We start from the raw sequence: 72,089 nt of genomic DNA on the forward strand, positions 1-72,089 counted from the left end.
ACGAGATTAAATAATAGGCCCATAGACCTCATCCAGCCCACAGGCTGCTACCAGCCCAAAGGCCGCACCGCAACCTATTGTCACTAAGCCACATTTTAGCTAGCTCCCTCAGCCACCAAGGCAGCTACCCGTCCACATCCTGCCAAGGCATTCCAGCCCTCAAGGCTGCGCAAGACTGTTCCTTTTGTCTACCATGGAGTCGTAACATCAACAGAACAATAAACATAAACAGCTATTTATACAAACAGGACAAACACTCACTCATGTGCTCTGCATTCTGCAGTCAGCGCGAACCACCGGGCGGGCAGGGGTGATGTCATAGTGCGTCATAGTGCGGCATCCACCTGATGCACAACCCGTGAACCCGCGCAAGTAACTATAGTGATAAAAAGCAATCTGGGGTGCCCTTGGTATGTGACCACACCATCTACATAAAAAATATCATACAAACTCGGCACTCACATGCTTTTCAAACTGCAACTCTTTTGAACATAGGGAATGTTGGTTCCAAAATATTGCAATAATTTGTTAAGCTGGCCACCGCTTCACGGTCATCCCATCTAGCCAGTCCCTACACTGATTCTCAGATAAATGAACTTGATCTGCCATCTTGGGCTCAAGCTTGCTTACATTTTAAACATGAAACTGGGTCCTGCCTTAAAGAGACAGGACCACACCCAGGGCTATCAGTTAATAAGCACCTGGAAAAAGAAAAAAGTTTGTCTTACATTTGAAAAACAGGGTGCCCTAGCAAGTGTGACCACAAAATTTAAATAAATGACAGGCTCAATCCACGGCACTCAACCATCTGGGGTGCCCTTGGCATGTGACCACACCATCTAAATAAAAAATATCATACAAACTCGGCACTCACATGCTTTTCAAACTGCAACTCCTTTGAACATAGGGAATGTTGGTTCCAAAATATTGCAATAATTTGTTAAGCTGGCCACCGCTTCACGGTCATTCCCATCTAGCCAGTCCCTACACTGATTCTCAGATAAATTAACTTGATCTGCCATCTTGGGCTCAAGCTTGCATACAGTGTAGGGACTGGCTAGATGGGAATGACCGTGAAGCGGTGGCCAGCTTAACAAATTATTGCAATATTTTGGAACCAACATTCCCTATGTTCAAAGGAGTTGCAGTTTGAAAAGCATATGATATTTTTTATGTAGATGGTGTGGTCACATACCAAGGGCACCTCAGACGGTTGAGTGCCGTGGATTGAGCCTGTCGTTTATTTAAATTTTGTAGTCACACTTGCTAGGGCACCCTGTTTTTCAAATGTAATACAAACTTTTTTCTTTTTCCAGGTGCTTACTAACTGATAGCCCTGGGTGTGGTCCTGTCTCTTTAAGGCAGGACCCAGTTTCATGTTTAAAATGTATGCAAGCTTGAGCCCAAGATGGCAGATCAAGTTCATTTATCTGAGAATCAGTGTAGGGACTGGCTAGATGGGAATGACCGTGAAGCGGTAGCCAGCTTAACAAATTATTGCAATATTTTGGAACCAACATTCCCTGTATTCAAAGGAGTTGCAGTTTGAAAAGCATGTGAGTGCCGAGTTTGTATGATATTTTTTATATATATATATATATATATATATATATATATATATTAGTCCAAATAGATCGGCACTCCTATTTCTCTATAAATAAACTGCCAGGGTGCTCGTCTGAAGGAATAACAGAGTATACAGAAAAAATTTCACTCTACTGGTCTAACATCCACAGATGAATATATTCAAATAGCTGGTCCAATATTGGATTGGCTGTTTGAATATATTTATTTGTGGATATTAGACCAGTAGAGTGCCGATTTTTCTGTATACTATATGTATATATAATGTGTATAATTGTTTTTCTACAGCTTCACCCCTAGTAGCTCCACTCAAAGTCCCTGAACCTATTTTTCCAGAAAAATAGCTATATATATATATATATATATATATATATATATATACACACTCCCAATTCACATTTTTTCAATAGAGCTGGTGCACACATAGTATTTAGAAAAGACAGCACTCAAAACAGCCTTAAAATTATACTTTTCGTATGGAAAATAAATTTCAGCCCAGGAGATTACGTCATAGTTCATGAGAGGTTCAGGAATTGAGGGCCTGATTCAGCAAGGAACGCAGTTGCTAATAAGCATGCAATTAGCCGATTTTTTGCGGTGTATGCAGTGCGCGTATGCAAACTAGCTATTGCGATCGGGACTGCGATCGCAGTGACTACACAGACCCATCTGAGAATGATTGACAGGAAGTGCCGTTTATAGGTGGTGACGGGGCAGTGGTCAGCCGAGCACAGGCGTGCCAGTGCATTCGTACGCCGTGTCAGGGGCATGCATAAATTATCCACTGCGAAGCCATACGCAGTGTGAGGTGTCATAGCGAGTGCATGGCTGTTAGCAATTTCTGAGTAAGGTCAGGGCTTATGCAAGTGTGCGTATATATATATATATCAATGATATGCGGATGATATGCGGTGAGGTAAATGGTTAGGGAGGCACTGGCTAGTATCAGAGCAGTATATAGTGCTGGAAATTTGGTGTGTTTTGATCAGGGATGATCGGAAAAGGGTAGGCAGGGGAGGCAGTGACTCACCTGCCATACACTTTTTACTCCAGAGTTTTGACTATAAAAATTATTCGAATAACACAAAGAGCATATTTATAATATTTTCTCTACAATTTTCTTATAATTTTTATAGTCAAAACTCTGGAGTATACCTAAGTATGACAGGAAAGGCTCTGCCTCACCTGACCACACATCACTGATATATATTTTTATATATATATATATATATATATATATATATATAAAGATGCGATTCAGGCGGCACTCAGAGACTTTCAATAAAGTAGCAAAAACGTACTTTAATAGGTCAACATTTCGGAGGACGGACCTCCTTTCTCAAGACATTAGAATACAACAATCTCTTGAGAAAGGAGGTCCGTCCTCCGAAACGTTAACCTATTAAAGTACGTTTTTGCTACTTTATTGGAAGTCTCTGAGTGCCGCCTGAATTGCATCTTTATTTGGAGGTTGCTGCTGCTTAACCTATAGGGGGGCACCGGAGCCAGTATCATGCACTGCCATTTGAGTGCCGGTCCATTGGACTATATATATATATATATATATATACATATATATATATATATATATATATGCACAAAAAAATATGGGCAAAACAAGTTTGATGTTCTTGTTAATAGTTTGTTCCTGTATCTAGTGGGCTCCAACATATTTACTAATATATGTAGTGAATGCTGTGTGGTTAATATATGGTAGGCAGTGTTTAGACTTGAGTTGCTCTTGGTAAATGCATTTTAAGACTACAGAGGTACACAGAACTGCTCAAACAGACCATTTTGCATTAAAAGAAATAAAGTAATGGAGGCATAATATATGTTGTAAAACACTGGTTCTCAGGTGAATCATAAGCTCTGCAAACAGAATTATTAATACCTTTATAAAAGCTAGGAAAAGTTCTGCAACAAGAGTATTATTTAATAATTTACCTTTTAATACATAAGTTAAATGCAAAGGTAATGCAAAAAATATAGTAAATGAGTTTAAGTGCCTTATTGCCCTATTATGAAAATGAACATACCTTTAGGGGGTCATGATGCGTCGGACACAAATTGCGTTTTGTTGCTACTTAAAAAACAGAACAGTGAATCACATCTTGCACTTACGGACGCTTGCAGTTCCATACACTTGAAACGATGGATCCATGGAAAGAGAATGTGTGTAAGCGTGGCCAATGTACAATATGGACATGCTGCATTAAATTCAACCTGAGAAGACTGGGACACTGACACAGATGTATATACACATGTCAGGCAATAGGATACTTGAGGGTACTCACCCTGGAACAATTGGAGAATGGTGATGAAGACCAAAAGACACACATTCTACCCATGAAGAACCGGCTGCATCTTGTGATATTGCCAACCCATCATGGCTGGTATGACCCATCATTACAGTTTAAGCACAAATTGCATCCAAATCAACATGACCTTCGAAGAGTGAAGATGTCCCGGGAACGCGGAGCAGGCGCCATGTTCTCGGAGACCTGCGCATGTGCAGTAGACTCTGGCACAATTCCATAGTCTACTGTACTGACGGAGGGGAGGGTGGCCCGTGTGCAGGCTCCTCTCTTAAAGCGCCTCTGATAAAGAGCCTTATGTAATATCCTGTGAGATGCAGGCACTGGTGTAGTTGCAGAGAATTAGACCATATTTTTAAAGCGGCAATAATTTAAAATGTCAAAATCATATGGTTTCGCCTTTTAAATTTTTGCCATTGTTAACATACAAGCTAACTCACTCAAACTGCACCAGTGCTTACATAAGCCCCAAGATGTCAGGACCACAAAGCTAAGTATACAATAAACAGTGGTAGATTTTACCTCTGGGCAATAACTAAGTAAAATCTGCCACCCGCAGGGACTGCCTATCAGTGACAGTGGCTTCCTAGAACTGCCTAGCAGGGGCAGACGGCACAGATTCCCCGGACCTCACAGATAGGAGCTGCCACTGATAAGGTCACATTTGTTTTACAAGCTGCAACATATAGGGGTCATTCCTATTAGGTGCGAATTGCGAGATGCGACGTGCGAGTTGCGATTTTTACTTCGAATTCACATAGCAAATTCATTTGGCAATCCAATTAGCAACTCGCACTGATCAGTCAGACTGAATTCGCAACTTTCCACTCGCACCTCCCTGAGGGTGAGATTGAAAGGAAAATCTATATTTTAAGGTTAAAATGTATGGACACTGTGCTGAACCCCTTGGACACCCCCCTCCTAATGACCAATTAGGCAATTGGCAGCTTCTAATTAGCTTATTTAGTCCAATAATTACATGTCATTTTTTTGAGGTGAAAAGAAATGTCCTCAAAATACCCCAAAATAAACTTTTTCGTTAGTTTTGGCACCCCACATTTAATTACAATATTTTGTTAGTTGAAAAATAATTGTTTTTATCATTTTTTTTCCATTTTTCAAGGTGCCCTCAAAATACCACAAAATCATCCTTTTTCTTAGTTTTTTTTTCATTTTTCGTTTAAATCGTTTCAGATTAAATGAAATAAGTTAATTTTTTAACATTTTCTTGCATTTAAAAAAAAAGCACAAATCAGCCATTTGACACCATTTCAAAACCTACAGTAACTTCCTAATGGCCAGAAACAGCCTTCTATACAGTCCTGCTAACTAAATTATCCATTTTAGGGGGTCCAGGATGGTCTCCCCACATTTTCATGCATTTCTCGCAAATCTCATTTGGCAGTCAATTTGCACCCCTCCGCTGCGAGTAGTGCGAATAGGCATTTTCAATTGTATTGCACGCTTTGCGGCGAAGTGTGCGAGTTTAAAGAAACAAACTCGCTACTCGCCATTCTCACCTAATTGGATCGAGCCCACAGTCTTCATATAAATTACAAGCATTCCTCATACATATTGTAAAAATATGGTTACATTTATCCTATCATATTCCACTAAATTTTACAATATGCTTCATATTCATAAATCTATGATGGTTTCTTTTGCAGAAGTTACCAATATTTTGTTTTTATTTTAAAATACTTTCATTCATTGCTTCATATTTGGGAATTGGAAAAATTAACCAGAATTTCAAGTGTATTCAAGTCTTGGCATGTGGGTCTGTAGTTTGCACAGCACTATAATAGCTTAAGCTTGAAATATCAACATAATGCAAGAATATCAAGTCCAGCAAGTTACTTGAATAAAATGCTCCTCCTTATGACGTAGTTATTAGTAGATTAAATAAAAACACAAGAATGAAACGTTTTACAATGTTGCTTACTTTAGAGTAGAGAAAACAGTCACCATAGCCATGTGGAACATCAGTGAAAAATTGTTGTGTTGAACACACTGATTTATGGATCTGGATTAGTTCTCTATCTGGTCTGCTAGAATACACTTCCATTCACACTGTCCCACACATTTATCCCTTTACACAAGTGAACAGACAGTGTGCAGCGTGTGCCGCGTTTAACTCATCCATATTAATAGCTAGAAATATGAATCACTCTGAAATGAATCACATCACATGTGGAGTGCTAACTTTTTGTATTTTATTATTTTCTAACAGGTCTCTTCCTCGACCATCAATTCCCTTCCCTTAAATACACAAAAGCAATTAACAAATAACCTGTTTTAACCCTGGACATCTGCCTGCTAGATTTTAGGCCTAATTTCCCCTTTTTTGTCCTTGTCAAGAGCTTGTGAATAGTGTCAGGTCCGGATTTAAGGCAGAGTTCCCAGCTCTGGCTGTGTAAGTTGTCTTTAGCTTTTATTCCCAGAACAAAAGCACTAACAGGTTTGACAAAGAAGGTTTTTCTGTTCCAGAAGAGAGAAACTCATGTTTAGACCGCAGGCAACCAACTTGGGCTTGTTTGGCTCCCATTCTGCTTCTATGCAGGGGTACACGGAGGCTTGTTGAAGAATGTGTTTATTCTGCTTGTGTCCCATTCAGATGTCCCCCTGGGAAGTCACACCTAGAGCTGTCATCAGCTGCAGATATGCAGGGATCTGGAGACTGTCCTCAAATCTTGGTGAAATGATGAGCAATACACTGAAATAGCTTCTAATTAAACAAGGCCGGGAAACAGCATTTTTTTTTATTTATTTTTCAATTCCAGATACCTGACTGGGTGAAAAAACCTAAAATATAGACAAATGTTATGCTCCAAATTTCCATCTAGGCGAGAATCCATCTGAAAATATCAAAATAATGTTGAGATACCAGACAGTCTTTACACCTCTTGTTACTACAATATAGAGTACAACACTGCTTGCATTGGTTGTCATTATACTCTACAGAGAATACACAGGCACTTGGCACTCCTCCTAGTGGAGGAGTAGGGGAACATGCGGAACAGTAAAATCCATTTACTGGGACAGACCCAAATCTCATGTTTTCATCCTCTCCTGTGTAACATCTCTCATTAACAAAGTGCTATAATAATACATACTGTACTGCACTAGTACACTGTATCCCATATACCCCCTGAATTATAAACTTCAGTGATACACAAACAAATCTAATCCTTCCTATTATAGAAATTCATCCAATACCTATGCATCTATTAGTGACATGTATCTCACACAAAGAAATACATATGTTAGAGTGCTTAAGAAATGTATAAACAATCCTCCATTACAGTTGGTGATTACACCACTTTACTCGTGGATTGGCACCTATAAGTCACAGCACTTGATGGTTATTGATTTTAAAATGTAAATTTATAACTGTATTTTTCTGTAAGTACACATTGTTTATATTGAGTTATAATTGAATTACATAGTTCAAATTAATAATAAAGTGTTATTCTTTACAAGTTTTATCTGTTTATAATCATTTTATTTTCTATCATTAACTATCATTGGAGGTCTGTCTATATTTCTCTTACATATCTATCTTTTCATATCTATCTATCTATCTATCTATCTATCTATCTATCTATCTATCTATCTATCTATCTGTCTGTCTGTCTGTCTGTCTGTCTGTCTGTCTGTTTGTCTGTCTATCTATCTATCTACACAAGTCTATCTGGGCAAAACGCAGCCCACTAGATGTTGTAGAACTACACATCCCAACATGCCCTGCCACAGTTTTGCTATTTGGCCATGCTAAAACTGTTTTGCAAGGCTTGCTGGGATTTGTAGTCAATCAGCTGGAGAACCGCTTATTGCCCACCCCATTCTATATCTATCTATCTATCTATCTATCGTGGGTGTACACGGCCAGATAAAATGCCTGTCAGACCGACAGATATATTATCTGGCAGCCTGTAAGCCCGCAGATGTCGGCAGCATACACTGTGAGATTTCTCTCAGTGTATTAGCCCGATATCTGCGCTCCACCCCCGGGAGAGGAGACATTTCCCTGTTCCTTCCAAGGGAAGGAACACAGGAAATGTCTGTTTGTCAGCCGTGGCTGGGCATACACTGCCCGATGCGGCCGACATTTTAACTCACAAATATCACAGTGGACGGGCATACTGGTCGATCTGGAATGCCCGACCGAGCGTTATTTAACCCTTGGTCACTCGCACACATGCTACAATTATTGGGGCGATCCACGAATACCGCGTGTATGCCCAGCTTAACTGTGTTTATGTATCTATCTATCTCTCTAAATATATATCTATGTGTATATATATCTACATGGATCTATATATATTTATATATATATATATATATATATATATACACACATATTGAGCAATATAAAAGTCCTACTTTATCTTTCCTGGTAAATGTTGTTGTTTACAAGAATGCAGAGCAATTTAAGATGAAAATATTATCTCATGTGAGTTTTAAATTAAATCTACCGTATTACAAAGTATGCAGAATTAGTCTAAATAAATATTTTACATGCATCTTGAGCATATTATTAAGTCACTGTTGTGCAAGCTGTATATAATCTATTTAATTGCTAGGAAATGGCATTATATTTAGTAACACATCACTTGTAGGAAAGATCTTAAACCCGAATACAAACCTTTTAAGCAAAAGGTCCAATGGTTAAATAAATAAATCCACATAAACAGTCCACATTTTGATGTAAATTTCCTGCTATCAGTAACAGAGGCCAGCCTCTTTAAACAAACATTTCTCTCAGATGAAAAATGAGATTTCATTTTGCCTTTTCTTCTCATTGTGCAGGGCATTCTGTGAAGAAGAAAAAAAAACTTTAATATATATATATATATATATATATATATATTAAAGTTTTTTTATATATATATTATTCTACGCAACATAATAAATGTAAGGAGTTATGAAATCTATATCAACCCTACTGTATCTAACTCTGTTTATTTTTGAATATTTATTTTAAATACTAACAACACATAAAATAATAATAACAGCAAAAAAATAAGATTATATTATTAATAATAATAATAATAATAATAATAATAAAATAAATCCACACATTTGCATTAAACATAATAGAAATTAAAGTAAATTAGTACATGTTCATAATACTGTAGCTCAAATAATCTCTTTTTAATTATGTGGATAATATATTTTGTGGAAATTGAGGTGGTGACTTACATTTGTATGTGTGTGTAGATATATTGTGAAATGTATTATGTATATATATATATATATATATATATATATATATATATATATATATATATATATAAATCCATTTCCACACGATCATACTTTGTAATAAGTTGATAGCTGGACATTTTGATACCAGTGTGTTTAAGAATCATCCCTAGTGTAGTGGACATTTTATACCTTTCTTAGAAATCATCTAGCGTTAAGAAGAGTGTAGACCAGTTACAGGCCATTACTATGATTTGTCATTGTTAAAGCAGGTGATCTTGTTTCTATTAGGATTCTTCCAGAGGTAGAATTTTGTACCATGTCTATTAAATGCTTGCAGAAAATCTCATTTGGAGCATGTCAATATTATCCTGAGAACCTACATTTTATTTGCTGCAATAATGAACAGAACAGACCTAATTACTTCAATAGTGCCTATAAGAGACCTTTGCTGCTAGCAGAGCCTGTGCTGTAGACCTGTGCCTTATGGAAAGTGGAAATCACTGGTCCTAAAAGGTGCTATCCAAGTGTATGCCTCATTCCCGAATCTATTCATCCCAATGATCCCCCCCCCTGCTGTGCCTATGGGAAAAATCCACACTGAATGGGCACCCACTGGCTGGATATTCTATATCAGCAAGACATACAGGAGCTTATTGTTATTAGTTTTGCCTATTGCTTACCCTTGTGTTCCACAGAGTATACATATACTACTCTATCTGGCTTTGATAGCATGACAAGGTGGGGGGGGGGGGGCGGGAGAGAGAGAGAGAGAGAGAGAGAGAGAGAGAGAGAGAGAGAGAGAGAGAGAGAGAGAGACTGACTGACTGACTGTGTGTTCTGGTGAGGACTTTAGGAGATCTTTGGAGTTCTAATGACATTAGGCGACATTATAAGGTCCCAATACCAATTAACAACTCTGGTGATTCTTGTTGTTGACTATACATAAAAACTTTTTGTGCATTTGATGGGATCGATGGCAAAAGTTTAAGGTCTTTGTGACAGTCTTTATCCAACCTGCTCTCACTGTTTTTAAAAAAAAAGATCCCTATAACGTACGGCGCTATACGCAAACAGCAAATATGCGCATGTATTGTGTACGGCATAACATGGAAAGTAGCTAGAGGTTCCCATGGATGAATATAAATTTGAGTGTCACGTAAACTATTTGGCATATGGACTGTATCACTGTTTACAGCATATACCTTTTGGTACAATATAGTAGAAAGCATCAATACAAAGCAAAACAACATTTCCAGTGTAATGTTTCCTGCTGTGTTGCATAAGAAATGTAGATGAGTTGGGTATTTTGTGAAGTTATTATATATATATATAGTATGTATGGGCGTATGTATGACCTGATCGCACTTCAGTTGTAAAGCACGGAGAGTGGAATGAGTCACTTGACATAATCATAACTTGTGTATATATGTAAATACTATATAGAGTATATATAGAATAATAGAATAGTTATATATTTGGGGATGGATAGATAGATAGATAGATAGATAGATAGATAGATAGATAGATAGATAGATAGATAGATAGATAGATAGATAGATAGACATAATTATTTAAATTGTAATAGACTGTCAGTCCAGATAAAGAATAACGATCAGATGAAACATCGCAAGACAGGAGAATAATGCTCATATATCTAAATATCACAATTAAATATCACAATTAAATATCACAATTAAATAAGATTCTAATGAGCAGCTTCAACCATTTGTACCGATCCGAAAGTTGCACCCCCTTTCTCCCCATCGATCGACGCTACAGAAAATATTGACGCAAGGTAATAACGCAGTTCTATAATTCACGAAACAACTTGATTTCGTAGTAAACACGAGTCTTATCACATTACAAATGGTTGTAGAAGGTATATCACAGAAGAGAAGTGTGAATTGATTCCTATGGCATAACAATATTACAAATAATAATAATAATAATAATAATAATAATAATAATAATAATAATAATAATAATAATGCGAAATGATTCATAATAATAATATTAATTATTATTATTATTATTATTATTATTATTATTATTATTATTATTATCAAAATTGTATGCTGTGCAAAAGTGATCTAAAAATAGTTTAAAATAGGAAAAAACTAATAGGCATAAATATTTTAATTAACTATCATAGATGCTAATTTACCATGCAATATAACAGTTTAAAGCGTGCATCATCAGACACCCGGCACCCCTTGCCCAACCGATATATAAATATATATACGCTCACACACATACATACATACATACATACATACATAAACACACACACATACACACGCACTCTCTCGTTGCTTTCACGTGTACGGAATCGTTTCCCATATCAGTGTCAGGGATCTGAGGGGTATAAAACATTTCATAAAGATGGAGGAACCCATAATCGCTTTATGTTCCGTATAGGTCAGCAAAAGCCATTTCCACAGCTAAAGCAGTTTCCATAATTGTCTCTTGTTTTGAGCAAGTGGATTTATGAAATACATTTAGCAAATGAGATGTCTCAAAAAGCAGCCGTCCCACAGCAGCCAAATCAGATGTTCTTGGTGTGTAATTATTAGTAAACATCCGATTCAATTATACTGAAGATATAGACACGTTAAACTTGGAGATCCCTCCCCTGCCTTCCCATAAACAAACAAACAAACACAGAGGCTGAGAATCCTCTGCCTCCACCATAGCATGCAGATTATACTATGTATACTGTGTACAGATTACTGACATTTACATCAGAACTGGGGTATAACATTGCATACAGAATGACAGTCATCTCTCATTTCTTATCCTCTGTGCACTAAATTAGAGCCATTAGCATTTCTGCACACACCAGGCTCCATGCACCTTGTGTAGGTGAGAGTGTGTCTAAGGGCAATATTTCAGGGATACGTTACACCCCACGCTTTTATCCCGATGTATTAGGAGAGGGAGAGAATGGTGTGCCTGAATGCTGCATGGAGGCACCAGTCACATGCAAAGCAATATTATGTACTAGTATATTGTTATACATTGTATCTGTGCAAAGTTGTTTATTGCACTAGGTGGGTAAATAATTACACACAAAGAGAACGTGTAATTGCTATAACATATATGATTCCAGAGATTTGTTTTAATCAAATAAGGAACAGAAAACAGAGACCAGCGGAAACGGGGAATTGCTGGAAATAAATGTCTGATAAGGGTCACACAGTCTCATTTGAATTCTCACTAAAAGGAGCCTGCAAGCATAGTCCCTATTTCACCGCAATGCTATACTTATGAATTTTTCAATAAGCTGTTAATCCTATTATGCATATACACTATTTACTAAACGCTGTATCCCATTAACAGAGGTGATGGTTTTATTAACCAGTTTGGTGCCAGATCCCTGATAAATGCGGATTCCTGCATGGCAGGCACAGGGAGGGAGGGTATTGCTTTATCACAAGCTACAAATCAAAATGATTCAGTTTCTCTTTGTGTGCTTCTCTATTGTAACCCATTATTTGCTGGAACCTCCCGTAGGGCTGCCAGCTAGTTCCCCTACAGTCATTTTGATCTATTTACATCGCAGACACCCCAGAAGAGGTTAATCCTACTCTCAGATATTCCTCTCATCTGCCTCTTATCATTTTTTTTCCATCTCGGACTCTTTGAAAACCTAATTTCACATCCTCATTACTTATCACTTCCCCATACTGTATGTCATTATTTATCCCTCTCATTAATCCTGTCTACCTGATAGAGCACCACCATCTCGTTATCCTTCTATTTATCTATTATCCCTCACCTCTCCAATCCTTGCTGCATCTTATGATGGGCTATTAGTCATACAAGGTGCTACTGGAGTTGACTCTTTTTCCCCAGCAATCTGTAGACTGCACTGAAATCTTGATATAAATGATCACTGATCTTCTTCCTATGTAACCAGGATGTATAGAGTCACAGCGTACATGGTGGGTGAAATGATCATCCGCCACCATCTCTGGTCTTTGGCTAATGTGCCCCTTACTCATGCTGTCCCCTCGCACACACATACACTGCTACTGTGTTGTCTACATGCATAAATAGTTCCATTTAGTATCAATAAAAAAATATTTCAGTTATTCAAACAACCTTGTTTTTCTATTCGTAATGAGAGTAGTGTCTTCTCCATCCTGAAATATGCGTATGGTAAATATATAAACACAAAACGCACAATAGGGAAACACATATACACATATATACATGTGTGTGTGCATAACATATATGTACATATATATATATGTACTGTATATAGACATACACAAACATACATAAATTCGTAAGGTAAGGAGAGTAGTGTTTTCTCCATTTATATATATATACACACACACAGACACATACACATATATATATGTTGCACCAATTTAGGTATATGTGGGTGAGATTCAGTTATTGATTGTGCAGCCTGTCACTCCCTGTTAAGTGCTTTATAAGTTACTCGCTATAGCCCTGATAGACAGTCCATCCCAGCCTGCGCTGATTGCAGTTCCGCTGTGGCTCCACTATTGGAGCACATTGCGGCTGCTGTAAACATGCACTTGGTGATAGATGTCGACACTGTGGAACTATTCAGGTACAAAATCTGTCATATTTTCTGTATCAGCAGCACAGTGTTTGCATAACTACAATTCGATGTCCAAACACGGCTGCTAATAGTATACATGCCTATGACTCCACACACTATTTATACTCTTAAGCTCAAATTAATGCAGAGCTTAACAATTCCATTTACATCAGTGCAAAGAACGGATCTGCCATGCAAGGGTTTAGCTTTATAGCTGGTATATGGCTTAGGTACATGACATTATATATACTGTATGAATAACACAAGAACTTGAAGACATCCACAGGGATACTAAACAATTATGCCCCAAGTTACACATATGCAACTTAAAAGTTTTACTTATATGTCTACATCATTTATTCACTGACACATAACTGCTAACTCCTTCACAGTGAGATTGACCCTGATTATTTTAATCAGGTTATTTTGTGTATATTACTGTATTGACAATAGTATAGATGACTATATTTTTAAATATCCGTTGGTGTTTATAGAGAGATAAGATTTGAAATGTTTCTTCAAATGCTCTGTTACCTCTATGGGTGCAGGAATTTTTACATAGAGAAAATTATATTGCTTAGTAAATGATATGAGAGGGAGAGACACAGCTATATATTAGTAGAACACTGCCACTCAGGGGACAAGCTGTCATGAAGCAATATCAGAATATTTGCACAGATTAAGATATAAAATATATTAGCCTCCCTTCTCCAGCTTTGTTGTTCTGCCCATCTTCTCCCCAGCCCTCCATAGTACTGAGATTTAGGGTATTATGCTCCTTGAGCTCATAGTAGCATTTGACACTACTGACCACCCCTTCTCATCAAAACCCTGAACCCCATTGTGCTTTGTTACTCCGCTCTCTTTTGGTTCACCTGCTACTTGTGCAAACACTCCATCTCCACTTCCCCTTCCCATGGGGTCCCAACGTTCTGTCCTTGGCCTCCTCTTCTCCCTCTACAAGCTTATCAAGTCCTTTTGGACTTCCTTACCAGCTCTATGCCAACTTCGTTATCACCTCTATCACCTTTCTTCCTAGTCCTGCTATTTCCATATCTGCAATATATCCAGAATTAGGCCTTTCCTCACCCTAGAAGTTACTAAAAATAAAATTTTTGTCCTCATCATTTCCCAACATGATCACTATGATCTGCTCTCTGGCCTTTCTATCTCCCACCTTGTCCCTTTAGAGAAGGGATGGGGAACCTTAAGCCCGGGGGCCGTATAAGGCCCGCGGAATCATTTGGTCTGGCCCACTGAGTTTTTTTCTGCTAGCCTCATCTGACTAGCAGTGTGCCTAGAATGGCACCCTGCAGCCAGTAACTATGCAGCAGTGCCACCTGGAGCCTCCTTAGGAAGCTTCAGATGGTCACACCACTTCCCTTACAGCTTCCTGGAGCATCCTCAGGATGCTCCGGGCATTGCTGTAGTTACTGTTTATTGTGGCCCCGCCCCCATGTGACATCACACAGAGGAGGTGTGGCCTGCACCAGGCCCGCAAATAATGTTATATATATCAAAATGGTCCCTCGGCAGAAAAAAGGTTCCCCACCCCTGCTTTAGAGGATAGACTCTCACCTACAAAGCACCTAACCTCACTGTTCCTGTCTATATATTGAGCCTCATTTCCTCACTCCCTCCCTCCTGCCCTCATTGCTCTGTCCATGATTGCTTCCTCAACTCCTTCCTGATCACCACTCCCCATTCTCACATTTAGGATTTCTTCTGGGTCGCTCTTAGCCTCTGGGATGCTCTCCCTCTCTCCATTAGACACATCCAGCCTCCAAGCCTTCAAGCATGCCCTTAAATCTAATGTTTTCATTGTAGTTTACCACCCCCATATAACTTTGCAGACTCTTCCCTCTTCTCCCATTGCATCTACCTATTGCCTGTATAGATTGTAAACTCGTATGAGCAGGGCTCTCTGCCCTTTGTTTGTTCTACATAATTATGCTAACTGCTCACTGCAATTATGAATGTATGTGATTTGAAATACTGTCTGTGTTAGTTTATACTATCTTATTGTCAATTTTATCCCCTTGCACGATGCTATACTACCCTTGTGGTGCCTTGTCAATAAATATGATAATAATCCCCTACACTTTAAGCTTTCATGAGAAGGGTCTTCCACCCCTCATATTCTGTTCTTGCAGTATCTCTGTCTCTAGTGCGCTCCCCCCTCACAGTCAGTGACACCGATCCTTTATGTTTGCCTTTGCCAGTGCATTAGATCATTGAGTGCTACATTTCTTAACTGTTAGTTGCCGTAGTGGCTCCTAGCCTTTTATGTATGCAGGGCTACCACTGCCGCAGTCCAGTCATGGGTCCTTACAGTTCTTTTCGCCACCTGCAGGTGCATTCTGACAGGGGCAATGACCAGCACATGTGTACAAATACTGGCTACTTGGAACTGTATCCGCTGCAGCCCCTAGAAGCTGGGTTGGGCTGATGGAGAGGCAAGGAGGGGCTTCCCATTGGAAGTGATTTCTCTGCTAATTGCTGTCAATTCCTGTCTGGTGTTTGATTTGCAGATAGCGCTTCTAATATGAAGCCACTGCCAGGAAATACTCACTAAGCTCACTTGGAGTGGTGGATTTTACTGGTGGGGTCTGCAGCCCTGCATTCCCTAGGTAAAATCTACTATTGCCCAGTTGTCTAAATATCTAATTGTTTTCTTTTTCCATCTGTACTGTCTGTTTGAACCATTTTACATTGCATTTGTGTATTATTGTTTATCTTCCCTGTATGGTGCTAAGAACAATTGATGGCACCATGTAAACAAAAGATGACAATGATGATAACAATAATAATAATAATAATAGTAATAATAATAATAAAATGCTATACCATCTCTCATACACGATGGGGTCAATTCAATTAGGTGCAAATTGCTATTTTCTCTTCGAATTCACATAGCGAATTAATTTTGCAATCCAATTAGCAACTCGCACTGATCAGTCAGACTGAATTCGCATCTTTCCATTCGCACCTCCCTGAGGGTGAGAGATGGAAAGGAAAATCTTTCTTTTAGGGTCAAAATAGTCAGGACACTGTGCTTAACCCTTTGGACACCCCCCTAATGACTAATTAGGCATTTGGAAGTTTCCAATTATCTTAATTAGTCCAATAATTACATGTAATTTTTGGGGGTAAATGAAAAATTGTCCTCAAATTACCCCAAAATCAACTTTTTTGTTAATTTAGGCACCTCAAATTTAATTACAAAATTTTTTTAATTGAGAAATAATTGTTTTTTTTAATCATTTTTTTTTAATTATTTTTTTCAAGGTGCCCTCAAAGTACCCCAAAATCACATTTTTTTCTCCTTTTTTTTGCATTTTGCATTTAATTAGTTTGAGATTAAACGAAAATAGCTTTTTTAATCATTTACTCGCATTTAAAAAAAAAACCACACAAATCAGCCATTTGACACCATTTAAAAACCTACAGTACCTTCCTAATGCCCACAAACAACCTTCTATATAGTCCTGCTAACTAAATCATCAATTTTGGGGGGTCCAGGATGGTCTCCCCACTTTTTCATGCACTTCTCTCAAATCTCATTTGGCAGTCAATTCGCACCCCTCCGTTGTGAGTAGTGCGAGTAGGCATTTTTAATTGGATTGGAGAATTCTCTAGAGCGCGGTTCCATGCAAAGCCTGCAAGTTTCAAGAAACAAACTCGCTATTTGCAATTTGCACCTATTAGGATTTGCCCCAATGTGCTTTAAATGAATGAAGTAATGAAAATGATCATTAATATGATGAAACGAGGGGCAGCCGTCCAGCAGTTTCGCCACTCTAGGGCTTTCCGCAAAGCCAAGGTAAGATATAGTAAGCCCTTTTTTTAAGATTACTTTTCAGTAATTATGTCTTTCATTAATATGAATTTTAAAAGTACCCGTTGTAACTGATTGGTAAAGGAAAGAGTAGAAAGATGATCATCTGCACTGCGCTGTTTTCAGAGAATGATTTGCAAGAGAAATAAATAAAATGTTGCTAAACGATAAAAAAATGTTTTCCAGGACATATTCCAAAAAATTATTTTGTGTTGGAATATCCTAAGTAATCCCTGGCTCAAAAAAGGTTACTAACCTGGGTTATGGCATTTAGAGAACCTGACAGATGCCCTATGTCCTATGCTTGCTCCTGCATGTTACCACTGTATATTGGTTCTGGGTGTATAACCTGCTGCCGGTTCATACAGAATGGTTTGGCAGGAGCAAGCAGAGTCCAGGAACATCTCCTCATTCCTGCTGACCTGGTTTTATTCGGGCAGGCGGTGTATCGGGTAGGTACATGCAGGAGTGAGCAGAGGACTAGCGGGTATTAACAGGATGTCAGGGGCTCACTGATTGGTTTATATGCCAGACCCCTGGTAAGCAACCCATGGCGATGGAGCTTACTTATGATATTCAACACAAACTTATTTCAGTTTTGAATAGAATTATCCTCTAAAGTGAACCTATCACCAGGCCCTCTAACCTTATCTTTTTGCTTTGTGCTTTGTCACTATCATCAACATTATCATTTATTTTGAAGGTGCCCCAAAATTATACAGTGTTGAACAGAGTTACAAATCATACAAAATACATATCACGCTTAAAACAGAATAAGTACATACAGTATGCGGTTAATGAATGAAGCGCATACATAAGAGTTTATGCAGAAACTAATAAAATGGAGCTCTTCCAGAAGCTCATTCCAGCAGGAAAAAATATTTTAGTCAGTGTGTTTTCCTCTCTCCCAGGTAGGTATGTCCAGACCATATAGTAGCAAATCTGTGACGTATAGGAGAAGTTGGGAATGGAGATTCTAGTCTGACAGAGTTTCAAAATCTAGCAGTGAGACTGTGCTAGGCTTACTCTCAGGCAGACCTTTTCTACAGGTCACAGTTCTACTGCCTCGGCTGCTGAAGGATACAGAATACGCTCAATTAATGGTCTATCTTGGATGAATAAGAATCTGGTGGGACCCACTTTTTAAAATATGCTTATTGCATAAAGCACAAGTCAAAAAAATATAAGTAACATTAAAAAACAAAGGGCCTGATTCAGAGCCGGACGCTATTTGCGCTCGCTCATCCAGAAAAAGGGTCTGGCTATTTAAATTGACCGTTCGCTCTTTGCGGTCTGTTGACGCCTCTGTGTCTGAATGAGCGAACAAAACATGCGGTCTTTTTTTGTAAAAAACGCCCCCTGGCCGCTCGCATCCTACGTCATCTCCGCTATTTATTTGATTAATCGAGTACATCGAAAGGCGAATGAACTGCTCGCAGTGCTTGTGGTTGGATTTTCCTACCGCAATCATGCGAGCAGTTCAGGCTAATAAACAACCAAGTGACGTGGTTGATGACGCTGCTTTGTTAATTATGCACACCCTTAAAACGCCCGTTTTGACCGTTTGGCACGCCTGCGTTCGGATCTCCACTCCCCGTTATCAAGCACCTTCCCCTGTTACCACCCACAAATGCCTCATTCTGTCACTCAAATTAGCAGGCATTCGCTATTTTGCGAGCACATGAATTTCGACCGCACTGACTGGTTCGCGCATGCGTATTACGAGCCGTACGCATGCGCAGTTGTGCGAACATCGCTCGGAGCGAACGAGCGGCCGCTTACGAGCGGCTCTGAATCAGGCCCAAAGTTCACTGTTCACATTGGAAAATTGCAAACAGTGTTTACCAAGTGACATTTTCATGAATGTCCCTGATTGGCTAAGTATTATTTAACAAAGTGCAATTCATATGGATGCTTCTTGCTAATTATATTTTTGTATTGATTTAATAAATGCACTAAAAGGGCTTTTTATATTTGTTATTATTATTGTTTTTTTTATTCCATCATCATTCCAGTTTATTCATATGCTTATTGATAGAGATAACAAATGCAGACATAGAAACACATGATAGAGAGAGCTTACATTGTAATTGGAAGCACAGCTGAAACAAGAGGAGAGAGATAAGGACAAGTGGGGAGTAGGGTAAGCTCTATTAAATAGATGGTTTTTTAGAAATAACTTAAAGATTTAAAGGCTGGGTAAGAGGCTGTGGTAGGGAATTCCATAAGTGGGTATTGGCACGGGGGCAGCCTTGTTGGCTGGAGAGAGAAGTGCTTGCCAGCGATGAGGCATGTCAGAGGTAACTAAGGTAAAGAAAGGATCAGGATCGTCACAGGCTTCAGCAAAGGCTACACTTACCCATATTTATTCATGCCTGACAGAGTGAGGCATAGCTGAGATATGTTGGATGAGGTGCATTCTGCGCTGCCTCTAATCCATATAGCAGCAGAGACGGCAATCTCTAGGACCCAAGGGACTCTAGGACTGCAGCTCACCAGGAAGTCTGACATTCGACATGCACTACTGCCCATGCCGGGCCATCTTAACAGTAGTGCAGGCCCTGGGCAAAGCAATGCACTGGGACCCCTACCCACCCATTCATGGCATACTTGCCGACTTCTACATTTTCCTCTAGGGGAGAAGCCCGGGCAGGAGAAGCAGTTGAGCGGTGTTTGGGGTGGGGACGCATCATTAAGCCCTACCTCTTTGCGGTAATTTGCAGCGGACACCACATATTTAAATAGGGGCAGGAGATAGTGATTCTCATATAATCTCTTTATGCTCCTCCCCCTACTCACAGACCCGCCGATCCCCGGGAATATTCTTCCTATTCTGCCCACTTCACTAGGAAGTTGGCGGAATGCGGAAGAAGTACCTACTCATGCGGGGGGTTACCCGAAAAATCGGGAGCCTCCCGCAGGTCTCGGGAGGGTAGGCAAGTATGATTCACGAGAATAAAAATGTCAATGGTCAATACAATTAATTATTTAGATTTATTGATACTTTCAACAAAATCAATGTTTAAACATAAGAAACATGATGTAAAGCGTGGATTAATCAACAGAAACTTTTGAACATCATAAGCCTTGAAAAAAAGCAAACATTTCATTGTGAGATACTGAATAAGGCCTGAGATCAGGGACAGAACTATGGGAGACAATGGAGGCACCTGCTGCCGGGTGCCAGCACTGAAGGGGCACTTCCTCCATTGCCCACAATATATTCACCCCACTTAGGGCGGTAAATATGTACCCGAAGCGTACCATCACGGCTACCCAATACATATCACCGCTTCCCGGCACCTGAGAAGCCACCATAATCATATACTAGTGGAGGGATCTGTGCCAGATCATCAGATGCCACTTCCGTCTATCTGTAGCCTGTCCCCGCTTATTGATGTTGCTGCTCCTCAGCAGCTTCTCATGCCAGTGTGATTTTTTAAGGGGGGGGGCACCAGATTATAACTTGCCTCTGGGCATCTGGGATGAATTTACGCCACTGCCTGAGATGTGTGAGGGCTGCTAGTTCCTGCGTTACTGCTGCTGCTGGGGTTATATAACATGTGGCATCAGTCAGGGATCCAGCTCCCCAACAGCTCTGACACTTTGGGAGCCCCCTTTTATACTACAGTATATACAGCATATTACTTATTATCATTGACTAATACTCCTATATGGTACATGAACCAGTGGGGAGAGTTTATATAATTTAAGATTGAATTGTCCATTATATAAAGTCTCCCCACCGGTTCATGTACCATATCATTCAATGATACTAAGTATGCTGTATATAGTATACAGGGGGGCTCCCGATTCTTCTTGTTAACTGTTCACCTTAATAAAATTGCTGCAGTCCATAGCAACAGCTGTGCTTTCTTCTCTTGCTTGCAATGCTGCCAGCACATGGTGATTCCTCCGTCCTTCTCACGTCAGCATCAATGCAGAGAACCGGTGGCGTACGTTCATCCCAGACGCCCGGAGGCAATTTATGATTTGGTGACCCAGAAATCACAGCCACTGATACCGTAATGTAGCAATCCGCATGCAGACAGGCTATAGATAGACGAAGGCAGCAGCTGACTTGGAGATCTCCACTAGTGTATGGTGGCTTCTCAGGTGCTGGGAAGTGGTGCCATGTATTGGGCAGCCATGACGGTACACTCCAGGTACATAGTTACAGCCCTAAGTGGGGTGAATATGTTGTGGACAATGGAGGAGGTGCCCCTTCAGAGCTGGAGCCCGGCTGCAGGTGCCTCCATTGTCTCCCATAGTTCTGCCGTGCAGAGAACCACAGGGGAGCCCCGTGTCAGCTTGTCACTTCAGCAGTGCTGCAGAAGTCTGTCCCCGCAGTGCTGCTATAGATATCAGATGGGGAAGGGCTTTGCCGGGCCAGCATCTGGTACAAGTTGATGCAGCCCCATTTGCCGGTACAGACCGTAAAAAAAATTGTACTGTACTGGCCAAAACAGGCCACTAGAATGCCCAGTGTGCCCATACATGGCACTGTGCGAATGCACACCCTGTTGGTGCGTCTTTCCGCCCCAGCATTTCAGGAGACTGGAAATGCCCTCTGAGATTCCCAGCCATAAAAACCATACAGACTACCGAGTACCGTAAATACCATATACCACCACTGCCATTACTAAGGGGCATAGCTCCACTTGCCACCAGGGCATACACCATCCCTGCACACAGAAATGCTCAGTAATACTCTTACAATCCACACAGCTCCAGTATTGTTATTGTACCTGTTTATCCCTGTGTCTCTATGCCACCTCCTTGTTCTAACTGGTTAAGTAAACCTGAAACCTGGTTAAGCTGTATCACGTGTAGACTAATCGTCAGCAGCATCTTTGCTGCGCAACACACTTGTACACCCAGGGCCCATTGTACTCCCAGTGTACTGTCTGTGGTTATATACATATATTTACATCATACAAATTTCATACAATTTATCAAGTTACAGACCGCAGTGTCCTTCCGTGGTCATTCTACCAATAGGTTACGTGCCAGGTGCACTCTGTTATACTGTGCCAAAAGGTTATGGGCCCAGGACACTGTGCATGATTTCCAAAAGTCCAAATACCTTTGGTGTGGAACTAGCCGATACCAAGATCAACGAGCTGCAGTGACACAGAATAAAAGAGTGAGTATGGGACCTGATTCACTATGGAATGCAATATTGCGTACGCACACAGTTCAACTGCGATAGTATGCTAATTTATTGCAATCACAATGCAAACTCAGCACTACATAAGGACGCCCACTTTACTTTGCACACATCCATAATACTTAGCAGAATACCAAAACCATCGGTACACTGGCAGCCTTAAACACACTTGCGCAAGCTCTGAGCTTGCTCAGAAATTGATAACAACAATGCACGCTATGAGAACTCAGACTGTGTATGGCATCACAGTGGCTAATTTATGCAGGCCCCTGCAATGGCATGCGAACGCACTGGCATGCCTGTGTTCAGTTGACCACCCCTCTGTCACCACCCACAAACGTCACTTCCAGTCAATCACTCTGCAATGGGTCTGCAATGCATAGTCATTGTGATCGCAGTCCCCATTGCAACGGTTGGTTCGCTTGCACATTTGCAGTGCGAAACAATCAGCTGATTGCGTGCATATTCACACTTGCGTAGAGTAGTGAATCAAGCCCATAGGCAGACCCTTATTGACTTGTATGGAGAATGTACAGTGCAGGGAATCTTGAGTGCAGCAAGAGTTTTGTGAAGCTGACAGGTGCAGAAACTTATGTTTCATGGAAGTTTGCTATGGAGATGCATTTAATATTGGAAAAACTATGGAAAGTTACTAGCAATCCTGGTTGTAATCCAGACTCAGAATAAGTACAATACATAGAGCTATGGGTACAAAAGATCTAAATGTGGAAACACGCGTCTATTCCATTACCCACGGTAAAATGACCATACAGGACATGTAAGTGAATCTGCAGTTGGCTTATGAAGATAAAGGGCTAATGAGAAGAATTAACCTGAGGTGCAAATTGTATGCAACAAAGCTTAGTGCATGCAAGAACATGAAATAGTATATTAACAGAATGTTATCTATATCTAAGCCATTGACTTCAATCGGCAGCATAATAGATGAGGAGGAGGGGATCGGTATGAGATGCCGGTGCTTGGGATCCCGACAGTTAGAATCCCGATGCTGGTATCTCGAAAGGGTTAACATACCAACACTTGTTGGTCGGTATGCTAACCCTCCCAATCTCCCTATCCTAACCCCCCTCTTTGGTGCCTAACTGTAAGCTCCCCCCCAGTGCCTGACCATAACCACCCCCTCCCTGGTGCCTAACCATAACCTTCACCCCTTAGTGCCTAGCCATAACCCTGCACCCTAAACCTAACCTCCCCCCTCCCGATACTTACCTTCGGTATCCCGGCGGTTGGGATGATGGCGCCGGACTTCTGGCCGGTGTCGAGATTTCAGCACTGGTAATAGGAGCGTCGGCATCCAGACCACTGGGATGCCAAATGCATACCATGAGGAGGTTGCAAGGTTGCAATTGTGATGCTGCAAAAGTTTATGCTAGAGTATGACCTTCCATGTATAGTCATTAGAGTCTAGTACTAGGAAGCTAACCACAGAGACTGTGGCCCTGATTCAGAGCCGCTCGCTGCCGCTGCCCGCATGCTGGGATTGTGGGAGTTTTTTTTTTTTTTTTTTAACTCCAGCCATTTCACAAAGCTGTGGGAGACCACCCACAGCTTGTGCGAGTGGCCAGGAGACCATCACAATAATCGTGACCATCAACCTTGCGACGAGACTCTACAGTAGGGTCTAGGCTGCCGCAAGGCCGAGTGGACTTCCTGCTCTACTAGAGCAGGAAGTCCACTACTGACATGAGTAGTGATGTCAGTAAGACCTTCCTACAAATTCCAGGTGTTCCTAAGGGAATGCTGCATTTGTCCAGCAACCCCCCCTACCCGCCCACAAAATGGGGCGAGCTATCACTCACCATTGACAGCCACCCCATCTTGTTGCGAGCCCCATAGCGACTGAACTTCAGTCACTCGGCAGGGCTCGCACACGCCTGACACGGCGCATGTGCAGCGCCTAAACATCAGGCCGCTTGTGAGCGTACAGCACTTGTGAGTGGCTCTGAATCAGGGTCTGTATGTGCTAAATAATTGCAGTTTCAAGAGTGCCTACCTACAGAAACAAATGCTGAAAATTCTGCCCTACTGTCTAAAACTTCAAAGCACAGAAAGCCTAAATTTAGATGTTTTAAATGTCACAAGTTGGGACATAAGGCCTCACATTAAAGATCAAGTGTATAAAGTGGCACCCCATCACCTAAACCTGACAGTGGGTATGAGTCAATCTTAAATGTAGCAGATAGCCACTGTAAGGACTGCTGGTACATGGACTCAGGAGCTACAAGGCATTTTATCTGTAATGAAAGTTGGTTCAACTCATTAAAGTGGTATGAGTCAGTAAAAGTTAGAGGAATAGAAGACAAGATCCTAAATGCCACAAAAGTCAATAATTACTGTATGCTTGAAAGTTAAAAGCAAAGCAATTGTCATAGACATTGAATGTGTATTATTTATGCCAAACTTAGGAACTAATCTAATTGCCATTAGAGTACTTGAGAGGAGAGAATACAGAGTCCAGTTTTCAAAGGTTCAGTGGATTGTGTACAACCAAAGAGGGACTGTAATTGCTGCAGCAACCCAGTACCAACAGCTTTATATCCTAGACAAGTGAGATGTGGAATGGTAGCTGCTAAAATCAACCTATCAATGGAGCTATGGCACAGGAAACTAGGATACCTAGATTACGACAACATGCAGAAATTCAAAATGGCATGCTGGTCTTACAGGATTGTTCATTGACATAGAGTGAACGATCCTGTAAGACCAGCATGGGAAAGCTGAGTAAAGGGCAAGCACCTTTCCCTAGATTGCATTCAGAGCATGATTGCCATTGGAGTTAGAGCACACAGTATGTATGGTCCATTGGAGATAGAGTCTATGAGTGGGAAACATTACTTAATGACATTTATCAATGATGCTACAAGGATGACACATTTACTTTCTAAACAAAAAAATGTGAGGTAACAGATAAGTTCAAAGAGTACAAGAGCCTTGTAGAAAGCCAAACAGGTCTCAAACTAAAGATACTAAAATCTGATAATGGTGGAGAGTACGAGAACAAAGATCTAGCCAACTGTCTTGCAAAAAATGGCATACAACATCAGATAACTATTGTCTATAAGCCAGACAAAATGACATGAGTGACAGATCAAATAGGACAATAGTTGAAGAACACCATCTATGCTGAATGATGCAAGTATTGACAAAATATTTTGGGCCAAAGCAGTACAAACAGCTGTTTGCCTCAAAAATTGATCACCTACTGTAAACATTACAAGGCGTTCCATGAGACTGGACATGCCCTCTGAGACTCCCAGCCACACAGAGCCCTACAAAGTACCGCAAGTATCCTATACCACCACCGCTATTACTAAGGGGCATAGCAATACTGATCACCGGGAAATTCAACATCCTGCTAACTGCATTAATACAATGCCCAGCAATACCCTTACGCTTCAAGCTGCTCCAGCATTGTTATAGTACCTGTTCATCCATGTGTCTTTATGTCACCTTGTTGATCTACCTGGGTAAATAAAGCTGAAACCTGGTTAAGTTGTACACTGTGTAGACTAACTGCCACCAGCACCTTTGTTGCGCAACTCACTTAACATCCTGTACACTAAGGGGCTTAGTGTACTCCCAGTTTACTGTCTGCGGTTATATACATATATTTATATCATACCAACTATTACGTTATGGACCCCAGTCTCCTTCCCTTGTCATTCTGCCAAAAGGTCACATGCCCAGGAACAATTTGCTTTACTCTGCTAATAAGATAAACACTACACACAAGAGTTTTGGAATCATTTATTTTCTCAGTGGTAAAACATGAGACTGAACACACCCACCAAAGCCTTACTTATATCACCAATATACAGCTAATTTAAACAGCACAGGGGCGGATTGGGAGTTTAAAGTGGCCCTGGAAAATTGCCGTAAAGTGGCCCTATGTGCGCCCGCCAAAGGCGTGTGCCCAAAAAGGGGGCGTGGCCTTGCACCAAGGGGCATGGCCTTGTGTTTGCGAACCATTCTACCCCTGTTTCGTCATGCTGGGGGCATGCCCACTGCTCCAGGAGCTGATGGGTATGCCCACAGTCCCTCTTCAATGAATAACCAGACGGAGCATGTGAATGAGTATTTTCTTACCTATATGATTTCTCTGCAACAGGGACCCTCTGAAGAAATAGATCCTTCCTAGACAGGCAGTGTCTTGAGTCGGTATTCACAACTCATTCAGGAGATAATATGGTCTGGAAGCCGCCTGTTTGTGTAGGAATAAAGCCAATGTCATCAACATGCAATGGTTATATAGTCTATTTTCAATAATGAATAAAAGAGAGGAGTACCATGAGATGCTGGGGGACTGGAAGGTGAGTATGGAACGGGGCTTTGCTGGGCCAGTACCGACAGAGCCATTCCTGGTACAGGTCGCTGCACCCTATTTTGCCGGTACAGACCGGCAAAATGGGTTATTCAATAAAAGTGTAAAGAAATTAAACACTGCTCAAGTGTACATCTTGTTGATAAGCTCTGGAGTGCCGCCGACTTGTATCTTTTGGCATTAGTTGTTCCCGGGAGGGCAACCAGTCATTTATTTATGGATAAGTGGCATGCCGGTCATTTTTGTGTGTATATATATATATATATATATATATACACACACACACCAAACAATGCCCCGGCCCTCCAATGTATAGCCAATGTATCCTGCTCCAGTGCCCTCCTAGAGGATCAGCACCCTCAATATCGCTAACAGGAGATGAGAGGCAGCACCCAGAGACTAGTACACCATTTGTACCAGTCTCTGAGTGCCGCCTCTCATCTTCTGTGTGTGTAGATATATATATATATATGTATATATATATATATATATATATACAGAAAAAATGTGTATGCAGGGATCTGTAAAACCATACAGTCACTGGTGGAAAATAAAAAAGAGAGAGAGACAGGGAGAAGAGAGAGAGAGAGAGCAAGAGACAGGGAGAAGAGAGAGAGACAGAAAGGAGAGAGAGAGAGACAGGAAGGAGAGAGAGAGACTGGGATGAGAGAGAGAGACAGTGAGAAGAGAGAGACAGGGTGAAGAGAGAGAGACAGGGAGAAAAGAGAGAGAGAGAGAGAGAGAGACTTCAGTTCCCGCTGAAGTCTACGGCCAATCCTACCATGAAACAGCATATAGCAAAAAGTATAAATGTGCACAAACAACATAATTTGGGCTCACCCAATAGATCCATAGATCACATGTACAGTTAATAATAGAAAACATATTAATGGCAAAAAAAACATATTCTAAATATTCATATAAATTATGCAGGTCAAAGAGAGCTAAGAAAGTGAAAGGAGTATTATATGAGATAAGGTCTGATATATTGCTCATGGAGGACCAGGGCAGTAAAATTAAAGAAAAAAAAATAAAGCACTATTTTTTGTACCTATTCCTACCTCCCTATGCCCCTTTAAATTGAACCTGACAGATTTTTCCCGCTATAATGCTTATTTAGCCATCAATTAGGCAGATAGCCACTGCAAGGAGTCTGGGCGCCCTTGGCAAAAATTTCACCCACCGCCCCTGCTCCCTCCAATTCATACTATGCCACACATTAGTGATGCCAATTTATAATATGCCACACAGTAGAGCCCCAAAATCATACTGTGACTCATAACCCAATTAAAAATATGCATACATCTGTGCCACAAATTCATTACATGCCACACAGCTGTATCCCCAGTTCATAATTATGCTACACATCAATGCCTCCAATACATAATATGCCACACATTTGTGCCCCAATACATAATATACCACACAATTGTGTCCCCAATACATATGCCACACAGCTGTGCACCAAATATATTGTATGTCACATTGTTGTGAATTATGCCAAACAATGCACCAAGTACATATGCCCATGTGACTAAAATTCTTTATATGCCAAACAGCTCTCCCCCAATACATTATGTCACACATCCATGCCCAAATATATATTTATGCCACACATGTGTGCACTAATATACACCACACACACTTACCCTGCCAGCACTCATTAAACCCACATACACATAGGCTAACCCTGTCAGCACTCAACAGAACCACCACACACACTAAGCCTGTCTGCACTCATTAACACATACACACACAAACAACACCACCTACACACACACTTACCCACCCACCCATTAATCCTTTCTCCTCACCAAAAAGCCACTGCTGCTTACTCTACCGCACTAACAAGTGAGAGTGCAGTACCAGGGGCTGGGGGAGTTCCTGTGTCAGCCTTGGCCATCAGTAGTCCTTGCCGAGATTGAAAGCGACATCTTTTTTTTCTTTTTTGTGTGGACTCAGTGAACGTTTTGCTGACTCAAGTTAAAATGTAGCTGCTTATGTAAAGTCACACCTCTGACAGTATCCACCAATTTTCCATCATGTACTGTACAAATATATCTATATTTCAAAAGGGATGTCAATGTTTCTACAACCCACAATCAGTTTCATCTATCTGTCCTATATAGTGAATTGTTTGGGTAAAGTGCCCTGGATAGCCCAAATATGAGAAGCTGAGAGGCGCCAAGGGGTATATTTACTGTGCGGATTTTTAGAAGTTGAGATATTGCCCAAAGCAACCAATCAGATTCTACTTAACATTAATCTAGTGCCTTCTAGAAGATAATAGCTATAATCTGATTGGTTGCTATGGGCAACATCTCCACTTCTAAAAACCCGCACTTTAGCAAATATACACCCGAGATTAATTTTGAAACTGAGCTCATAGGGAGGGAGGGAGGACTAAATTAATTCAAGCCCCTATGATTTCAGAGCATATGGCTCCCAGCACGCCCTGATATTATGATTGGATTTGTGGGGGTCACTCCCTTATTTGCTAAATGGTAGAGGACATTAAAATGAAGCTGGGTTGTCCAAATGTTACTGCATACTCCTTGAGCAAATATTGGATACTTTCAGGATTACCGCTTATATAATACTATTATATAATGATGGCGTACACACAACAATAAATGCTGGGCCCCAGCTGTCAATGAGAAATTTGCTCAGCTACATGTCACCTAATAATTGCACTTAACATTGAAACAAAACATGTTGCTCTTATAGTGGAATCTGCATCCACATTCAAACAAGGCAGTCCTATGAGGTTTCATAGTGACATCACCAGGGATTACATGGTCTGCCTTGAAGCTTAGAGGTTACAGAGGAAATCTGGATAGGGATCGGGTAGGTCTACCTTTGCCAGTTTGTTTTTCTGTTGAAATATTAATATATTTATTCACATATACTACCAAAACAATTTCTGATCAATCTTGAAAGAAGAAGATCAGGAAAACAGTGTAAAAGTATTTATTTAATGTAAACAATAAAAACTGTCACAACCTAAATTATCCTGTACTTGTGTCATATTATTTGGACATCTTATTTGGAATGTTGAGCATGCATTGAAGGCAAAATATCTAGATAGATGTATCTACTAGAAGTAACTTTTCAGTAGAGAAAGTATTACAGACATTGAAGTTATGAAGTACAGAAACTGAAAAGTAACCTAGTAAGGATCCATGGTGAAGAAAAGTTGCCAAAACAAACCAGTCTGAATACCTGATTTGGTCATTTATCAGCAGCTTTACAATTATGTAGCGGTCTGAAGACAATAGCTACCAGATATTGAAATTATTAATCATCATCATCATTTATTTGCAGCACAAAACTGCACAGTTTTATTTTGTAGAATTTGTATGTAATAACATATGTAATACTGTAATAACAAATTATACAAAATACAAATCATATATAAAGTAGAACAAACACATACAAGGTTGATGACAGACAGATTATAGAGAGGGCTCTGCCTATGAGATCTTACAATTTAGAGGGAGATTGCAAAACTGAGAACATAGGAGCTTGTAGGACTCAGTGTGGAGATGGAACAGTAGCTAGAAGGGGAAGGGGGGATTGGAGACACTGATGTGTTAAGAGAGATAATAGGCAAGCCAGTAGAAATATGTACCTTGGAGGTCAAGAGAGTGAAGGGAAGTCCAGGAAAAGAGGGTTGTGGATTATATCAAAAGAAGCAGAGTGGTCAGAGAGGATGAGTAGGGAGAAGTGACCCTTCGAGTTATCAGTTAGTAGATAACTTGTTCCTTTATTGTGGGTAGTAGCAGAGTACATAAGCCCTACTGCAGAAAACAAGAGTCAGAGAGTTGAGAAGGGAAAGGGGATAAAAAGTTGAGTTGTTCTACACTATAAATACAAGTACATTGGAAGCAATGGGTATGAGATAAGTGGGCGGTATCTGGAAGGAATAGGGTGAAGAGATGGTTTGTTATAGACAGGGGAGCTGAGTTCATATTTAAAGATGGACAGGAAACTTCCAGCGGTAATAATCAGGTTGTGGTATTGGGAGGGAACAGGATTGATAGAGAAGATAAGGAGAAAAGTATGAATAGCCATTAACAAATAACTGAAGGTGGGCAGGGGAATAGAGGAAGTGGTGGGTGTGGGTACCGGACCTTGGAATAGGATAATTCTTGACAAGTGGCATTGCATTTGCCTTTGCAGTATATGGGGAAGCTGTGTGACAGTGAGGGATGAAGGGAAGGATGCTGGAGTTGGGCGGTGTAGTAAGTTGAAGGTGACAAAGATGCAAATAGATAGACATTATGGATTTAATGTGGGTTTGTTTGGCAAGAGAAAGGGCGGTATAGTAAGTAGACAATACATTTTACCATTAGTCTAACATATTCAGTTCCTTAGGGACAACTAAAGTGCTGAATGAGTGGCACAGTTTCCTCAAAGCCCTGGCAATGCTCCCACATGGAACGCTGACCACTAACATAAAGGAGCAGCAATCACCAGCTTCTTATATGTGAACCTGCTGGGTCCTGTGGATCCATGTCAGTGTTACACTGGAAGTGTGTGCTTGTCCATGGTGTTACAGCCAAGCACCATAATTCAAGTTTAAGGATCAAGATGCTTACTCGTCGCTGCCAAGGTAAGAAATATTAGGGGGTAATACCACTTTGGGCGCTTCCAGGGCTTGCGCTGGCCCTGGGTATGCACACTGGTAGTGAGCATATTTGTATGTGATGGCTGCATTTGGTGTGTCAGGTTGGGGTTGAGATGGCTAGAGACAATGTGTTGTACCTGGAGCCACCATGCCTAGGGCTGCGGTGAGTTTAGTATTGTAGAAAGAGACTGATGCATCCAGGAAGGACAGGATGGTAATAGTAGAGAGAAATGGTACAAGTGAGAAGGAGCCCTGAGCATACTGAACATACCTTTCTACATATAAGGATTGCGTGTTTGACCACAGGTATGTGTTTTTATTCTACTGCATTTCATTGGTGTCCTTCTCACCCCTTACACAAACCACAGTAAATATTTGCATACGAATAGTGTAGACTGTAAAAGACAAATACTGATGTTTGATTATTAGAAGTTTCAAAAGAAGGAAATTTTACAGCAACAACATTTTTTTGTACTTAATTCCATATATTTAGCTGATCCCCAAAACTACCTAGCATGAGACAGCTGCTACATTCACAGTAGTCCCTAAATTTCCCATATAAAAAAATATGATGCTTCGGTAGCCTAAGGGGTAAAAAGTTGTTCCTGGTAAACATACAAATGTAAAAAATTCAAAAACCTCTTCATTCAGTAAGTAGAAGGATATTGTACCTGATCCAGTTTTAGGGAAAATCCATATTTCTAAAAAGAGCATTCAATAAAGGAAAACTTTCTGAATTTTTCATGTTGGCAGGACCCCTTGGCAGCTGAAGGGGTATGGAAACCCAGTAATCATGACTTTATTTTACCATATTCCACATCCAAAATTACAAAAATCTTTACACAGATTCCCTTGATGTGTACATCTCGCCACTTATCGGTTACATACTAGCGTCACTTATGCCGGTATGTACTTAGAAATGCGATTAAAATTGCATAGGACAGCTCTCCCGATAAGAGTTGTCCTTTGCGATAGCTAGATGCTAGAGGGACATCCGGGTTTATTACCCAGAAGGCCCTATGTGCATGCGCAGACCGGTGTGCGCCACCACGGGGGACACTGGGAGGGATCCGATTGAATCCCTCTCAGAAGAGTCCTGATAAAAAGCCCATAGGCTAAGTATCACCATCTAAAAATGGCATTATCCACCGGGTCCAAGCTCTGGAATTTATAGTATTTTGAAGCTTGGTACATATGGAAATGAGGCCAAATTCTGAAAATTGTATTTTCTGAGTTTTGGCCACTTTTTCATGCTTAGTACATCCTGCCCTTAGTGAGAAGTGGCTGTTAAGAACAAGGATACTATTCTTATTTTTTTAACTATTGAAGTTACCCATTTACCTATTTATGAAGCGTTAGTTATATAGCGCATGCATATTATACAGTGCTTTACAGAGAATATTCAGTCACTCACATCATTTCCTGAGGAGGACATATAAACTTCGGACAGATAGGGCCCTGTTTGGAGTTGAACACATGACCCCAGTTCTGTTAACCACTGTGCTGCATTTATGTACAACTATTCATATTCTACACATTCTGACACACTGGGGACCACTTACAATTGGGGGACCAATATGGTGAAATATAAAAGTAGTGTTATCCTATTTAGTGACATTATTTCAGGCGGCATCGGCATGCTATATCGACTGATGGGAAGCCAGCGGTCAGAAGACCGACAGCGGCATCCCGACAGAGGCTGATAAGTATCCTAATCCTCCACCTCTCCCCCCTTAACCCTTACACTCCCCCAGTGGTGCCTAACCCTAACTTCCCCCCGGTGGTGCTTAACCCTAACCTCCCCTCGTGGTGCCTAACCCTAACCCCCCTTCCTGCACCCTGAACCCAGAGCCGGCTCCAGTCACGCTCCTTGTATATGACTGCACAGGGGTGCCGAGGTCCGGCTGGAGAAGTCCCCCACCCTCCACACACCTGCTGCCATAATTATTTTATACGTAGGGGGAGGGAGCAGAGAGGGAAGGGGGGGAGGGGGAGCATGGGACAGCGCTGGGTGCCGAGACAGCTAGCACCGGCTCTGCTTAAACCTAACCCTCCCGGGGTGGTGCCTAACCCTAACCTCACCCCGATGGTGCCTAACCCTAACCCCCCTCCCGCAGCCTAACCCAAACCCATCCCCGGTCAGTGCCTAACCCTAACCTACCCCGGGAGGTCCCTAATCCTAACCCTTCCCCATCCCCGGGCTAATGCTAACCATTACCCGTATACCTACCTTCAGGATGCCGGTATTCAGGTGCCAACGTCGACATCTTGATCCCTTTGAGATCGAGGCGACAGCTTCCTGACAGGCATCGGGATTCTGACGTCAGTATACCAACGTCCGGCATCCCGTCCGCCGGCATATTCACCGTATCCCATTTCAGCCATATATGTTAATTTATTCATTTATTGCTGAAGAGGTGCATTTTGCTCTTTAAGTGCTAGAATCTGGCCACACTTGGATAGGAGAGTGTGGACTATTTGCAGCAAAATAGACATTGAGCTAGTCTAATAATCTTCTAGAAGTGGAAAGTGAACATTTGTGTACAAGTTATTGCTGGTGACCATGACACCCTTTTATTTCCACAAAACAAACAGATGTTTAGCGACTTTAGTCACCTTGGAGCTGGCAGTAATAGGATTTCTGCTACTTTACTGAGTGTGGAACCTTTTGGGCTACAGTGTATATAGGCATATGTCAATGTGGAAGCACATGAATATGCACAAATAAAACAATGTAAATAAATAAACATTAAAATGTAAAGTTTGGAGACATAGGCCCTCATTCAGACCCACTCGCAAGCGGGCGAACGTACGTTAGGCGTACGTACAAAAATATTTAAATTCAAGGGCTCGCTCGTATTTTCGAACGCATCTAAAAATCCTCCCCAAACTCAGACGACCCCTCCTCTAACTAACGAGCGTGCGAAATAGCGAGCGTACATCCCCAAAATGGCTTGAATGGAACGCATGCACAAGTATAAACCGGAAGTGGCCTTGTCAGATGTCGATTACCTGCTCCTTTATTCTGCCTACCTCCATCAATCGTATCATGCCAATCAATGAATCAATTACCTTCTTTTTTGTTTTTTTTTCAACACAATGCAACAAACTTTACTCTTGTCCGTGTTTGTGTTTTCACGCAGAATACGTACGGCTTAAACATTCGCTTTTATTGTTCAATAAACATGTTACCCACAATTAAACAATTGTTCTATTGCTTTGGATCCCCGCATATTTCCCGGGGTTCATTTCTTTATTTAAATTTGCTTACGCATGTCACTGCATCAAACCTATCATAACTCTCCAGAGATTTCTGGCCCTGTCGAACACATGACTCATACACTAACCAATAGAATTGCTCCTGTTAATTTCCCAAATACATTAGCCAATCAGAATTTTTTTGGCCACTTTATCAAAAATGAATTTTAGGAAAAACACCATTGCCATCATGAGAGCCTCCGCTTTCACCAAGCGCGAGCTGCTGGTGCTAACGGAGGTGATAGATAGGCGTAGCACCAGCCAGCCTCCACCCATAACCAACCGGCAGAAGCGTTCCGCATATGCGGAGGCACGGGCCCGCCTGCGCTCCTTCGGCTCACGCCGCAACATCGGCCAGCTGGAGCGCAGGTGGTCGGACCTGCAACGGCGAACGCCCCGCTTGCTGGCATGCTTTCGCATGCAGATTTCTGAAAGTAAGTTTTATTTATTTTGTTTTTCATGTTTGTCTTTGTGGCCCAAACTGCGTGTGCATGTTGTCATGTCTGTCCAATTTATTCATTCTCCTCATATTTGCATGGCCATGTTTTCCCTCTATTTCATAATTATTCATTCTCCTCATATTTGCATGGCCATGTTTTCCCTCTATTTCATAATTAATCATTCTCCTCATATTTGCATGGCCATGTTTTCCCTCTATTTCATAATTATTCATTCTCCTCATATTTGCATGGCCATGTTTTCCCTCTATTTCATAGTTAATCATTCTCCTCATATTTGCATGGCCATGTTTTCCCTCTATTTCATAATTATTCATTCTCCTCATATTTGCATGGCCATGTTTTCCCTCTATTTCATAATTAATCATTCTCCTCATATTTGCATGGCCATGTTTTCCCTCTATTTCATAATTATTCATTCTCCTCATATTTGCATGGCCATGTTTTCCCTCTATTTCATAATTATTCATTCTCCTCATATTTGCATGGCCATGTTTTCCCTCTATTTCATAATTAATCATTCTCCTCAAATTTGCATGTTTTTTCTTGTTGGGGGCTGTTTTTAAATTGTTTTTTGGCCAGGATTTGTGCTGAAACTAACCACAATTTGTTTGACATCTTTTAGGGGGACAGCCAAGACTACGCCGTCACCGTCCGGCCAGACGGCGGTCACGCCCACTCTCCCCAACCCCCAGCCAACACTCCACCCCCAATAATTCCCCTATTCCCCACTCCTCCCCAGCCTTCCAAGACCCACTCCCGGAAATGTCGGGCCTCCTTCCCCTCCGTCCCACTTCCCCCTCTCCTCCAACCACCCCTCTTCCAATTACCCCCTCCCCGGAGTCGGTAATAACCCCGCCCCGATCTTTGGGGAATGGAGGGTCCTCCGAGGAGGACGATGGTGGGACTTCCGGAGCTGCCGTTTTGTCACCCGGTATGTTTTTCTTTTGCCTTTTTTTTAAGCACTAACTGTTTGTATGTAATAATGTGTCGTTCCTTTATTCGGGGTTTTTGGGTCGACTTTTGTGGATTTAGCAGATTGCCTTTAACTGTTCCAGCTGATTTCAACATACACATATCAGACCTGGGGGAATTTGTACATAGGCCTTGTATTTTTTGCACCCCCCATTTTTAATTTTTTTTTATTTGGGTTATTTTTGGAGTGATTTCGTTGTATTTTATAATTTTTAATGTGGTTGCCCTATTGTTGTATTAATACACACACTTTTCTCACCAACAGAGGAACAGAGGCGTCGTGACGAAGTTCAAGTTTGTGTGGCCCAGATGCGCCAACATATAATTGGTGTGCTCGTGGCCCTTGATCGTTTGTCTGGCATCCTTCGCCAATAGTTTGTTTTTTGGTTGTTTTTTTTCACATTAAATGTTAGTTTTCAAACATACGTTCCGGCTAATTCGTTTTTGCAAACCCAAAGATTGTTAACCCTGACATAAGTAGACTGTTCCTGCAAGGATTTCCATTGTTTTAAAGTAAGATTGTGTTTTGTATTTGTATGTAAAACAGCCACAAGAAACACATTACAGTCACAATGTCATTTCACTTTTTGGGTGTAGTGTCAATTAGATATTTCAACATTTTACAGGTTCCTAGTTGGTGTGCAAGCTGCTTAGGCCACTCTTACAAAGCCAAATGATTGTACAGGCTTCCTTTTGGTGTGGGTTTGGAACCAGAAAACATATTTCATTTTAGCTCAACTGGCGACAGTACTGGATTACCCCTTAGTCAAATGTACCGTGTGTGAACCTGGTTACACTTGCTGGTAACGTCCAAAAAAAGGAAGAACATTTCACTCTACAAACATTTATTCACAACATAACTGATAAATCAAAGTGGTCACTCACAAAAAAAACACACAGTGATAATCTCAAATACAACACATACCAAACAAAAACAAACCAAAAACAGCAAATCAAGAACTGGTTGACGAAGGACCATGCCAACATGATTCCACAAACATGGCGTTGCGATATGGGTTCCATAATATATTCCCAAAATGTCCAGATCCAGGTTTGGTAAGGGTAGCAGGAAGTAGTGAGCGTTGGAGTGCCAAAGATTATGTGAAAAAACAGAAGATGGTGAAAAAAAATAAAAAAAATTAGAGGTTCGCAAACAAACCCAAACACATTAGGTATAAACACTGTTGTTTTGTAAAAACTTACCTAAAAAATCTGGCCACCACATCATCGCGTATGGCCCCCCCACATACTGACCTCCGACCAACCTCGGGGGGGCCATCCTCAGGTAAGGCATCCTCTGGCTGCATTGGGACACCACTCCTTATGGCGATGTTGTGAAATATCCCACACAGGACCACAATTTTCGACACCATATCCGGCAAATACATGAGCTCGCCACCAGAGCGGTGGAGGCATCGGAATCGGCCTTTTAAAAGGCCGATACAGCGCTCCACCACTTGCCTGGTGGCTGTAAGTGCGGAATTATACGCACTTTGTGGACCTGGTGTGGGAGCCAAGTAAGGAGTGAGCAGCCAGGACATGCAAGGATATCCACTGTCTCCTGTGAAAAAGAAGAGACAACATCAGGAACACTGTGTATCAAGCTTAACATTGTTATGTACTAAAGGTCTCCACTTACCCAGAAGCCACACATCACCAGCTTGTAGGTTGTTTAATTTGTGCCATATCCCTGATTGCCGGATGACGAAGGAGTCATGTGCACTTCCGGGTAATTTTGCATTCAGGGACAGGATCTGGAGGGAGGCATCACATACCACCATTACATTCAGGGAGTGATAGTGTTTCCTGTTTCGATATATGGCCTCCAGCCGTGCTGGAGGCTGAAGTGGTATGTGAGTACCATCCACAACCCCTATGATGTGTGGGAAGCCAGCTATTTGGTAAAAATTGGCCTTGGCCACACTAAGGGCACCCATATCCAAAGGCATTTGAATAAAATGATGGAGGTGCTTGAAAAGTGCCTCCATCACTGCCCTCAGGATCCGGGAAAAGGAGGATTGGGAGATGCCCGCCACTATTCCCACCGTTGTTTGAAACGATCCTGAGGCTCAGAAATGTAACACCGCCATAAATTGCGTAAGTGGTGGTATTGCTGTTGGACTGTCAATTTGCCGCTCAAGATCACTTTCTATTAATGAGAGAGTGTCTATGATGATTTTGGGTGGTAGACGGTAGCGTCTTAAAACCTCATCATCGGGCATTCCAAAAAGGGTGACACGTGTTCGAAATATCTGGGGCCTTGCATGCCTATGATGCCTACGCCTGGGACGAGATTGAGGTTGGTCGGCTTCCGGGAGCATGGCCAGCACAATCCGCCCCAGATCTACCTAAAATTCAAAGATTTCAATGTAAGGCTTTTGACCCACCCCAAAAGTCAATTAAAACAACTTAGCTTGATGATACCATCCATTGCTGCTTACATGCCGGGGTATTGTCATGATACGTCCAAACTGAAATTAAACACAAAAATTATTTCACACATTTCACTCATCACACATCACACATTTTTGTTTCTAAATTTTGTGCTACACCAAACTTAAAATATGCGAAACACACATTTTGCAAAACAGCAAAACGACATTTCACACAGTACATCAAAATGGGTTGAATTGTTTGCACAAAAAGCGAAAGGGAAACCTCAAAAAATAAAAAATGATTATTAAGCATGTAAAACTGCGCTAATTAGTTTGCAAATACAAGTCACAAGAGTAAGTAGTAAAACTGCGCTAATTAGTTCGCAAATACAAGTCACAAGAGTAAGTAGTAAAACTGCGCTAATTAGTTCGCAAATACAAGTCACAAGAGTAAGTAGTAAAACTGCGCTAATTAGGTCGCAAATACAAGTCACAAGAGTAAGTAGTAAAACTGCGCTAATTAGGTCGCAAATACAAGAAAAAAAATGGACTTACCAAGAGCAAATATATAAGAGTCCAAATCAAAAGGTCTTTTGTTTCGAAAATAATCAAAAACTAAAATAGAAGAAATTATGGATCCAAAATTTAAAAAAACGAAAAAACACAATGAAACAACAATTGATAAAAAGTTAGACTTCCCAAAACTTACCAAATCAAGAAACGAGGTCCCAAAAATCAAAACCAACAAAGAGAACGGAAAATAAAAACGCAAATCTAACCAACAAAATAAACTCCAAACGCCAACTCCTTTATCCGCAAACAAGAAACTCCAACCAAGGTAACCTCCAACAATCCAAAAACGCCACCTCGACTAGAGACACACCAAGCCATAAATAGTGTTTCGTTTCCCGCACAAATTAAGGAGGGATCATAGGGACGCACAATCAATGATGCGGCCGCAAAATAAGGACGCATGTATAAATACGTCACGAAAACACATTAAAATTCTGGTGTATTTCTTGTTTGGACCTCAGACATGGCGACAGACCAGGGAAACAATGCCCAAGAGTCAGGCGGTAAGTCTTTCATGCATTTTGTATCAATGATTAATTTGAAACATAAGATTGGGCAAGTTGTGATTGTGTGAATTCTGAAAATTTACACAAATAGGTGAGGAGGATGACATGGAAGAGGCTGCTGGGCCCAGTATTCCGGCCAAAGCGGCCAAAAAAAAAAGGCAGCCACATTTCACAAGAAAGGAGATGGAGGTTTTGATCCAGAAGTGTGTGGACATCCTGCCACAGGCAGACAGGAATATGAGTCTAAGCCAGAAGTGGAGAATGTAGGAAGAGGTAGCCGTTGCTGTCAATAGGGTGGGTGATTATGTCCGTCTAGCCCGGGATGTCAAACGGCGGTAAGTAAACCCTTGCCCCCCCTAAAAACAAACACCATTTTAAACCAAAGGATAATGGCTTCCATTTTTTCCCACAGATGGGGCGACTTAAAATATCGCCTAAAGCAAAAACTCGCGGACAGGGCTAGGCATGCAAGGGGGACAGGTGGGGGTCCCACCCCTGTGTCATTGGAGTTGACGGATTTAGAAGAGCTGGCACAGGGGTGTGTGCAGCCTGTGGAGGTGTTTGGCGTGTCCAACATGGATACGGACATGCCAGACTTTGCGGCTCCTCATGTTGTCCCAGGTAAATCTTGGGATGTCATCAACTCTGAAATGTTATTGTGCCAATATGTAGATTCTAATGTGTGGCTTTTCTCTTTTATCCTAACAGAGACACAGGCGGATGAGTCTGCTCCAGAGGGTAGCCTTGGCCGCCAAATTTCTGCTGGCTCTGCAGGGGAGGAACCAGTACATCCGGCTGAGGACCCTGCAGAAGCCAGTCCAGGGCAATCCCCCTCGCAGGCAGTGGCCCTCCTCACAGAACTCAATTTCAAATCGGATTCCCATACGGAGATTCTGCAGAGGATGGACGCCAGTCTGCTACGGGTGGCTGAGGCCCTGGAGCAAAATGCTGCGGCCAACGTGACCATTGGTCAGGCCCTGCCGGAAAATACCAGGGCCAACATCCGCATCGCCAATGCCCTGGAGCAGCTCGTTCGCCAGCACATGGTGGAGCCGACCTCCCTTCCTGCCGGAACATCAGGATCCTCCACCTCTGGCACAACATCAGCCAATCCTCCAAATGTGCCTAGCCCTGTGCCTAGTCCAGAGGCCACAACATCTGCCTCTGGACAGGCCAGCCCGATGACATCCCGGACCCGGTCTGGCGCCCTCCCTCCCCCATCCAAACGGGTGAAAAAACGGTGACAGCAATGGTGACTTTTCCCACAATCCTTCTGTGCTTGGCTCATATTCCTTTCTGGTCAAAACTTCCCTCTCCTTTCTTGTGAAATGTTTTTTTTTTTTGTTGTATGTTTATGTCAACAGTTATGTTGGGCCAATTTGTTTGATTTTGGAACATATCTTTGGGCAAAAAAGATGTCCCCAATATTTTTTAATTTTGTTTTTTTGTTTGAGCATTAAATTTCCAAAAAAAAAATGACATTGTATTGTGAAATTATTGTAAAAATGGGTTACATTTAATCCTGGACCAAAAGGCAAAAACTCGGCCAAAAAACAAAAAAAAAACAAAAATGGGCTCTTTAAGGAACGTTTAAAAATTCATATAACGAGGCAAATTCAAGAGGCACAAATAAAATGGTGCGAAACTTAAAACATGATGACATTATTGTTACAATAGGCCCTAACCACCAAATTGAGGGCAAAATAAACCCCCACAAATGTACGCAAATTGATTGTGTCATCCTGACATTAGCAGCTCTGAGTTCCACCTGCGTACGGTTTTGTGCTATCCCAAAAAACTGATTTCAAAACACATACCAAGCCGGTTCTCAATCCAACACTAATTGCTTTTCTGCCCTCCCGCGATTAATCGCAACAACATCGTTGAGTCCCGGGATGGAGGAGAAGGCCATCGCCAATGTGGTCGAGTAATCCAGACCCTAAGCTGTGCGAGCATTTTGAAGGGAAAGTGGATCATCCAGTGACGTATGAGTCGGTCCGAACACATTTTACGCTCGCATCTGCTAATGTATGTACGTCTCGCCACGCCTGCGTTTTTCCATCTCCACCCCCGTCAACACCCTAAAACGCCCTGTTCTGTCAATCACATTTGACATGTCACTTCCTGTACGCTATTTTAGGAACGAGTCCAAAAAAACTCGCAATCTGCCGTACGCACATGCGCAGTGTTACACCGACGCATGCGCGGTTAGTCAACATCGGAACGCAACGAGCGTACTGTTGTTAACGAGCGGCTCTGAATGAGGGCCATAAGCCCGTATTCAATCAGAGGCGAAAAGCCGCTATCGGTGAACAGTTTTCGCCGTTGCGTGATTTTCAACACTTTCTGAAGTATCACCCTTTTCAATTCCAGGATGTTTTCACCTGGGCGAAAACTCCATAGGCAAAATCAGGCAAAAAAGTTTCTCCACCCAAAGGCAGCAGAAAATATGTGAAAATCCCTATTTTTGAGTATAAATGTGGGGACTTGGTTCAGAACCCTTTGGGCACCCCCCTAATGACTAATTAGGCAAAAAAAAATGTATCTTAATACCCCCTAAAAAAAAGGTATGTCATGTTTGGGGTGAAAATGTAAAAAGTGTTTGAAAATGGGTTTTAAGTATTGGGTCGGTATTTTGGGGTGTTGTATGCATGGGACAGATGTATTTAGGATTGCAGGGGGCTGCAGCAGCTGTTTTTTATAAAGTTTTTCAAAATGCACTTTATTAACTCCAAAACATACTAGTACCCATTTAAATGGACCCCCAATTTAACTACAGCAATTGTTTTTCACCAAAGAAATTGCTTTATATCATTATTTCACACTAATGCAAAAGTGCATATAACAGCCATTTGACTCAATTTAGGAACCCAAAATACTTTTATTACAACTATTAATACTGTACACGTCTATATTGATCACCAGGGTCACTTATGCTTTTTTTGGGGTACAGACTGACTTTCCCCCAAAAAATAAGTCCTTTTCGCTAGTTTCGTCATTCGCGGCATTCGCACATCCACGTTTTCGCCTGTTTTGCAATTGAATAGGGCGAAAAGAGGGAGAGCGCATTGTGAAAGTATGCGATAACTTTGCCTCAAAACAGGCGAATGAGGTGAAAACATTGCGCTTCTCGCCGCTAATTGAATACAGGCCATAGAGAGAGATGCATCAAACCTTTACAGAGGATAGGTGGAGAAGTTTCATATATCAACCAATCAGCTTCTAGCTATCATTTTATAGAATGTACTTGATTAATGATAGTTAGAAGCTGATTGGTTGCTATGGGGAAACCTCCACTTGTTCTCTTTAAAATACTTAATACATCTTCCTCTTTAAATGCTCTGCCAATGTTTAAAGTGCTCAACAGAATAGTTGTCATTAAATAAGGAAGTGATATAAATGTGTAAGTAGAGCTTTAAAATGTTTTTTTTTTTACTCATACCGACATGCAAATTTCATTTACCAACAGCCTATAAAATGTTGCCCAGATGAACATGAAAAAGATGAGGAGGGGTATGCTTCAATGTATGTGCCCAGCAGGCACATGAACTGTGCTTCTCTCAGAAATGACCATAAGGTATGCATATATCTCACTACAGGGCAAAAGTCATATAACAAATATTCTATAGCAGCTGTTCCTTCATGGAAAGGAGACAGGGAGGGGGAAATTTGGAATTTCCAAGATGGATATGGCAAACCAAGAAAGTGGAGAGAAAGAAGTAATACATTGTAGACAGATTGAGGGGTAGGAAAGAGCAAGAGAGGCATAAAGAGGTTAAGAGGGGGCAAAAGGGAGCAATGAGGGTTAAGGAGAGGATTAAGGGGGGAAGAATCCTGAACCTGAAAGCAGATCAAACTCACATTTGTAAAATATTGTTATTTTTTCTTAATGGGAGAACACTAGACACCCCTGCGTTTGATCTGTAGGTTTTAGGAAGAGCTGGGAAATTGAACTGACACTACTTTGCACTTAAACAATAGGATTTGCTCTGGGTACAAGTTGTTTGTTTAACCCGACAGATCCGAACACCCCGTCGCACGCTTTACACACTCATTAAAATGATTATTCACGAGCTGTCGAGTGTTTTCTGCTTCATTCACAAAGATCAGGCTTAGCCCCTGTGAGCTGAGCTCTTGGTAACCAGAGTATCCAGGGCAAGATGAGATTCTGGGCCTTGCTCTGATCATATCCTGCCTCTAAGCCACTATCTACAGGTTACAAGGCAACTGCTCCTCGTTCCCTGTCACATTGCTAGAACTGTTTACTCCAGCTGCATACAGATTCCTCTTTGATTGTTGTATTGCTATATTTTTGTTAGGTTTCTCATGCTTGATTTGCTTGGCCTATTGTGCAATGAGTAGATTGCCTGGCTATAGTAGGACTTCAACCATGACGGTGCAAACCTGTTCAGACTTACTGAATGGTGCTGTGTATACACTAAGTGGGATGGAATTACATTTGCGTATAGATACAGGAGATGGCATAGACACCAAATCTAAGATTTATTTATTTATTTGAAAGACTGTGGCTAAGTTTTGAATTACTAACCTATTTATTTTTTCCTAAATTGTTAAAGTTGGCTACAAGTGGTAATGTTATTTTTTTTTCTTAAAATATGACTGGAATTGTTAGCAGAAAGATGGTGAAGTGCAGATTTACACGTTTCCTCTACTGCTGGTGCACTTAGTTGTTAAACTCAGTGTACACTCCAATTTTGGATACTTGTATTATTTGCCTAAATTATTTAGCTTTAAATAATGATCACATTTAGATAATAGTTATACTGCTATTCAATATGCTCAATCACTTAGTGACAGTTTTCCTTATTTTACCCCCCTAGGAATATTGTTTTTGAGTTTTGCGGATGTGTTATTGTTCCTAGGTCATCATGCATATGGAATTTACTCATCATCCAGAGAAATAAATCAGTATATGCTGGGCCCAGCTCTGCCTAATGGTGCAAAAGCAGGTGCGGGACCTTACACCATACAAAAAACTTGCACTGCACCATCTGTTCAAACATTGCCCTACAGAGTGACAAATTATAGTTGCGATGCTTAGAACAGGTTATCTAACCTAGGGGTTAACATGTAGGGGCTATTTACAAAAAATATAAATTTTGCACTAGTTAGAAGTTTCTGTGTTTGTATCCAACAGCCAATAAGGTTAGAAGAAAAAGATTTAGAAAAGTTTGTGCGACAAACAGTTTTGCAGATCGATCAACTTAAATTTTTAAAATATGCAAATAGATTAGGTAATTTCTACCTTTAAAAGTCATATTTATATCTGTAATTCACAACTACATATTTTCCCAATGACCTTCAAACGTTCCTGTTGAAGAACATTCACCAAAGCCCCATATGAATCCTGTTGTGATTGAAGAACATTCACCAAAGCCCCATATGAATCTTATCATATTTTATCTTCACTTGTTTCATAGTAGAACCTTAATTATTATTATTGGCAATAACTGAACTAACAAATCACAGTCTTGAGAGCAAGAGAACTATTTTTTGGTGCAGGCCAAAATTCAAAAACACACATTGCTCCACCTATAATTTTTGGTGCAAACGTATAAGTTGACTATATTTCTTATTTACAGATATTTTATTTTCCAATTGATATTGCAAAAATTACCTGTCTATGTTTTCTTAATATACATCTTTGAAATAAAACACACAAAACTACACTGTTCCCAAAATAGTTTTGAAAATCAGTAAGCCTTGGTGCTTATTTTATGATGGTACTCAATGATAAAGGACAAATTACATTTTAGAAATGAATAAAAAAGGCATATTATTATTATTATTATTATTATTAACAGTTGCTTATATAGCGCAGCATATTCTGTTGTGGTTTACAATTGGAAACATTTATAGAACAAAACAGGGTAATAACAGACAGACATAGAGGTAAGAGGGCCCTGCTTGCAAGCTTACAATCTATAGGGAAATAGGCAGTAATACACAAGGATAGGTGCTATATATATTGCAATTTGGTCCGGCCAGAATGCAGAGTTTCTTGGTGGGCTGCATGATCCAGTCACACAGGAATGTCGGCCAAATGTCAGGAGTATGTGAAGGAAAGACAATATGTGAGGTTATGTGTGGACTGTGAGATGGGATGTAATAAGACATGGAAGCTATGAAGGTTATGTGGTCGGTTCTGGAATCTGATAAGCTTGTCTGAAGAGGTGAGTTTTCAGGGAACGCTTGAAGGATTGAAGACTAGAGGTAAGTCTTATTGTGCGTGGTAAGGCATTCCATAGAGTGGGTGCAGCCCGAAGAAAGTCCTGTAACCGTAAATGGGAGCAAGTAATGTGCGGGGATGAGAGACTTGTAGTATAGATTCTACAATAAATCTTGTATCAATGTGTAACTTATGATGATTACTGGCACTTTTTTTTCTGAGTACTGGTTAGAAAGCTTTTTTATATATTTTCTCTTAATGTGCACAGATCCACCAATTTGGGGGACTCATACACCTTTAATTAGTCCCCCTACTGCATATGATGAAGCATTACAAGTACACTTAAACAGTTATACATTTTCCTACTAAACCTATTGCATGGTCCGAATGAAGGCAAATAAATATCATCCGTACCCATGTTTAAAAATAGATTGGGAATTTGTATTTTGTCTGCACAGGCATTTCTCAAGCCACATTCCAACTGAATATCAACTCAATAAAATGGCTGGAAAACAGCATGGCATAGACTTCATTTAAATGAAATTATGTTGACACCATTTCTCATGGTCTCCACATAGGGGTAAATTTACTAAAGTGAGAATTTTTAGAAGTGAAGATGTTGCCCATAGCAACCATCCAGATTCTAGCTATTCTCTTCTAGAAGGTGCTAGTTAAATGTTAAGTAGAATCTGATTTTTTGACATCTCCACTTTTAAAAACTCTCACTTTAGTAAATATACCCCTTAGCCTCATCTAAAACTGCTGTCGGCATGGATAGATGAGGCGGTAGAGTTGCTAGAAGTCTATAATGCTCCTTTTCTTAGTTTTCCCAAGTTGTACTCCATTTGGACCACAGCTCTACCAACCTAATGAGGGGGCTGTACGATTTTTATTTAATTTATTTTCAAATTCCAATTTAAAATGCATGTTTTTTTGTGGCTTTCAAACAGTTCAATTTATCAAAGCCACAGTTAAAAAAAAAAAAGTACACAATGCCTGTTTTTCTTAATGGGGGCCATACAAACAGTGCAGTGTATCAAGCACTGGTTTGCAAAAGTACATGGAAAACTACACAAAGACACACATGATGTTCAGTTTGTAAACCAGTGGTTGGTAATGAACTGCAAGCAATTCTGGTAAACCAAATGCAGTTTGTGCCTTTTAAAACTGCAACCTATGAGATGCGATTTTACACAAATTGATGCTTAATAAATTCAGTGGTGTGTGTTTAAAAGCTGTATCCATTTGATCACACTTTATACATTACTTTGATGCCTCCTTACAGGATATACATAGATTTTTATTTTAGATTTTTAAGATGATTTGTTAGACTCACGTTAATTATCAATGATTAAAGCATTTACCACTTTGACAGTAGAAGCTAAAAGTGCATATGGATGCTATACAAAGCTACAGGAAAGATTTTTTTTTTTAAATGATGGAGGAAATTAGTAGATATATATTCTAGAGAGAGATTAATGGCAAGCAGGGAAGAGATAATCAATTTGTTAACCTGAGTAGATCATTCAGCAAACTATAAATTATTTTCTTTTCTTAGTTATTATTTTTAAAGGACATAACCCATGAAGATGAGATGGTAAATCCACTGTTCGTGTTACAGAATTTGGGTTTCATTGGAAGTGCATGAAGACTTTTTGTGGACTATTTTATGTGTTCTGTTGCTAAATTACAAATTGTGTAAGTGTTTCTGTAAATAAGTCAGCAGCAGGTTGGCTTATTTTTTTTATTTGTATCCAAGTGTAGATGTATGGAATATTAGCAAGAGCCACAGTTAAGTACTATTATTAATATTTTGTTGAATTAGTTGTATAGTTGTATAAAGAATTTAATTCTTTAATTAAACTGCAGACAGGAAAGAGAGATTTTTCTATCAGGAAGGCTGGAGGCACTATGGTTGGGGGGAGGGGGGTCTGTTCCTCAAATGCATTGTGTCCTGTTACATTTTACATATATAAAAAGCTGGATTTTATTCCTATTCCCTATTTTCTTGCCAATTGTGTCTATGATATTATTCATATATAACATGTCATTACAACTGACTCTTCTGAACAGAAAATGTGTGCTTTAAACAAGTTTAAAGCACATATTGCCTGTTCAGGAGAGTGAGTTGCAATGATATATTCCAGTCATGGAGTGCCCTTAGTAGGTATAATTTGGCAGTTTAGGTAACTTCAAAATGCAAATTTCTTCTACCCCAAAATGATACAACTCAATTCCTGAGCCTTGCAGTCTGTAGGAAAATATAAGTACTATACAGCAATAACCAAGCCCTGGCTACATTGTAATGTGACTCACTGCACATAGTTGTTACACTGTGATAACACAATAGTGGGGATCTGGAAGATAAGTGACAGTACATTGACAGCACATGAAGAAATAGGAGGACTGCTGTGGTCATATTTCATTGTTTAGAAAAGACTTAGGATCACCTATAGTTATATCTGATTTGACTGTTATGTTACAGTTGCATAAAACACTATTATGTTTAAAAACCAAATAAAGAGTTACTTCAGTTTCTGAAGGACCATTTCTGCTTTATAACTACTATATTGTACACTGAGTCAGGGGCTGGGTGATGTGTGCATGTATCAGGACTGGGAGAAGGAAATACAGTCGATTTGGGTGCACTGAATATGCAGATTCCCAGCGTTTCAATGCCCATATAACTTATGAATGCTCTGCTTTTAGAGCACAAGGTGATCTGGCTATTTGCACCACAGTGATATTGCTTATGCATTGCTGTAGATCGCCTATTCAAAAAATCGGTGTAGCTTATCGGTAGGGGATTTTGCTGAGTTTAGCATTAAACTTTGGAAAATTAAAATGTCTGACAAAAAAAAATTTTTTTGAAAATAAAAGCGTTTATGCAGCTCACCAGAACTACCCTATACTACTATAGATTTGGTCAGGTATATCCTGGAAAGTAATACAGCATAGTTTTATTTAAATAAAAGTTATATTTTTTTTGTTTGTTGTTAAATAAATAGTGTATGGTTTATAATGGATTTTAAAATGGGAAAAAAAGACACAGAAATAGAATAAATCGTGACTTATATAATCAAAAACTTTAAGATGTTAGTGGCATTTTAGGTGAATTGCAAACGCATGTTTACGGTAGATAAACTAGAGATTGTTAAAACGGATACTACACAAGATTAGCACGTAGCTATAATAGCACGTAGACTTCACAAACGACGTTTCGGTCTCAACAGAGACCATTTTTAAGATGAGACATCAGATCCACAACCATATACCCAGTTGCGGCTCTGATATCTCATCCTGAAAAAGGTCTCTGTTGAGACCGAAACGTCGATCTGTTTTTTTATTTGAAGCTGGATTAAACATACTTATTCCTCATGAAGCTTATTCTCAACTTTTATCTATGAGACATATATATATATACAAACAGTAAAGTCAACTTGAAACTTTGTGCAGTGCGTTATATTTGACTTTTTCACTAACGATTTTTAGTTTATTTTTTTTACTAATTCCACTAATTTACTGTGAAATAAATGAAAAGTTACATTCGATCTCTATTTCTCTTTCTCTACCAGGCTGGCCACTTAGGATTTTAAAAGTCTCTATTGTTCTGGGTATACAAGAACGGTGGTGAACTTGTGTACATACAGTACATTGTGGTAATATCACAGGTTATTGGATACGTCTTAGATTAAACTATGTTTCTGTTCAGTCATTTCATAGAAGGGAGAAACTGCAGCGTGCTGTATGCGGACTCTTATCTCTGACTTATCCACATTGGTGTAACAGTATAGGAAGGGAAAAGTAGGGAATTTGTGGCTATTCAGGATATACGCCAAAACGCAATCAGCTAACGCATTGTTGCAGAGATAACCCTTTTGTTAATACGCTTATAATTGATCATCGCCCTTGATACGCCATAATATATCAGATGTAATTATTGCTATGGAGAGGGAGGCTGCAGGTCAATAGTAACATCTCAGACCATACATATGGCTTAAATCCACAATAAAGTATATGAGAGTGAGAGGAGATGGGGTGGCTGTCAGAATTTTCCTCTATCTTTCCACCTCACGTTGTATTGCAGGAAATAAAAATGTTGGTTATATCTGTGCATGGCCTTGTATGACAATTATATTAAATACATACATAATTAGTGGAACAGATTTTTGTTCTGGGGTAAATAAAGCGCTATTTAATTGTAGAATAGGTTCCGCGATCATATAAACGCCTCACGATGTTATATGTATATATATATATATATATATATATATATATGATGTTCTTAGGTTTATGATGAACTTTAGAGGGCTGTGTTCTTAATTAATCACACAAAAAAACACCACTAACACATAATACACTTACTATCTGCCTGATGATAATATTTATATTTCTAACTATCATTTTATTTTTATTATTGTTTTAACTACGACCAAAAACATATACATTGCGTCACTTCGTCACTATTGGAAAAAGTGCGGAGATATACACAAAAATATAATGGAAATAATTCCTAAAGCTCCTGTCATATAACATATATGTAAAACTGAGACAACCCCAAGTAGATCATTTACAATAATACACACTTGTTAAAAGAGCAAAAACAAACCATCAGGCTCTAATTGATGTAAAAAGGGGCAGAGTATGGCAATATTCTTTATAAAAGAACATCTTCAGATATATTTTTTTGTCCCCATGGTAAATTTATGCTATAACAACACCCATGGGCTCAAGAAGCAAAATACAGTCATTTCTCCTGAGAATATAACTGCAACAAGAATTATTTTTGCAAATAAACAGAACAACACAGTATCTATATCATAAACCATTAAAGAAATAATTCTGTATTTATGTTGTCTAAAACTCATCACTGATAATTCATTTGGATATGAAATGCTATATATATATATATATATATATATATATATGTATACATATATATATATATATATATATATATATATATAAATCTTTAAACTATAGTAAAAGTAATAAAAAAAAAACATTGTTGAAAGCAATAGAATTGTATTCCGTAAGTAGCAAAATATAGAGGTAAGCAATATAAAATGGACAATGCATGCAATGAATTTCCTACCAAATAAAACTGTAAAATAAAGTAAACAAACATTTCTTTGCATATTTTTTGAAATACACTTGTGGTTGAAAAGAAGATATATTTAATTGGGGAATATATAAATATTATATTTATCGTTCATAATATTATCGTAGCATACAAAACAGGTTTGAAATGTCTATATACCTATATACCTATATCTTCATAAATATGTGAATTTTGTATTATACGTGTGTGAGTCTGCGTTTAACTAAGGCTGGGTTGTACACACACAAGAGCAAAACATCAAAACAAAATGATGCGTAATTTAATTTCGTGGTAGATAGGTTTCTATTGTAAGTGTACTGAAAGCTTGTTTATTAACTATTACATTACTGTGTGTATATATATATATATATATATATTTAAATGTTTGTGTGTATGTATGTGTGTGTGTACGCATGTCAGATATAAATATGCAGACACCACACACATCAGTGTGTCTAATGTTCCACGGGAGGTTTCTGAATAAACCTTAATTGCCAGAGAAACAGTCATGTATAAGTAATTAACTACCCTCATTGGATTGCGATAATCCACAGTCAGGTTTTCTCAGAACGGACCAGGAACCAGTCATGAGTTTACATTAAGCATAACAGACAGCCAAATATGGAAGCAGATCTCAGATGCATGGCACTAGAAATACACAGATCGATACGAATTGCAAACACTGGTTTTTATTGATGACAATCAATCGACTTCACTCTTCGAATTGTAATCAGAACTTTCTAGATTTAATTACAAATAATGATTTTAGTGCAGTCGCAAAGAATGCAGCAATGTCAGTAGTGTTCCAGTGCGGGTGTTATATCGTTATGGCTGGAGATATTACTAAATTACAAGGAAAAAGCGACTGTGTCGTTAATTTGTGTCGATTTAGCTGGAATAATAGCGTACAAAGGTATATGTGTCTTCTAATTTATCAGAAAGGTTACTTAGAAGTGTAATAGTATCTAGATGTACAGATGAATGGCTGAACAGGTCACTGGTGAAGATTTATGAGAGCAAGTGCCATAAATAAGATCTCGGATCTACTGTGAAAGCTACACTGGTATTTCCTCTGAGTAATTCGTACCATTGTCTCCCAATGGATTGCCCGAGGGAGTAATGCTATGCTTTCTGCCCCTAAACAATATTTCTTATATACATTACAGAATTTTCTTTAACAAAAGAAAAAGACAAACTCTATTTTAAATGGATCTTATTTACAATAACTTTGCATAATAGATGATAACAGTACACAACACAATGGCAAAATGATTTTAAAATGATAAACCTTAAAACCACTGGATCAGTCTGTTTTGTGCTGAACCCCATATTGTACATGGTATATTGTACATTGAATATTGTACATGGTATATTGTATATTGTAAATTGGTTCAGCTTCTTATTACTAACTCAGAAATCTAAAGAGGAAAGAGGAGCAGATAATTCAACAATAGTCAAAAATTATGTGACCGACACTGTACACTGAAAGGGCAATTTCATGTCAAACAGTCAACTTTGCTATAGTTTGATATTTTCTATTATCTATTGACTGTGCTATGTACTATAGTAATTGAAATTTTTTTAAATTCTATAAATATTTATAATGTTGTTTAGAAATCTAGTGCCGCCTTATACATACAGCTATTATCTGAGAAAGTAACCTACCTTTGTATGTATTTATATTTTTCTTACATGTTAATATGGTATTAGTGTAGCTTGCCTCTGGCTTTAAAATGTGAAAACTTTTGTTTTAGTGATATGTGTATTTTTTCCTAGTTCTGAACTGAAATCGGACCATGAAGTAAGGTTCTGAAAAGTAAAGGGGGCAATCAACTTAGCTTACTGCTGGTCTGATACGTAGGTAACTTATCAGTTTTCAAAAATGGACATTACAAATTGCTCATCAATAGTCAATGTCTCTGCAACCTCAGAGTGAACCGGCAAGGAGAATAGATAACTGTAACATTGGTTTACCTGGCATAGATCGCCCTCTTCTGGCAGCTCCTCTAAAAGCTCCAATGAGACTCACAAAAAAAGAAAAATAAATAGAAGAAAATATAAACATTTTGAATTTAAGCATGGACCAATATATGAATCGAACACTTTATAAATAATGCGGTACAAAACTAAATAAATAAATAAATAGCAAATATAACTAGATGCTATAAATCTATTCAAAATACACTTGGATTAATTTAAACCTGTGCGCTTCAAAATATACAGACTATAAAATAAAAGGTAATATTATTATTAAAATTATTATTATTGTTATTATTATTAATAATAATAATAATAATAATAATAATAATAATAATAATCTGTATCAGATAATATCCATGACAAACAGATTTTATAAATGTAACCCTTATCGCTGTATACTATACACTTCTGATGATTGGCAATTGTATTAGAATGAATGCCAATATCAATGCATGCATATACTATTTCAGTTAAGTAATTTCATGGAGAAGAAAATAAATAAATTGAGGACTACTGTTTTATCCTAAAATATTATACACAGATACATGAATTTGAAAGAAATCATTATATGTGCCAAAATTAAACGCCCTTCCTTTCTCAATAGCATTGCTTGGTCTATCTATATCTATCTATCTATCTATCTATCTATCTATCTATCTATCTATCTATCTATCTATCTATCTATCTATCTATCTATCTATCCTGTATCTGTCGCTTCGTGGGAATTATTCCAGATATTTGTATCACTATGGCTAGAAAGACAAAATCAAATCCCCACCATCACCCCTACACATACACATACCAACCTAAGTACCCAACCCAACACAATGCCAATTTCATTGTATCTGCCATCTACGAACTGCCTATGTCATTGCCCCTGGCTTATAGTACGTCCCATATATGCAGGTTTACTACCCCAGTGTCAAAGATGGAACAACTTTGAAATATAAGATTATAATAGTGTAGTCTAGCCCAGTGTTATTGGCCTGCGTGTGCATTACACACTGTACAGAACCCACATCATTTAGCGCCCTGATAAGGATGACATTTATCCAGATCACCCAGATTGGCAGAATGCATTATTGTTGAAGTTGGGGTCAACATTAGAATTTACTAAGCTATTGGCCCCATGAAATGAAAAGAGCTCAGAATCTTGTTCAGACACAGATGGAATTTACTGGTGGAATAAGAATTTTCGATGTCTTCAAATTGAGGAACGCAGAGGTTGATGGCAGCTAGACCAGAGAACGCAAATAGAACAGTTACAAAGCGGCTATCCGACATATTGTATCCAATAACGGCCTGGATGTTTATTAGTATGTAATTAAGTATTGGAAAGCTTTTGTTACATTTGCTGTATAACTGATCTGCAGAGTCACTGATAAAATGCATGAGTGTAATATATATATATATATATATATATATATATATATATATGGTCTTCCTCTGGTACCCATGAGAGTCACGTTTGGTGCCATCTTACCTGCATGGCAGTGTTTGTCCGGCAAGCTGCTGAAATTCCCATCTGTGTGAGGGATGCCTTGCTATGGAGGGAAGGTTCTTGCTTGAGGTATGTTCAGGGGCTCCGCCCTTTAGGGCAAGTCTGACAATCCCAGTAAGTCAGCCCCAACCAGCGGTTCTAAACCTTATTGTCCTTCACCTTCACCTTTCCGAGACCACTTTCAGCACATATATCAGGCATCCGCATAGAAGAGGCTACTGCTGGGCTAAACCTCAACTTTTCTCATCGGCTGGTTCACTCATGTCACTTTCACTGGCCAACATAACCTTGTGTCCGTGGTTAAACCTTAGTGGAAAAAAAATACAAACCTCCAACAACATAAGATAGGATATATAGCTTTATAATCGTGTAACTATATATGTCACCACTATGGCAACATTGTATTGTAACTACATATCTCTAAGTATATATTTGTATACTGCTACATTGTATCCATATGTCTCCTATCGCCTGATAATTTGCTCTACTTGACTCTTTCTGAATATATATGTCCCCCTAGAGTTATTTATGCAAACTAGAGCGTCTATCTATCTATCTATCTATCTATCTATCTATCTATCTATCTATCTATCTATCTATCTACAGTAAATGTATGCATATCTATCTATCTATCTATCTATCTATCTATATATATATATATATATATATATATATATATATATATATATATATATATATAAATCTAGGTCTCAAGCTAAAGCTTGAAAAATTCACAACCATTATTTACACATGTCACTAATAGACACACATGGAATATTTATCACCATAGACAGTCAAAGCAACACTGGGCCTGTACATTCAATTCATACCCATTCGGAGCGCAAGTGCTATACTATAGTTTAGCTTCGCAAGGTATGGCTTATAAATAATTAATCATCGTAACAAAAGAAAAAAAACTTCTGTAAAAACTTGGAATGACAATTGTTTAAAAAATTTAACTTAATCCATTTTGCCATTTCCAAACTATACTGGAATATTTAATACAATGTTATAGTACACTACACGACGCTCTGTTATTTAATTAAAGCTATATTCTATCTATCTATCTATCTATCTATCTATCTATCTATCTATCTATCTATCTATCTATCCGCACTTATTTGATATGTAAAGTACTGTAAACGATGGCATTAATGCAGAGGAAAGGCAGACATTGGTAAATTCAGCTAATCCTTAGATCTGAAACATATACTTGGTTTATCCTTTAATGCAGATCCTAGGAAATTTCCCTGGTTTTCAACCCTTTATTTGCTGGACAAGAATAATCCGCATCTACTGAATATATATATATATATATATATATATATATATATATATATATATATATATATATTCACTGACAGAATATGTAACTTTTCTTTTACTATGTTAAGTCCCTTTTTTGAGGATTTAGCTGATTGCCAAACTCCGTGTCACACACTGGATACCAAGAGTTTCATTCAGATAATATCTCCTGCACACAGCTTATTTTTCATTAGGCCCTATTGTAAGAGGAGGCTGCTGACTGCAGAACAAATTTCATACCCTACAACAGTGACAAATGACTCATTTGTAAGCAAGAAACTCCCTGCGGGCTCCAATTAGCTGCAAAAGTTTTTTTTTTTTTCCCAGGTCTATAATGATTTTTTTTTTCTTCTAGAGTTTGGAGGTTGTCTAGAAGCACTAACAAGACAACGTATGTTGTAATAAATACAGATAAATATGTATTAATTCCAAAATGGCAAAGACCGGCCTCACTCCTTTTAATCAAGATACAAGATTTACATTTTGATCTAGTATTATGCAGGAAAAAAAAGAGCGATGCCATTGCTTACACCTCCCGCTTTATATTTACACACATTAACGTCCAATTGCTTTATAGGTATTTTTAAATATATTTAAGCAAAGCAATCTATATTAATTAATAAAAGAAAAGAAACATAAATTTGAACTAGATGGCCACGCGTTACATAGTAAGATTAAACTTTCTCGGGGGAGGCCGTTTGTAGAGATATGTAAGATAGTAAAATCATCACCAGATGTCAAATCTATCTATCTATCTATCTATCTATCTATCTATCTATCTATCTATCTATCTATCTATCTATCTATCTATCTATCTCAATATGTATGTATGTAATTGTATGTATGTATGTATGCGTGTGCGAATAAATATATATATATATATATATATATATATATATATATATATATATATCACGCATATGATTAAAACGCTGAATATATTATGCACTTATAAACAATGCCGATAACTTACGCTTTTTCTTTTGTAACCGCATCTACGAACCAAACAGGACATTACAGGCCTAGTCCAACAAGTTCTCGCAATCAATTTTGATAAATTTAAAAGTCTCATCAATATATTTTAAAGAAAGACAGAAACTATGATCTATATGAATTTGGCCTATTTTTTATTTCTGTGTCTTCATAGTAAACATTTGTATAAGTGACAAACACGGGCATAAGACCACATTATCACAATCAAGAAATTTTAAGACAACGATAACAATCACTCAAATTGTATGCATTTTTACTCAACACGGGTTATACATATTTTTGCAAGGATTACCTAGAAGTACAATCGGTTTTTAAACGTTTCACTACATAAAAAAAAAATGGTGACCGACCGGTTAGTGAGCACATACACTGTATTATACACAACACAAATTGAAGGCAGTAATCATTTGTCCCCTCGAACTTATCTTTTGAAGATGTAGGGTTTTATTTTTATTTTGCAACGGATAGTGCTGCAGACTGATGTGCGAATTGCTGTAGTATTTGTGATTATCGTTTCATTAATCAGTACATTCTGCATTGTTCTACTTCCCAATCTTTGGTCTAAAAGTAAACAAAATAAAAACCCATATTTGTATTGATGGTCAAATTATACAAAGTAAGTGGGCAAAATATATATATATAACTGTGCAGTTGTACTTTCATAACAGATAAATACAAATTAACAATTGAGTATATCATTTTAGTAGTTATTTGCAGTTTTTTTCTTTTAATTGCTAGATCTAGTATCCATGAAAACTTATAATACTGCAGACATGGATAACTAGACACTAGTAGTAATAAACTGGTACTGAATAACAAGATGCAAATATGTCATTAAGAAATCAATTATACATTCTAGCTTCAAATTTGATTCCCAGAGGTCAGTGTGCTCCCACATAGCTCTCTTTGACACCACGCCTCATCTCATTATTAAAGAACCCTAAGACTGAACAGACGTACACAAAATAAGGGGGGACTTCATTAAAAAATACCTGGGCTTGTCTTTTTTTTGTTTGTTTGTTTGTATGTATGTTTGTTTTGTTTTGTTCGCTTGCTTTTTCCTTTTCAATTCTCATGTACAATTGAAATTTTGTGTAAAATGTTCACTTACAGTCTGCTCCCCTGGATGTTAATGTATCAAAGAGTTGGTTGATGAACCCTGATTTTGATGTGTGAAATAATCAGACAGTCCTCCCGTTAGTCCCGTTGTAAAACTTGGCAACGATGGTCTGAGAGACTCACAGGAAAGGGTGGAGGGAGCCTGGGGTGAGGTGGAAGCAGAGACTGCTCTGGCTGTCATAGAGGTGCTGCTTTGTGAAGTTATAGAGGGGTGTGGTACATGGGGGAAAAAGTAGCCCGTTTGTCCAGCTAAAAGGTTCACAGAGCAAGGGTTCAGTGAGTAGGTCCCAGAGCAAGGGACTGGCAGACCACATGGCACAGAGGCAGCCAGGGCAGCAGCTGTGAGATGATGGGTGGCATACGGTATTTCCCCATTGACAAGTCTGTCCACGCTCAAGCCATTGGAGGTGGAAAAAGAATGGTTGTTCCCCAAAGAGTTCTGAGTCAACACTGAGCTGTAGGGCATAGGGTGGCTTGGGTATGCTGAGGTTGTACCATTGTAGCTCAAAGTGCTGCTGGCCCTTGGGTGATGCAAGGAGAGGAAAGGAGACATAGGCCAATACAAGGAACCAGCTCTATCCATGAAGGTCAGTCCAGTGGAGGTGAGCCTTGCCCCCCTCTTGAAAGCCAGCTTAGCCCTGGACGTTGTAGATCTCCTGCGGAGCTTCCCAGTGGTTCCACCAATAAACACGTCGTCACTGCTAGGGTCCAACATCCAGTAGTTCCCTTTGCCAGGGTCATCATAGTGGCGAGGAACTTTGACAAAACACTTGTTCAGGCTGAGGTTGTGCCTGATGGAGTTCTGCCAGCCCTGCTTGTTCTCCCTGTAGTATGGAAAATTCTTCATGATGAACTCGTAGATGCCATTGAGTGTCAGGCGCTTCTCTGGACTCTGGCGGATGGCCATCATGATGAGGGCATTGTAGGAGAACGGTGGCTTCTCATACTTTCCATTCTTCTTCTCCCCTTCCTTGCCATTCTCCCCATCTTTGCCACCACCATCTGCCTTCTTCTCATCGGGCTTCTCCTTGTCCTCCCCCCCTGCCAGCTCGGAGGAGCCAGGGGGTAAGCTCTCAGTCTTGACCTCCAGGAGGCTCTTGTCCAGCTCATCCTCTTCCTGCACCGGTCTGTGGTGCGCCTGGAGGTGGTGCGCTTGCTGGGAGAGCTGCTGCTGGTGGTGCTGGTGGTGGTGCTGGTGCTGGTGGTGTGGCTGAGGGTGGTTGTCATTTTGGACCGCTTCAGGCACCAGGCTGTTGATGCTGAAGGAGGACTTGGGGATCATTTTTACTTCCTTTCTTTCTCCCATGTCCAACATATCACAAAGGTGGGAGCAGGACACTCAAATGAAGTTGCAGCAGGAGAGGCAGCAGCGGTAGTGGCAGCAGCAGCAGCAGCAGCGCTGAAGGCTCTGTCGCACCAATGTCTCCAAAACACTTGTAAGTCATGTAGCAAAAAACAAAACGCACATAATATTGGTGTTAATTATAGGGGTATAAATATATATACATATATAAATATAATCAAGAAGCCAGGGGAGAAAATGAATCAACTACTTCATGTCCCTTCAAAATAAACACAACAACCTCCCCTCTCAGCAACTAGAGTAGACAGCTATAGCTACAATTAATTCCAGACCCAGAGACACCAGCCTCAAAAAAAAAAAAAAAGGGAAGAATTTGGTTTAACCTTTGGGTGCTGGAACCAATGAGGTAGCTCAGGCGGCAGGGACGTTTCTTATGCACCCACCCAATGAGATCGAAGAGTTTATCTAAAGTTCCACCCAGATATTCTTCATTTCCTCCCCCCTCCCCTCTCCCCCCTTCCAAGTTCTCCAGCTTGCGGAGTGATCTGGGAGGGAAGCTCTTTACCTTCTTCCCCTCCCCCCTCTTTTTTTTCCCAAACGTGATCCCCCTCCCTTCTCCTACCAAATATCTGCCATTGCTTTCATCCCACTGTATTGGACCATCTTAGTTTTATACGTCAATATTTTCTCTTATTGATTAAAGTTTGTTTATACTTTTTTTTAGGGAGAAAATAACCGTGGAGGGAAGAAAATGGAAGAACCAAGGGACTACTTTTTTCCAAGCAGAGACTGAGTATTTCTGAGCTGTTGTAGTGATTTCGTTTATACAATGTAACATTTTGCGTCGAGCGATCATTTCAGATGTATGCTGTTTTCTTCTCATTATTATTAATTATTATTATTATTATTATTTATTTAAAATATTTGTCCCTCTGGATAGGAGACTGTTCCAGGTTCCTGTGATCTCACCTTCGTTTTGAAAGGGTTCTAGCTGCGATCAGGCCAGGCTTTCTATGTACATGTCATCTATCGGTGATCAGGGACAATCCGAGACCATGGAACGCTGCTTTTTTTTCCTTATTATTATTCTCATTTTATGCCAGCGTTAACCCTTTCTTTGCCGGGGGCTCTGCTCCGCATTGCAGAGGAATTTGTGGCATGGTGAAGTGCTGTTCTGCAGCTCCCTCACCAATAATTATTCTGGGGGGATTTTTTTTACCTCCATCGAATGATTATTATTATAAATTCATGAGATAGAATTACTCATCTCGCCTTTGATTATTTCGCCAATGTATGTAGGATGATTAATGTTATGTATGCATGATACACGCTAGTGGCCTTGATTACTTGTGGAAGGGAAAATCATCTGCAGAATGTATGACTGGTGGAGCCTTTGTGTGGATGCAACACTGTCATGCATTGCCTTGTGTGTACTCATTAGCCATTATTCATCTTCAGCAGGACTTTTCTCTGATTTGCAATTAATGAAGAAGTGTCGAGACAGTGGGTGACTGCGATGTATGTGCTGTGTGTGTGTGCTGGTTCCATGCTAACCCCTATGGAGATACAATAAATAAACCGATCCATATTAGCACGGGGTTACCCTGGCTTCACAGGCAGGCTGAGGGACCTGATGCAGTGTTAAGGTGAGATATACATAAGCCTCTGTGCTTACTAGATAGATAGATAGATAGATAGATAGATAGATAGATAGATAGATAGATAGATAGATTTTTTTGCATAGGTAGATATGGATAGAACTATTATTGTATAGATAGATAGAGAAATAGTTAGATCTAAATAGATAGATAGATAGATAGATAGATAGATCTATAGATCTAGATATATAGAGATATAGATTTTTTTTGCAACATTTATATATGCTGTCTCTATATGAGCTTCTGGATATCAGTGCACATGCCACAAACCCAAACCCTGTCCCAGTACATAAATGAAAACTGGACCGCAAACTCAGTGTGACTTCAGATCTTCTCTGTTTTAGGTCATATCTGACAAGGCAATGATGCTTTTGATATTTTTTTTTCTGGTGTAACTTTGAGTTGTATAACCTATGAAAATGAACAAATGTGCAAGCGTGATCAGCAGCTAAGTTGTCATGTATTTTGATTGATTGGTGAATCGGTGAATTTGCTAACTCAAAATATAAAAAAAATTCTGCTAAATAAATAAAAAAAAAGTTAAATTTGCAATTTAAAAATAATGTATTTATCAACGTATATGTATATAAAATATTATGACATAACATGTTTATATGACACGATGATATATGCTAATAAACACACACACACACACATATATATATATATACATATATATATATATATACATATATATATATATATATATATATATACACACACACACAATCATGCATATACATGCACTCTGGCACACATGCCTATGCGGACAGACACACACATGACACAGATGTGATACATTGCCTGCTGGTCTAGGTGTGGGGAATCTCTGAGGCTTTCTATCCTGCCTGACTAGGTTGAGTGTAACCGGATTCTCTGAGACTACAGGTTAGATAAACATTAGTGATGTGGAGTAACTGCACTATTTGTTCTCTGCTGTGCAGGAAGGAAAGTGTTGATTAACACAGAAGGGAAAAAAGCGAAATTAGCTGATTGCATGCTCATAAGAGCAAGCTGTCATTGAACTGCTTTTAAAATAGACACAGCTGGGTGTTTATGTTGAAAAATCGCTCGTGTTTTTGCTAATACTGAAATAAGCATGATTTTGTATACCAAACATTTTCAGATCATTAAAATGTGTAATCTGTGCTGGTTTGTGACACAAAGAAAAGAAGAGATTCTTCTCCCAGTGAAATTTGCTGATATGATATTAACTCAATCAAGTTTTCACAAAATGAGCTTTGTGCTGCATAACACTGACTGCACCAGTTTATTATACACAACGCCAGCCGTGGCTGCTGTTTGTTAACATTGAATGTTTTCCCAAATACCCCCCATGTAACAAAAGGATCTGCCTCAGTGTAATCGCCAGCATTGTCTTCTCCTGAATTTTTAATGTAGGGAAATGCATCTGGGGTCACATCTATGGCTACAAATCTGGTGCCTATATCAGTGTACATAACACACCTCTTAGCTGCTGGGATCAGTGTAACACATGAACAGTTTAAAGGTCCTGCGCTAAGTTTATGGCAAGGTGCTGATTTACTATCCCAACATGTGAACAGTCTGGATACAATGCACTTATCTATAAATGTCACCTGGAGTGTAGTAAGCTGACTCCTTCACCATGCAGGTTCTGTACAGGACTGTCCCCTTGTGCTCCTGGCTGCACCATCAGTGGTATGTGACCAGGACAGCACAGTGTAGCACATACAATGGGCCACTCTTGCTCAGGACCACTAGCCAGCCCTTTTACTCTTTGCCTGCCAGAAGGGTCTGAGATGAGTTTAGCTCTGGCAGGGAAAGGGTGAGTGGCTGACACTGCTGGGCTGGCATCCCAGACTTGTAGACACAACCTGACATTATTACACTTGCTCTCCTATGTCACAGGCAGTATGAAAGCTTGTAACGTCTGAGTGGACTCCTTGAGACCTGGCTAGGGGTTACCTTGCACCGCATGAACTGCTCTCTTTGTTTGGTGTAAGTTACCTGTAACTGCAAGATAAGGTCTAAAGTATTTGCAAACAGGGATGAAGTTCCCTCCACCCCTAGTCCTCATGCACCCTCTATCTCCCACCACAGCTCATAGGACAGCACAAAAAGCTCAGTCACATCGCATCGCTCCTCTATATGACATCAATTGTCGACTCATGTACACATATATATGTGTATATATATACTGCATATATATATATATATATATATATATATATATGTGTGTGTGTTTATGTATATATATATATATATCACAGTGAAAAATAAATTAATGATTATAGCCCAGTACATTAAAGTGTAGATATGTGTATAGTGTCCAACAAGCAGACGCAAAAAGAAGAGGTCGAAAGGAAGAATTTGCTATATTTTAGAGAAAGTGTTAAACTACTAACACGCACACACACACACTCACACACACACTTGCAAACTTGTGTGTAGTGCATACATTAGTCAGTGGATTGCGAAGAACAGGCCCACAGCCTGCGGTATCTGACTGATGCATGAACATATCATGGTAACGTCACAGACAACGCACCCCTGTATCACACACAACTTTACCTAAACATGGCTGATAATCATGTGTGGCCTGTTGCACACTGTAATTCCGTCATACTGCATGAATTTGTGATTATGCCTGAAAAGTCGAAAATTCTTTAGCCTGCTACAAAAATGCAAATAATCTCTAGGAATTGTTGAATTTTCCCATGTATAACGCCAATCCAGAGCTTTATGGCAACTAATTAATTAAGACAAGGCTTTATAATGCATTGATATAAAATATAATTAACACAATGTCTGTCTATCCCCAGCCTCAGATTCAAATTCTCCATAATTTTGAACAGCTGGTATGGGTGCTAAGATTTGCAGTGATTAGATGTTACTGTGTTTAGGGTGTTGAGTCCCCATTCTGTGGGTTTTGGTTACAGGTCATACGTTTAAGTTTGCAAGAACAGGAGAGAACCAAACTTCTCAGTGAGGGGTATTCACACCACAAACTGTGGCGTTGTAGGCAGCCCAGCAACCCTATCACTCATTAGGAAATCTGCAGGTTGTCAGCAGATTTAGATAGTGAAAACACACACACACACCCCCCCCCCCCCCCCCCCCCCCCCCCCCCCCCCCCACCCCCCCCCCCACCCCCCCCCCCATCAAAATACTGATTTAAGAACCTGATGATTAAGACAAGACTGTTCCTGGCCTGTCATTTCACCAGCCTCCCATCATAACATTATGGCACAGGCAAAATTGCCTGAAAACCAGGAGAAAATAGAAACACACAAATCAGGGGGAAAAGAAGAAAGGAACAGAGACCATTTGACCCATCTGAGTTCTGTGGGGATTGTGCATGGGATCTGCTATATGGAGTCTCATAGTGCCCCGGGCTGGGAAAGTAGCTGCTCCCAATACCTTTATCTGTTTCCCTGAAAGAGGGCCTAAAACGCAATGCAGAACGGACCCGTGCTTCCAACAAAGGAGTTAACTTGCCTAGTAATGCATAACCAAATGGAGTAGAGTCTGCCTCGGTGCATGAGCTGTGTATTTATGTGGACCTGCTGATTAATTTGCACTTACACCAGTTAATATGAAACCATAGGATGGAGGCAGGAAGTGTTTGTGGGACGGTTGCCCATATATTAATAATGCCTCTCGGAGAAAGGAATCCCTTACATTTGTGGATTTTCTTTTCTTATTCCACCTCATTAATAAAGACAAAACAAAGCAAAGACCAGTAGTAATTTGCCACAAACCAGAATCAGAATGAGGGTAGGCAGTGATAGGCAGTGATTTCTGCACTCTGATTTTTTGATTAGCAGGTATGTGTGTGTATATATATATATATATATATATATATAAATAAAACATGTAGGAGTCCGGCACTCTCCCAAAGATATATATATTGCCCCGGTGCCACAACAAACCATAAAGGTATAATAAACACAAGAAAATAAAACTGAAGGGCACTCGGCAGGACTTCCACAGCCTATATAGATCAATCAAGAACCAGGCAGAGCCAGATGTAATGTCAACGTTTCAGCAGAAGGTGCTTTTATCAAGACATGATAAAAGCATCTTCTGCTGAAACGTTGACATTACATCTGGCTCTGCCTGGTTCTTGATTGATCTATATAGGCTGTGGAAGTCCTGCCGAGTGCCCTTCAGTTTTATTTTCTTGTATATATATATATATATATATATATATATATTTATATTCTACTGAATGCTGAACAGATATAGCAAGAAAGAGCCATTCCAGGATTATCATAAAATGTCCGGTTTATATTTGTAACTCAACTACGCTGTAGAGGTAAAAATATTATTATTATTATTATTATTATTATTATTTTTAATAATAATAATAATAATAATAATAAAAACAACAACAGTAATAATATTCCTAATAATTGTTAAAGGCTAGTTAATGTCCTTCTAATTTCAACCGTGACTACAAGATTTAACTATGCTTGGTATTACATTATGTAATAACATAATACCCTCCTGTAATATATATATATATATATATATATATATATATATAAATATACATATATAAATGTATATATATATATATATATATATATATATCGCTGTACTTTAATAAATATGTTCAAAATGAAAACACCTGTCTTGATTTTTTTATTTATTATACACTTGGAAAGAGAGCATGTTCTTCTACAAGTAATGCCACCAATCACATCTCTACACCAATAGCTCCCATTGCGTTCAGTGTGTATATGATCCATGCAGCCTGTAATGAATGTACCTACTCCGCCCATGGCGCAGAGTTTTTGGACAGAATTGAGTCCTGAAATATAAAACCTGGATTTTTACCTAAACAAAAATACAAAAGTAAGAAGAAAAAACAACAACCACCACACGCAAGATGCTCATGATTGCTAGAGAAACGCTTAGGAAACATGCATGACGGAAAATGACATCTGCTGGTGAGATGCTGGGTAGCGTTTTACAAAGTGGGACAGAAGCACCGACTCACTGGTCTATGTAGTGGGAACTCATTGAACTCCTCTGGCTGAAAGATTGGCTGACAACACTTTATGATAGCGGCCCTGTATGCCAACCCATAGCCAAATGTTTCCTTAAATGCAGTTTTCTTCTAAAGAGTGACCCTTATTTCCATTGCCTGTCACCTCTGGTGTGTTGTTTCTGTAGGTGAGAGAAGTGAGCCTGGCAGTTCATGATTATGTATGTTTTAAAAAGGGGGACAGAATAGAGTCTGATTTCCTGAGACCCTTAAGATTATACGGGAGCGTTTTCTCAATTGCTTATCTACATTCCTCACACTGAATGGCAGAAATTAGGCTGTCACTTGTGAATAGTGCTGGGACCGTGCTTAATGCATTATTGGGAGAAAGGAGCACCCCCTGCAATTTTATCTTCATGTATATTTCTTGGGTGTAAGCGTTTTATATCTCCATTAAACCCAACAGCATACATTTTAGGTATGTACAGGTCAAGGAAAAACCCAATCCAGCACCACTTTTCCCAAAAGAAAGGAAAAAAGGTGACAGTGGTTGAAGTTTTATGTGATCCCTATTTGCCCATGGTGGCCCAGCATTTGGGTAGACTTAACCTAGCCCATTACAATCTTGCAATTCAGTGAAATGTATAATACACCGCTTTTTGGGGAGACGTCACTCATTGTGACATCCTTCCTCTGATTTTACAGAGAGGTAACAGCCAGTCCTACCTCTGGTTTCTTGTTATCCCCACTGACTCCCTGCGTTTCCATACTGTTGGGAACTGTTTGTACTGTATACTGTAAATTATTTTTCTGAAACAAAGGGTTGCGTTTGATGCCGCTAACGAGGGCGTAAACAACCATTAGTCATTAAAATAATTACATACACTTAAAAAACAAACAAAAAAATAACATAACAATAAATAATTTTATCTCCTGGGCAAAATAAATAAATAAATACATAAATACATAAAGAAACGTATGTCCAGGCAGAGAAAGGCGTGTAAAATAATCTATTTTTGTACACACAAACAGTCTTTATCTAAACTAAAAACCACAGAGAGAATGCGGTGGAAATTGGAAGCAAACGGAGTTTTACATTAAAATGATAATTATATTATTGCATTAAGCTCTCTTTGTTACAGGTGCGAGTACAATGGTACTGTCGTTATCACAGATGAATGTGTATATATCAGCATCTACAATAGCAGTGCTCATGAAACAACACATTTCGCGAAAATATTCTCTAAAATAAACCTTGTTTCCCTATAAACAATAGCAATACATTCATTTTACTTTACAACAGAATGTGACAAAGGAGAGAGTATACATGCCCACCATATGGCAAGATTGTATGATTTCTATTCTCTATTATGTGAAGTAATTATAATGTTGTTGTTTGTGTTCTAGTCTTGCAGTTGGAATCTTAAACACAAGTTTGATAATCGTATGCAATTTGTAAAGGTGTAATCTCTATAAACTAGATGTATTTTCATAAACACAATCTGCAACAGTCTAATCTAATACTACCTATACCTGAGGCGAGGTTATTACACCTCGGTTAAAACAACATAAGAACAGTATATAGATAATTGCACTAATTGCTAGGAGGGAAGTAATTGGCTTTTTGTAGTTTTTTTCTTTTGCAATGTGTCTATATCCGACATCCCTTGATAAATATTATAACTGAACAACTTGTCTCTACATGTTCTTTTGTTTTGCAACGCTTTATCCACAACAAAACCATTATAAAAACAAGATCCCCAAACAATACTTATATGGCTACTGTTACATTAGTAACAAACCACCAATTTTTTACACACACACACACACACACACACCCCCCCCCCTCTCTATTGGTAAAAGGAGGCGATGGGTAATAATGTCATATGTAAGAATGATATATATATATATATATATATATATATATATTCACACCCTGAAAATATTTAGCTGGAATTCGCAAATGCTAATTCGTTCTAGTAATTCTTATAAAGTGAAATGTGAAAATCATGTATTTTCTAGACATAGAGGGGCTTTGAAATGTGATGTATGAAAATCCAGACATATTGAAGGTGTAATTCAATCAAATTACCGAAAGGGAGGCAGGATCTAGAACAAGATCCATTATGTCTGGTTTTATTAAAGACAGGCAAATTTACTCTAAAATAAGGAAGACTGCTGAATATATAATTGGGTGTAATCATGTTAGTGTTTGAATGAAAATGACATTGGGTGTTTAACACTGCCAACAACATGTTTAGAAATAAGCTATTTATTCAAACAGTTTTTTTTATTCACAGGCATGTGGAGATGAAACACATTTTCAGTTTACGAATTTGAGGGGGTTTCTTGTAAATGAAGATAATTAAATAGAGTGAAATATTATTTTTCCGTCCAAACCTTTAGAATGTATAATCCACAAAGGTTATACTCAATGCCAACATAGCGCCACCTACAGGAGCAAGGTTTACTTCTATTATATTTGCCTCCTTCAAATCTCTATTGATTTTATAGATATATCCTTAGAATTATCTCAGGTAGGAACTGTCTCTGGCTGATTTGTAAGTTACATTTGGAGGAAAAATACATGATGATACCTTAGCTAATCATTTTTTTAACCGTTCACCGACAAAGGATTGAAATCTAATATGCAAAGCCAGTTGACTAAAAGATATATTAAACATTTCATGAATAGAATCAGATTTTGAACAGTTATTTTGTAAACAGACAATTATATCTTAATCGCCAAAATAAACTTTTGTTTTGAAATACATACAGTCTAACGGAATCGTAGCATAGCATGGGATCAGAGAATTATAAACAGCATAGGAAGCACCTCAACATCAGTACAGTTAATAAGACTATTTTTCGTGACTCAGTTTATTAAAAATCGACATATTGCATTTTGGCTGTGATTGAATTTTGGTTTATTTTTTAGTTTTACCTAGTTACTATTTATTCTACTGAATTCGCTTTACCACTGATGTAGACTAGAAACGCAAACACTATATTAAAGAAAACCAATGTAAAATAAAATATAAAAAAGCCCCCCAAACAACAAAATACCAGTAGTATATGCAGGTGGCTATACAGCTAATGGGGTGGTTTATGTGACATTTTCAAATTTCTTTGTTATATTATAGAAGTTAAGAAAACTGCATTACTGTGAAAATGTCACTATAACCATTCGTGATCGGCAACATGGAGATTTCGAAGCACATCAAATTAGACCCAGATTCGTGCAGTACAAGGACCTAATACCAGCACAGGTGTAGACCTGATCCTCCCCTTACACTATCCTTATGAATTTAATTAGAAAATAACCCTTCCGCTGCCAGTGAATTAATAGAATGAATCGTTCTACTAATGCCTCCCAGCAGACCTATGTAACAAGTACAAGCCCGGTTTAAACCAATTAGCCGCTAAATTTCTACTTAAATTGATGGCTAAGAAAATAATAATAATAAAAAAACAAAAAAAAACAAAAAACCCCAAAAGTTTTTCGTTTTTTTTGTTTTTTTTTAATGGCTGTTCTACTAATCTTTCTTTCCTCTTTAGGAATAATACATATCATCAATTGTACATGAACTTTCTCAGTTCCTTTTATTTGGGAACACAATGCTTTATTCACACTTTATAACGCCTGTGAGAAGAAAAGCAAAATAATGAAGTCGGTGCCTCTGCTTTTCTAAGATTTCCCTTTGTGAGAATCACATACACTGATCCCAAATGTTACTAGCGGGTCTGTGAGCCCTCTCCGGCTTCTCCTGCTTATTACCAGGCAGATGTTGGGCTATTTCTACGTGTGCAGGCTGTTAATGGCTACTGTTAACACAACAGAAATGTCTCATTTTGTAGAATGAGCTTAAAAAAAAAAAAAACCCCAGACTTATACAGAACTTCCCCTTAACGTTTAGGGGTCATCTTCCCAGAACTCCAAACTAAGATGCAACCAGTATCTATTCTACAAATACTTAACCCCCTTTTGTGTGTGTGTGTAATGCCACATTTGGATCGATAAGTTGTGTTACAGTCTCTGCATTCCTGGAGGTGCTGACACAGGTTGGTAAAGATGTAACCACAGTTTGTATACATGCCATGGTCCCACAGGACTACAGACATGATCAAGAGAGGGCAGAGGGACCTGAAACTTACCCTTTGCTTTGTCAACGTGAAGAAGAAAATTTAAACAACAGTTCCAGCCTAGTAGGACACATTGGCCTCTGCTCATCATGCATCTGTCAAAAGATTCAGAGAGGGAGAACAAAAACAGGCTCTGAGAGGTGACAGTTTCTAATGTATGGCACTTTATAAAGCGTTGAAAGTTTGGGAGCTGCTGGCCTCACTATTGCTTCTGGCATGAACACTCATGAGCATCTGCTATGAAGATGGCAGGGCAAAATGTAACACACACACACACACACACACACACACACACACACACACACACACACACACACACACACACACACACACACACACACACACACACACACACACACACACACACACACACACACACTAATGGATAGTGCAATTACACAGTGCAGAGACATAAAACAGCATTTAAAGTGCAGTCACATACAATATTTAGCTAATTCTCCTGTCTGTCTGATTAACTGATCCGTTACATGCTTAGCACCGAATCAAGACTTTCCTTGAAAAACTTTAGGTTATCTGCGCAGGTAACACTCATCTGAACAGCTCGGGCGCCACCCAGTGGAAGCGAGAGGTATTCAGCTTAATCAGGGTTGTGAGTTTACACACAAGACGGAGATCTGTCATTTATTTTATTACATTGGAAATGGGATTCTACCATATTTAAAATGTTATTTTCTGCATTTATTGTCTTATTTTGTTAAATATTCATTAATTTTGTATTGTAGTATAGATACCTACATTTGTAGTTGTGTTCTCCAGTCGCAGTTGTGTATACTGTATTGCAGTAGTTAATGTAGTTGGAGAATATGCATCTACGTTTTGGTACTACACATATTTGTGATACAAATTTGATTTGATACAGATGTAAAAATATAATTACACCAACACAACCAATAAATGAGGTTTGGGATAGAACTGGGACAGATTGGATCACAAGAAAAGATATTCGTTTTGCAAATGAAATCGCACAACGTGTTTACATACATGAAACTAATAGCATACACGTGATCAGTGTTAACAAGACAATAATAATAATAATAATAATAATATAATAATAATAATAATATATTAAGCATTTTTTTGTTTTGTTGTTTGCAGTCAAAAATTCAACCATTAAAAGGAAAATAATGTGAATTGGCTGTCTTTGGGCGAATCCATAGTGAATCTGCAGGATTTATGATGTTGATGCAATAATACTGATTATTTCACAGGCTGTATTAAATGTGTTTGGAGATCATACTGAGAGCGGTGCAATGCTGAAGGCACAGGGAGCCTTTGTAATTAGATATATTAATAAACTCATTAGTAACATTTTGTGGAGATGGAAATCAACGCTGCGTGTTTATTAACAAAAGAGGGAATTAAAGAAAGTGAAATAAACACTTTTCTGCTACTTTCATTTCAATATTTTTCGTTTTTTCTTCAGTTTTAAATCAGCGCAAACAAAAAACAAAAACAAAACTGTAGGCAGAGTGAAATAAACTAGTAATATAAATTAGTAAGAAAGCAAAATAAAAAACATAGAAGGGTATTCATCACTCCTAATTGCTAGAAAATATAATACAATTAATTAAGTTTTTCAAACTGGCTATAATCAATTTGCACCAATTAATATAGCTACGAAAGAGAAACAATGTATCCTCCTACCCATACAATTATATTTTATACTTTAATGTCTTTCACTGTCGTCTAGTGGAATAAAATCAAACAATTGTTAGAAAAGTCACACAAGTATAGGTTTTAATTACTCACATCGGATTAGTAATTAAATCTATTAATGGGGTGTTGAGGAACTGTTGTGGCAATCTAGAGTTAAAAAAATAACATTATTATTATTATTATTATTATTATTATTATTATTATTATTATTATTGATAATAATAATAATAATAATAATAATAATAATAGTTGTTATTATTTTAAATGAAGACTGATAACACCAGCATGTGTAACAATAATTTGCTTTACACGAATCAGTTTCTAGTATGCTAG

At 39.1% G+C, this 72,089-nt stretch overlaps 1 protein-coding gene and 1 long non-coding RNA gene across 2 annotated transcripts; both read right to left on the reverse strand.

The window, feature by feature from the left end:
• Positions 1-5,651: 5,651 nt before the first annotated feature.
• Positions 5,652-53,131, reverse strand: LOC148477552 (uncharacterized). The gene is made up of 4 exons (XR_015872499.1): positions 53,077-53,131; positions 26,802-26,916; positions 8,548-8,717; positions 5,652-6,757 (listed from the first exon to the last, which is right to left on the reverse strand). It is a non-coding gene; the product is annotated as an uncharacterized LOC148477552 (long non-coding RNA).
• A 3,863-nt stretch (positions 53,132-56,994) lies between these two features.
• Positions 56,995-59,757, reverse strand: FOXG1 (forkhead box G1). Its single transcript, XM_088456544.1, has 2 exons — positions 57,993-59,757; positions 56,995-57,442 (listed from the first exon to the last, which is right to left on the reverse strand). The coding sequence occupies exon 1, from the start codon at positions 59,313-59,315 to the stop codon at positions 58,011-58,013; it is 1,305 nt and encodes a 434-aa protein (XP_088312670.1). The 5' UTR covers positions 59,316-59,757; the 3' UTR covers positions 56,995-57,442; positions 57,993-58,010.
• Positions 59,758-72,089: the final 12,332 nt, after the last annotated feature.

This window comes from Taudactylus pleione, unplaced genomic scaffold (genome assembly GCF_031769625.1).
Source record: "Taudactylus pleione unplaced genomic scaffold, aTauple2 ptg000707l, whole genome shotgun sequence".
Lineage (NCBI taxonomy): Eukaryota > Metazoa > Chordata > Amphibia > Anura > Myobatrachidae > Taudactylus > Taudactylus pleione.

Excerpts from the sequence above, each read along its gene's own strand:
- FOXG1 (XM_088456544.1), bottom strand. The coding sequence starts at position 59,315 with ATGTTGGACATGGGAGAAAGAAAGGAAGTAAAAATGATCCCCAAGTCC.